General features: G+C 41.0%; 1 protein-coding gene across 2 annotated transcripts; it reads left to right on the plus strand.

Moving 5' to 3' along the window:
- The first annotated feature begins 11,370 nt into the window (after nt 1-11,370).
- Nucleotides 11,371-48,846, plus strand: SLAMF1 (signaling lymphocytic activation molecule family member 1). 2 transcript variants are annotated; one of them, XM_010360735.2, is made up of 8 exons: nt 11,371-11,812; nt 21,053-21,391; nt 23,347-23,631; nt 32,689-32,778; nt 33,289-33,371; nt 37,378-37,451; nt 44,329-44,421; nt 46,154-46,187. In XM_010360735.2, the coding sequence occupies exons 1-8, from the start codon at nt 11,737-11,739 to the stop codon at nt 46,185-46,187; spliced, it is 1,074 nt and encodes a 357-aa protein (XP_010359037.1). In that variant the 5' UTR covers nt 11,371-11,736. The 2 variants fall into 2 exon arrangements, with proteins under 2 accessions (XP_010359037.1, XP_010359038.1); XM_010360736.2 differs by lacking the exon at nt 33,289-33,371 and having other exon boundaries at nt 46,154-48,846.
- Nucleotides 48,847-72,089: the final 23,243 nt, after the last annotated feature.

Consider the following 72,089-nt stretch of genomic DNA (forward strand, 5'->3'; position numbering starts at 1 on the left):
CAGAGCTGGGCAATAGTGGGGCCAAAAATCTAAGATCCCAAATAGAGAGCCATGAGACTGTCAAACAGTGGAAGTAAAGTAGGAGGTGGGACTTGACTGTGTAAGCAGGGCTCAGACACAGGACCAAGTTGAGGATTAGCTGAAACAGGGCTGCAGTGGAAGCAGTTTTCCATAAGACACACCCACCAGTGTAACATGTCAGTTTACCACTGCTATGGCAACACTCAGAAATTACTGCCCCTTTCCATGGCCATGACCTGACAACCAGGAAGTTACCACCCTTTTCCTAAAAATTTCTGTATAAATTGTCACTTAATTTGCATATAATTAAAAGTGGGTATAAATGTGAGTGCAAAACTGCCTCTGATCTGCTACTTTGGGCACACAGCCTATTGGGATAGCCTTGCTCTGTGAGTCATTGTTTAACACCACCAGCTCACCCTTGAATTCTTCCTTGGGCAAAGCCAAGAGCCCTCCTGGGCTAAGCCCTAATTTTGGATCTCATCCGTCTTACGTCAAAAATATCAGGGCCTGTGGAGCCTCAGTGTATAACTCAGGATAAGAAGAGCAGAATCATGCTTATGGAAGGACTCTGATGAGTCTGTTTGTTGACCTAGGCCAGTGGCAAGAAATCTCCTGGGAGCAAGACAACTCAAAGGGCAGAAAGGAGTGGGGAGAAAGAGAAAGCCCCAGGTGAAGGCTGGAGCAGTTTCTAAGAAGACGGGAAAGACTAAGGGAAGTCAAGAGTCAAAAATCCTTAATGATAAGTAGATTAGCATATGGGGCAAGAGCTTAGAAAAAATGTCATAAAAGGAGGGCATAGGACCACCGCTATTCTCTTTCCCTGATCTCTCCTTATCTGGCCTTCTTGCCCCTAGATATGAAGGGCTCCGATAATGGCTTTGCTCAATAGCATGTATCCTGGGTCAGTGTGGTAAGAGGCAGTAGAGATTATATCCAAGTGCTGTGTCTGCTATTTATTTACTGCATGACCTCAAGCAAGTTATTTAACTCTCTAAGCTTCAGTTTCCTCATCTGTGAATCACCTGTGGGTAATAGTAAGGTTAAACCTGGTGCTGAGCTCATGGAAAAGTTCAGCTGCACTGCTGTAGAATTCTCATCTTCTTGTAGTCCCATGACATACCACACCTCTGTGAGCAAGCCAAATTAAGGACCCAGGTTCTTAAAATAGATTCTTGTATTTTAAAGAGTTCAGTAAACAATATAGGAAGCAACAGTAATTGCTTGTCTTTCTCCCAGCCCTCTATTCCAGGGAAGGGTTTTCTGGTGGAGTGGGAGTCTCCTCCAGGAGAAATAGTAGATGTTCTAAGCTGCAGGGAAATGTCTCCACAGAAACTTTCGCTGGAGGTTCTGGCTGGAAGAAAATCCAAGAAGGACAGCTGGGTCTCAGAATGCCATCTGAGCATGCAGGACAATATCCCAGCCAGTTGGGGCCCAAGACAAGACCAGAGTTCATTTTAATAGTGTTTATCCAGGTTCTGTCATCAGAACTGGGCACCATGAGCCATCCTTCTTAAAGACAAATACAACAGAAAAAGAGGCTGCCTCTTAACTGACATATTCACCCCTTGGAAAATGTCTTAAGATAAAACATACTCCTTGTTGTTTTAACTCTATTATCTTGCTCAACAAAGCAAAATTTAGAAACAATAAAACTAAAGAAGGAAGTATGTATCTCTGAGTATGATCTTTAGTTCTTTTACTCCACAGAATGCTTTTTAAAATTTGACATTTTAAACAATCTCTTGATCTTCATTTGTTCTTTTTTCAAGGAGAGATATGAACACAATGTTCTTTAAGAAATTGTTCTTCATTAAACTAGGCAACAACATGTGAGTCATTGTAACGTATTATGTTAAATTTGAAAAAATACAAAACTAGGTGCAACCCAGTGACTGTTGTTACAAATGTGCTTCTGGAATGAGTAGCCCACTGAGGCAAGAAAAAACTTCACTTAAGCCGCTGCTTAGTAAAAGGCACGTGGTGTCTATCCCAGGCACCAGCATCTTGACTGTAATTATTATTTGAGATTAGCCTAATTATCAGATGTTTACTTACGATGATAACCAGAGGCATTTTTTTACTTGAAATTTTATAATAAAGCAAAAAGATAAATTGAAGTGACCAAGCCCACCATACAGAATGAGACCCTCAGAGGTGTTGTATACAATGAAAATAAACACTAACCGCATTTACTGTACTGTGTGATTTTGGTATTGTCTTCCAATCCCTCCACACGTGGATTCTGTGAAACTGCATCAGGTGTGGCCAAGGGTTCAGTTCACATTTTCATTCTGTTTCACATTTTCTGTTCTGATTCATGGTTTACATATACAACTCTTCCTGTTCTCTATTATACACTGATATTTTCTTTATGAAATGTGATAGTCTATGCTGAGAAATTTCAATTCTTTTACAACAGGGCTTTAAAACACTTATTATATAAAGTCCATCTCTCTGTCTTCAATTGCTAAAAGGTCTTAATAGTCTATAGTGTGCTTTTGTCCCTAATTTATGTTGCCAAGTTATCATTGCCTCCAATAGAGATGCCCAGGAATGACATTCATTTGTAGGGTGCCTGAAACATTCTGCTCCATGTCTCTGAGGAGTGTCCTTGATCTTGACCACACAGCAGAACTTCCTGTGCATCCCCAGCTGCAGCTTTATGGGGTTCGCCATTTAATTAATCATGACCACCTGCAGGAAACAATAAAAAGTGGTAGACACCAATGCAAAACGACTTTCACATGTCAGGTGCTGCAGTGAACATCTTACTTGTATTTATGCCATTTACTTATCCCAACAATCCTATGAGATTGTTCATCGTCTTAACTCTGTTACTGATGAGGAAAGCGTGGCTTAGAGAGATTAAGTAACTTGTCTAAGGTGGGATGATTTATAAATAACAGAATGGGGACATGGGCCCAGAACTATCTGACCATGTAGCCAGAGTTCTGAACCAGTCTGCTGCCTTATAAAGAAAGGTTTGGAAAATTGCAAACTTGAAAGCAATTGTGATGGTTAAAAAATGTTGGCAGATTTTCCTTTCTTTCTTTTTTGTTTTCTTTTTTTTTTTTTTTACAGGGTCTCACTATGTCACCCAGGCTGGAGTGCGTGGCACAAACATAGCTCACTGTAATCTTGAACTTCTGGGCTCAAGCAATCCTCCTATCTCAGCCTCCTAAGTAGCTGGGACTACAGGCATGCGCCACCATGCTTGGCTAATTAAAAAAAATTTTTTTTTTTTTTTTTTTTTTGTAGAGCTGGGGTCTCATTAGGTTGCCCAGGCTGATCTTAAACTCTTGGCCTCAAATAATCCTCCTGCCTTGGCCTCCCAAAGTGTTAGGATTACAGGCGGAAGCCACTATACCTGGATCGCATTTTATTTTCTTTCTTTTGTAGACATTTTCTTCAGTGCTATATTACTTTTGTGATTTTTAAAAGAAGAGATGAATATTAGCTAGGGTTCTCCAGAGAAGCAGAATCAACAGGATACGTATACATAAAAAGATTTATTATGAGGAATTGGATCATGTGATTATGGAGACTGAGAAGTTTCATGGCCTGCTGTCTGCAAGGTGGAGATCCAGGAAAGCCAGTGGTGTAATTCCAGTTCGAGTTTGAAGGCCTGAGAACCAGGGGAGCTGACAGCGTAAATCCCAGCACAAGGGCTCACTAGGCAGGCGGGAAGCAAAAGGGACAAATTCTTCCTTCTGCCTTTTTGATCTAGTCAGGCCCTCAATGAATTGGATGGAGGGCAATCTGCTTTCCTGAGACACGATTCAAATGCTGATCTCATCCAGAACACCCTCACAGACACATTCAGAAATAATGTTTAATCTGGCCACTTCATAATGCCATCTAGTTGACACATAAAATTAACCACTGGAGGATGGAACCCCAATGTTAAAAAAAGACCACAATTCTTAAATATTTTTCTCTTAACTAGCAGTGTTATCTGATAAAGTCATTAAGTGGTTGACAATTAGATTTGTTATTCTTGGTAAGTATGAATATATTACTAAAGGATGTTTAGAGTCACTATATTTTAAACCAATGGAATGGTTTTCTCATAGTCAGTGCTGGGGCGGGCAGGTAGATGGGGAAGAGGTGGGTGGATGGAGAAGAGGCGAGTGGATGGAGAAGCAGGTGGATTGGGATTCCACCACTGGGCTTCATCTGGAGTTACTCTCCACTATTCACCTCTCTCTCCAGTGGTTCCAGTTAGAATTGTTCACTGAAGATTTCTACCCTATAGCTAGCTTTTCCAAGCAGCTCAAGTGTCCTAGCTCTCCCCTCTTTCCTGGACTCACTTCTGGTCAGCCCACCTCATTGGTGTGACAGTGCAGGAATCACTGCTTTGGACTGCATAAATGGCCCATGAGTATCTCAGAGGGTCATTCAATGACTTCATGGAGCACACAGCGCCCATTCCCCAGCTGTCTCTGTTTCTCAGGGAGGTGACTGGTTAGTTAAGGACCAGAACTATTCAGAGACAGAAATGAATTCTGCTTCTGATAGTGGTTACACAGGGTTTCCAGGTACTTTGCAAATTATTGTCGTATCTACCACTCTGTCTAAGAAGGAAGACCAGGGTTATGGGAGGCAGTTTTTGGAGCACAGAAAAGATCTGAGGCTGGTGACTGAATAACCACTGTCACCAGTTCCTGAACCCTATTTCTTCCTAGAAGGAGTAGAGTGGCATGGGCATTTCCCTTTCTTTAACAATGTATGCCAGTAAAAAGCAGGCTAGCAAATTACATGACTGCTACATGAGGTCATTTGAAAGGTAGTAGGAAGCACCCCAGTCCTACCAAGAATGCTTCTAAAAATGCTGTGGAGAGAGTCTGTGAAGCAGTGACTCTTTCTCGGTCACAGTCACCCCTTAAGGGACATGAAGAATTCCAAGTCAGTTCAGCGCAGGCCCCAGGAAGGGAGGGATCCCCACATATTGGGTCTGGGGTCTGGAAGGATGGAGGAGCATCAATGGAAATGACAGCAGTTTGGAGAGGAAGTCCTCAGATGGCAAAGACCCTCAGATGTCTCTCCACTTCCAGACTCCAGTGCCCTGAAGCAAGTCTGAATTTCTCACTGATGTGAGAAACCTGGTGAGGGCCTTGCAGTGGGCAATCCCAGTACCACAGACAGGATACAGGGAAGAAGGCACTGCCAGTGGGATTTTCATCTCTCCTGCCCAGGCCTGGTCACTCAGCTCATCCATCTGGCTAGGGAACTGATGGCAGACACGAACATTCAGCATAAAGGAGTTGAGTAGAGCCTGAGCCTGGATCTGGGCTAGAGCCACTTCAAAGCCCAGTTTTCTCTCCACTCTCCCCTCAACCCTGACAGCCCCAGCGCCACAACAAGGCTATCTGGTTGACTAGTCTGCTCAGCCTCCATATCAGCCATCTGCCCTGTGGGCTTCCTCATCTCACCCAGCAGGGCGGACCCCAGGGTGTTTTTTCCCAGTGCTTTCCCCAGGCCAGTTTTAAACTCTTCAATCAGGTCTACTAGGAGAGGTTTCAGAGTTTGGGGGAATTCTGTATTTTCATTTTCGTTTTGCAGGGTTTTTTTTTTTTTTTTTTTTTCTTATCCAGATAAATATGCTCATCATGAGGTCCATGTGGCCAGGTGATCTGGCCTTAGTGGCCCTTCTCTGTGGGGTCAGTTCATTCCATAGGGGACCTCTGGTCAGAGGCTATGATGATGATGACCATTGGCTGGGAAGCCAAGACACTCAGGAACAGTCCAGCCCAGACACTGTCAGGCAGGTGATATTGGCACCCATAGCCATAGTGTCAGGAGAGAGAGTGGCAAGTCTTAGGGACACATTTAAGAGTATAGGAGGTGTGGCACATATACACCATGGAATACTATGCAGCCATAAAAAAGGATGAGTTTGCGTCCTTTGTAGGGACATGGATGCAGCTGGAAACCATCATTCTTAGCAAACTATCACAAGAACAGAAAACCAAACACCGCATGTTCTCACTCATAGGTGGGAACTGAACAATGAGATCACTTGGACTCGGGAAGGGGAACATCACACACTGGGGCCTATCATGGGGAGGGGGGAGGAGGGAGGGATTGCACTGGGGAGTTATACATGATATAAATGATGAATTGATGGGTGCTGACGAGTTGATGGGTGCAGCACACCAACATGGCATAAGTATACATATGTAACAAACCTGCACGTTATGCACATGTACCCTAGAACTTAAAGTATAATAAACAAACAAACAAACAAACAAACAAAAAAAGAGTATAGGAGGTAGGAGATGTCTTCGATGGATAACCCATTTGAGGTTTTTTGGGGAAGGCTATTTTCCACAGAAAAGTAGTCCTCCTCACTCTCAGGGTGGGGCTCTGCATCGCCAAAGGGAAAGAATGGTGCTGAGCCACAGACATGGGAGGCTAGGACAGGAAACAGTGCTCACCTAGGATTCTCCTATTGCCCACACTGTGGCCTGTGCCAGAAGGAATGTTTCACAGATAATGAGCCATTGGCCTACACGAGCCTGAAGACTGGCTAAGATTCTTGCTCGGTATAATGCAAGTGGTATGGTGAATGGATAGAGCACAGACTCTGGAGTCAGATAATCCAGGGTTTGAATCCAACTCTTGCTTTTTTTTTTTTTTTCTTTGGCTCTGAGCCATTGAGCAAGTTATTTAATAGCAGCACTATACTTCAATTTGTAAAATGAGGATAATTATTCCTGCTTCTTACTGCTACCAAGATTAATGAAATAACACATGTGGAAACCCCAGGCATCCAGGGAGTTCAATTAGCAAGCTTTCCTTCCTCCTTATCCTCTTGAGTATTCATGGTGATAAATACTCACCAGGAAAAAGGAAAGAGCTCTGATCAGTGTCAGGATTCCCAAGTTTGGTCCAGATTCTGCCTTACAAATGCCACTAGCTCCTTAGTAGGGCTGTTAGGAGGATCAAATAAGGCCGTGAATGCGAAGGCTTTTGAAAACGACTTTGTAACTACAAGGCACTATCATCTGTGTATCTTCTGTTGGTCTATTGATATCTGCTCTTAATAGCTGAAGGAAGCAGCTCAGTATACTAGATGTACTAACTGCAAATCTCTGGTCAGTCACATTGTCCCTCAGATCCTGTATTAGTTTCCTGTGACTGCTGTAACAAATTATCACAAACCTGATGACTTAAAACAACAGAAATTCATTCTCCTACCATTCTGTAGGCCCAAGGTCTAAAGATAACATATTGGCAGGGCATGGCTCCTTCTGAAAGCTCCAGGGGAGAATCTTTCTGTGCCTCTTCCAGCGTCTGGTTGTCTCTGGTGTTCCTTGGATTGTGGCTGCATAGCTCTAGTCTCTGTTCTGTCTTTTCACATGGCCATCTTCTTTGTGTCTCTGTGTGTCCTTTTTCTATTTCTTATAAAGAGGCACTACTCTCATTGGATTTGGGGATCACTCTAATTCACCCAACATAATCTCATCTCAATTCTTTCCTTAATTACATCTGAAAGATCCTTATTCCAAATAAGGCCACATTCAGACGTTCCAGGTGAAGAAGAATTTGGGGGCAGGGAGGACTCTATAGAATCCACTCTAGAATCTCAGAACCTTCATCTAAACCATTTCTGACCCTCATTCAATGTATGTTTTTATTGAGTTCTAGATTGCACCAAACAGGAAAACTCTTCAGACAGTGCTTAGCATTAGCTCAGTTTTCTGTGCAGAGGGGATCCCGGAGGTCAGAGTGGAGATGCCTCATGGTGAGGCTGGAGTAGGGCTAATTCTGGAAATGAGAGGAAGGGCAAAGTAAACAAGAGAATAAGTGTCTGTCTTTGAGAGAGAATGGTTTGAAATGAATAGACAGCATGCATTCCAGGAGCCGTGCAGCTCGAGGAGAGAACACCAGTCTTGAAATCAGACCTGGATTATTGGTTTCCCATTTTTACAGGATCCTAGTATTCTCACATCATTTAGTTATTTCAACTGATATTTTATGAATATGTAGACAGTATGCCATTCACTATTTGGATTCTCAGTTATTGTAACAGTGGTGTGTTGGTAAATGGTTAACCATAATGAAAAATAATGTATGCATATATGTAAATGAGTTTGTTATAAATTTTGCTTATATGAAGAATGTGTAACATGCAATTTATAAAATACAATTTATTGTATTTTAGCAAAATGTACAATCCCCTTTATTGTAAATTCCATATAGCCACTGATTTCACAGGCTGCTTGCTTTCATATTGGCTTAATTCATATCCACAGCCGAACTGTGGTTACAATTGACAAAGGAATGTAGTTCCAAGATGAATGTTGGTTAATGTCTTTTTTGAAGTTAAAGAAATGTGAAACAACAAAAATATATGTTGGAACATCACTTGCTCATCAGTGACACTAGTGACTTTTTGCTGAATCAGATGATAGTTTTTGAATACTGGAAAAATGTTTCCTCAATTTTTTATGCTAATCCCAATGTAAGAGCCACAGTCATAGCACACATTTAAGTGTACTCTGCATCATTATGTTTTCTCTATTACTTTCTTACATTTAGACAATCAACAAAACAATAAAGTTCTGATTCATATTGCTTGCTGATTTCCGTGGCATAAACTCTCATCATGGCCAGTTTCAAGTTCCCGACATAATGCCATTGAATGCAGAGTGGGGAAGACAGGTCCAGAAGCACCAATGATCCAGTATTTAATTTCCACTCTAGACACATAAGAGATGTCAATTACCTCAAGAACGTAGATATCAGTAATGTCATAACATAATTAAGAAACAATGAGCTTTGAGATTTTATTCCCTCTGTTTAGTATAATTTATTTAGTTGCAAAGTTTCTTTTAAAGTCAGGGTTTTGCTCTGTTGCACAGGCTGGAGTGCAGTGGCTATTCACAGGTGTATTAGTCCATTCTCACACTGCTCTAAAGATACTACCCAAGACTGTGTAATTTATAAAGGAAAAAGGTTTAATTGACTCACAGTTCCACATGGCTAAGGAGGTCCCAGGAAACTTACAATCATGGCAGAAGGCAAAGGAGAAGCAAGGACCTTCTTCACATCACAGTAGGAGACAGAAGTGCAGCCAAGAGCAGAAAATATTGCCTTCTAAAACCATCCGATCTTGTGAGAACCCACTCACTGTCTTAAGACCAGCATGGAGAGGAAACTGCCCCCATGATCCAAAACCTCCCACCTTGTCCCTTTCTCAACACTTGGGGATTATGGGGATTACAATTTGAAATAAGATTTGGGTGGGGATACAGCGGCAAACCACGCCAACAGGCATGATCATGATAGTCCATTCTCACACTGCTATAAAGATGCTACAGCCTCAAACTCTTGGACTCAAGGGATCCTCATGCTTCAGTCTCCCAACTAGCTGGGACTACAGGCATGTACCACCACGCCCAGCTTAACTGTAAGTTTATATAATTTAATTTAATTTTATATGTTTAATAATGGCCATGTTCATCAAGCACCTCACAAGCTTTCTGAAAATCTATTTTTATTTTTATTTTAAAAATATTTTTGTAGACATGAGGTCTCACTATGTTGCTCAGACTGTTTTCAAACTCTTGGCCTCAAAGGTTCTCCCACCTAGGCCTCCACAAGTGGTGGGGTTACAGGCGTGCCACTGTGCCCATCCAGATTCCTGAAAATTTAACAGTTCTATTAATTGTTGAACATGCTGGTTCAAGCACACACCACTGGGAATAGTTGTGAGGAGGACAGTTGAGTGCTGGGGGAAGGAAGGAAGAAAACAGTGAGGATAAAGAACAAGTTCACATATCCCACCAACTTTTATTACCTGATCCCCATGGGGAGGCCCATCAGAGAGTGCCTATGACCTGTTACAATGAACTCTAAAAACACTTCCCTACTCTTTCAAGTCTCCCTGTGAGCATTGGTTACACTTCCAGTATCCCATTCTTATAGTTTAACTCATGAAAGAGGGCGGGATCTTCCTTCTGCCAATACTAGTTCCTTCTCCTCAATGAAAAGTTAGACACAAACTCTAAAATAAAGGCAACTCCCAGAATACAACACAGCCCCAGTTAAATTAAAAAGGCTTTTATCCAAAAGACAGGCAATAACAAATGCTGACAAGGATATGGAGACAAGGGAACCCTTGTACACTGTTGGTGGGACTATAAGTTAGTACAACCACTGCGGAGAATGGCTTGAAGTTTCCTCAAAAAACTAAAAATAGAGCTACCATATGATCCACAATCTCACTGCTCGGTGTACACCTAAAAGAAAATAAATCAGTATATTGAAGAGATATCTGTATTCTCATGTTTATTACAGCACTATTCACAATAGCCAAGGTTGGAAACAACCTAAGTGTCTATCACAGATGAGTGAATAAAGAAAATGTGGTACATACACACAATGGAGTACTATTCAGCTAAAAAAGAATTAGATCCTGTCATTTGCAACGACGTGGATGGAACTGAAGATCATTATGTTAAGTGAAATAAGGCAGGCACAGACAGACAAACTTCACACGTTCTCACTTGCTTGTGGGAGATAAAAATTAAAACAATTGAACTTGTGGACATAGAGAGTAGAAGGATGGTTACCAGAGGCTGAAGAGTAGTAGGGGTTGGTGAAGAAGCGGGGATGGTTAATGGGTACAAAAAAATAGAAAGAATGAATAAGAACTAGTATTTGATAACACGACAGTGTGACTATAGTCAATAATAATTTAATTGCACATTTAAAAATAACTAAAAGTATAATTGCATTGTTTGTAACACAAAGGATAAATGTTTGAGGTGATGGATACCCCGCTTACCCTATGTGTCTAATAATCACACATTGTAGTAATACCCAATGTGTGATTATTACACATTGCATGCCTCTATCAACATATCTCATATACCCCATACATCTATATATATATACCTACTATGTACACACAGACGTTAAAAATTAGGAAAAAACAAACACAACAATGAGACTGAGCTGGAAGGATGGAGCTCTGGGATAGATTTGTCCTACATCCCTGCCTGGGAGGGAATCCACACACATGCGAGAAGACAAACTAGGAGCATGGGACACTAAATTATACCACATTGCACTCACTGGGGTCACAGGGTTTCTTCCAAGTGACCCGCACTTGCCCATCCCATCTCTCTGTGACAGTGGCACCTGCACCAGACTACATGTTGAGGTGTTATCTGAAATTACGAAATAAAACAGAAGTAAGAGTTCTGTGAGCTCATCAAAATGCAGTCATCTAAGTTCAGCTGTGAACTGCCAAATCTGAGGAGTGATCTGACAAACCATCTTTTCTTTGCAATCCAAGAAGACTTACCGGAGAGAACTGCTCAGATAATCTGCAACATCCGGTTCCTGGGGACAGCTAAGGAAAGAAGCAGGGGTGCATGTTTCTGCCCAAAGCTGGGGTTTGGCCGAGGTGACTACACACCCCCTTTCCTGACTCCCATAGGCTAAGTGCCTGACTTCTTGAGAAGCCTGCTTCTTGAGAACAAAAAAGTGATTGAAAGCCTCATGGGAGATGAGCAATCCTCAAGACACAAGCAGAAAAAGTCCCGGTGATACAGGAAGCGGGTTCAGGAACCTGCTGGTTCCTGATACATAAATTAGACAGCAGAGGCAGCACTGCATGACACGAAGCTCGCTCCTGCCTAGCATCTGTGAGCAGCTGCCAGGCTCTGACCAGGACCCTTTCCTTCTCCTCACTGGCTGATGGATCCCAAGGGGCTCCTCGCCTTGACCTTCGTGCTATTTCTCTCCCTGGCTTTTGGGGCAAGCTACGGAACAGGTGAGTGTTCATCTGCCTGATGGTTTGAGTCCCACGTTAGCTGCCTGGAATCAGCATATCTTTGTGGATGGAGAGAAGGTGCAGGGCTGGGGATTGTGTTTGGTCACTCTTCCTTAGGGACTGGCTGTCAGTTTCAACTGCCTCTTTCAAAGAGGAAGGAACATTATGAGTTCCTGGGCCCTTGGGTTTCCAAGACTCAACCCCACCAACCCCAGTTTCCAAGGAAATGAGGAGCTCTAAGCCAAAGGCTCCAGTCACTTTTCTGACCAGTCTTAGGGTGACGGGCTCTGGTAGAAGTCCTGGTTGAGTGGTTGGTTTTACATGGGCATTCTTCTGACAAAGATCCAGCCTAGAGAGACTGAGCTGGATGGAGTGAGCTCTGGGAGATGATTTGCCCTACATCCCTGCCCTAGGAGGGAATCTGTGCCCATGCAGGCTGACAAACCAGGAGCATGGGTCAACAGAAAGCATTGGCTAGAGTGGGAAGAGAGAGTAGAAGTGAAAACTCCAGGCTTTTGGCTAATAACCAGCAGTGACCACAGTGCAGTCATACTGGTGTGTATTTTCTTGGAAGAGAAGGTCCAAGAAAGCAAGAGGGAAGAAGTTGGGATTTCTGGAGCCTAGGGCTGGTTACAGTATGCGGGAAATGCAAATTGGGGACCCTCAGAGAGTAGCTCCAGCAGGAAGGCCAGACAAGGGCTACCTTTGGATCTGGACTCTGTTCCTGTCTTTCTGGATATCTTCTTCCCAAGGCAGGCTCTTGCTTTCTGTTTAGAAGTATCAGGGCTATGAGAAAAGGTATTTGAGAAAGAAAAAGCCAAGCAAGAAGTGGACTTTGGACTGCCTGTGTGAGTGGGGTGAGAATCTCTTTCTGCTTATTTGTTTAGACTGTGGGAGGTAGCCTGGAGTAGAAGAGGTGGCATTACGGACAGTGGGGGAAATCCTGAGGCCCAGGGTGTTTTAAGCTTGGGGTTTTCAAGACCGCAAATCCAATATGGACTTTTCCAGGAAAAGCACCGAGATATACCAGGGATGTGGGGGTACTGCACAATGGATGTGTCTTTTACCAGACAGTCAGATGAACAGGGCTTGCTCAGCCACTTTCTTTTGGAATCTGCAGACCCATGGGTCATACTTCCCAAGGTCTAGGAGAGACAGAACTGAGCTCAGGGCTCAGAAAACCAAACTGAACCACTTTAAGTGGTCACAGGGAAAGCCAAGCTTCCCTTGTTGCAACCAATTTGTGACTGCACCATTTTTGGAGCACTTCTTGGTGACTATAAGGAGTGATGGTGCTGAACTGTGAGCTGGACTTTTCCATCTCTGTGCTTGCTAGCCTCTTGGCCAGCCTGGCCCATAGCATCTTAGGCACTGCTGACCAATAGCTGGTCCTATTGAGGCTTTGGAAGTCACCGGTCAGGGAGAAGCAGCCCAGCCTCACAAGGCAAGTCTATCCAATCGGAGGCTGCTCACTTCATTGCATGTTTTCTTCTTTGAATCTTCACAAAAGTTTTTCAGTGATTTTATTTTTAAATACACACCCTTTTGTGAAGCCCCAATAAAACCCAGGCAGAAATGCTTTGCAAATGGGGCAGGTTAGTCATGACAGATTTGCCCAAACAAGAAGCTTGATACTTTTAAAACTGGCACCCACTCCCATTCTTGTTTCTACTCAACTCAACTTCTAATTCCCAGTCAGAATTGTAAAAATCAAAAAGTCCACATGTCCCTTCCCCAAGTAAAGTGAATTTTTCATTTCCCCCAATGAGATTTGTTTTAATAGACTTTATTTTTTAGAGCAGTTTTAGGTTCACAGCAAAGTTGGGCAGAAAGAACAGAGATTTCCCATATACCCTCTGCCCCATACATGCATAGCCTCCCCTGTTATCAATATCCCCCACCAGGGTGGTACATTTGTTATAATTGATGACCTTACCTCAGTGAGTTTTTTTATTCCTCCATGCAGCTCCTCCGCACCCCCTTCACACACTTTGGGGGAAGGTGAGGGACAAGTGCGTGGGTTCTAGACTTGGCCTAACCTTGTATGTTCAGTGGCCCATTCTATCCCAAGATGTCAATCTAGGCACTTCTATTTCTCAAAAATGTTAATACTGTGATGCGATGTGATGCTGTCACTTTCATTGTCTCCCTCACTGGACTGGAAATCAGAGTATCAGGGCTAATTGTTTTTATCCATAGATTGACTTTGAATGATCCCATTCAGCAGCTATTAAGGACAAATTATGTGGCAGCCACATCATTTGTCAAGGGTGCAAGGGTGCAAGGTGTGGGGAAAACAAAATGAACAACAGCCACTGCACAGCACCTGACACTGTTTCTGTACTGAAAGCCTGTACACAAATGTTTGTTGAGTGAATAATATTAGCATATACTGCATACTTGCTTTATACCAGGCACTGTTCTAAATGCTTTATGTGTGTCAGTCATTTCATTTTCACACCAACCCTATAAGATATGTATGTATTATTGGTACCATTAAAACTTTATAAATGAGGAAAGGGGCACAGAGTAGTTTAGCAATTTCTCTGTGCTCACATAGCCATCTGACTCCAGAGGCCTCAATGAGTGAAACTGGACAAGCCCATGTTTGGGAAGCAGGGTGGGGAGAATGCCACAATTTGTATCCAGATCCCATGGTAAAAATTAGAATGTGCTATCTATAATTGAAAAATACGAGTGGAATTGAATTGAAATAAATTGAAGTATAGAAATGTTCAAAAGGTGAGAGACTGATAAAAATCATAGAAGAATGTAGAGGGCATATAAGAAGTATTTGACCTGTAATTTGGAAAATGAAAACGTTTTTCATCATGCAAACATTCATTTAATTTTTTTTGTTAACTAGTTTGTTTATTGATTATCACATCTGTAAAACATGTCATGTCTATGAAACTTCAACAGTACACAAGAGTATTTAGTGAAGACTAATCTGCCTTCCATACCTCATGCTGGAGGCAACCACTGTGACCAGTTTCTTGTGTGTCTTTCCAAATGTATAGGTCTTCGTGTTTGATAGATCAGTAGGGTGATTATAGTTAACAATAATCTATTGTACATATCAAAATAGCTGGAAGAGAATAATTCAAATGTTCTTAGCATAAAGGAAAGAGAAATACTCTAGGTGATACATATCCCAATTACCCCGATTTGATCTTTACATAACATGGGAATGTATCAGATAGCACATGTACCCTGAAAATATGTACCTCTATTATGTATCAATTTTTTAAGAGAAGAAATCAAAGACTTAAGGATAAAGAGGGCGGGAATAAAACTTTTCTGGACTTTTCAGTGTCCTGGTGAAGAACACTAGCTTCCTGACACTTTTTTCATACCATGAGAATTAAATCTGTAGTCATTTGTATAGGTAATTGCTCTGATCCAAATGAATAATAAAACTTTTCCCGAGAGGACCAAATGGTTACAGCCTGAACAACGTCCCTAGGTAGAGCGCCCAAGGTGCCATGAAGCCTGGAGTCGCTATCTTCCTAAGCAGGCTAGCATAAGCTTGCGCCTTCATTTTGCAACATGCAAGAAGGAATGAGCCCCAGAACTTGGAGACAAGTCCCAGGACTTGCCATAAAAGCCAAGACATGTAAGGGACTATCTGGCTCCTGGAGAGATTTATTTACCTATCAAAGTGTTGGAATAAGGAGCAGACCTTTAAGAAGGGCAGGGGGGATAGCTGCCTCCTTCCCCTTTTATAGGTAGGGAAAATAATTTGTCCTTGTTTCTTACCTATGGAGTGTCTGGTTACTCACATAAAACTCTTATCACATCATCCTAGGGGGAAGCGGGGGCCAAAGCATTTACTATTTACTGTGAGTCATTTAATAAGAAATTTGAATCTAATCCAGAATATCTCATGTGCACATTTGGGATAAAGTTAATAAAAATGAATATTAAAAACTTAGCTCCAAATAAATAGGTCTGATGGGTTTGATTTTTATGGAACTTGAGAAGGAGTATTCCAGAAGGAGGCACAAATGCAGAGGTAAAGGGTTTCAAGTGTTCAGGGGAAATGGCAAGTTGTCTGTTGTACCTGAAATCTAGGGTTTATATTTAAGACACTTCCATGTCCTCAGCTGGCAAGTGGGGAAAAGGGTCCCCACCACTTTCCTCCATAACATACCTCTTAGGGATGTTATAAAGGCAAATCAGAGTACATTACAATTTTGGTGGGAGGAGGACTTGGACTCTGTGTTGTCATTTGCTCATTCGTTCATTCATCCATTTTTTTTATTAATTCACTTGGGCAACAAGGATTTACTGAGCTCCTACTATGTCCCAGGTGGGTGTTAGGGATACTGCAGTGAATAAAACAGACGCGGTCCGTACTCTTGGAAGCTTATAAGAGTAAGGGATTACAGGCATTGAACCAGAGTTGAACACATGATGAATGATATGAAGGAGTGCATTCATCGTCCATTGGAAGCCTGTGGCTGGACAACCCAACCTAAGTCAGGAGTCAGGAAAGTCTTCCCTATGAAAGAGATGTCAAAATGGAGACCAGAAAGATGGAAGTTGTTAGCTAGGCAAATAAAGAGTGGTTCTAGGCTCTAAGGCTAGGGAAGGTACATGCTAATAGTATAAGATAGAATGACCCAGAAGTGCCAAAGAATAAAAATAGGACTTTGACTGATGGGGATACAGTTTAAAAAGCAAACACAGACAAGTTGTCTTTTTTTCTGAGCCTAAATTTACCAAAACAACTGTGGAGTCCGTAAGTTCTGTTCCTTCTGTTCCTGAAAGAATGCTGTAGCAAGGTGCTAAAAGCACATATGAAAGTATCAGGGCTAGGCAAAAAAAATATGATACAATAAAACAAAAAGGGTTATCATTAGGTAGAAGCTCATGTTGTGAGAGGGTTGGCTAAATCATACTATTAATAATTTTTGACCAAACTCCTTAGGCCCGTGTGAATCACTCATTTTTCGAAGTAGAATTGCCCGCGAAGGAAAGTGAGTTGGTGTTAACAGCTACAAATGTTTCCTCCCAGACTCTTTTAGCAAACAAGGGCTGGCTGAATCACAGACACACTGGAAAACACTCATCAGGCAGCAGGATGTTTCAGGAGCAGGGATGCCACTTGAGGGGTTTTATGAACCACTTTAAAGCCCCCACTTATTTTTCCACCTTATGCTTAGGTGAGGGTGATCTCAAGTACCCCCTCCAGACCCCGACACACACACACTCAGGTGTTGCGTCATCATTCTTTATGTGGGTTGTGGGGTATAAGGGTCTCTTCCTGATGAAGTTTTGGTTCCACTCCTCATGACTGAGTGTGCATAAGCCACTCAGTCTCTCTCATCTACCCCTTCCCCTTTCCTCTTCCTCTTTCTCCTTCTATTTTCTTTCTTTGATTTTTTTCTTTGATTTCTTTTATTTTTTTGGTTATTCAATACCTCTCTTATATCCCTCTTTCTCCTCCCCCAACCAACTCCAAGTTCTGAAAGCAATCATGGTGCAAAGAGTGTGCAGGGTTAGGGGGGAAGGGGTGCATGGGAGCCATTTTGGGGAGTGGTGGCGATGGGTTATGGTCTGAAAATGGAATTTTTAATTTTTTTCTCCCCTATCAAAGTTGGTCTTTAAAAATCAACACTATGCTAGCAATTCTTAATCTTGTTTTGAATCTCAGATCCCTTTAAGAGATGGCATTTATGGATGAGCTCCCAGAAAAATATACATATGCGCATCTACACTTTTTATACAGAAGTTTGGAACTTCATTCTTGCACATATGGCTCTAAATTTTTCCCCATTTCTTTATACTTAGAAGTTTAGGTTCAGGACTCAAGTTACTCTCTTAAGTACTGTGCCTACAATTCAGGTATGCGGCCACCAAAGGGGTCACATTATCTAGACAGTCAGGCATCCACAAGTGTGGTTGGAAGAAAATCCAACATGCTTCCCAGTTTATTGATGTAAAAACAACCACAACCACAATAACTATAATGTTCCTCATGTCATCAAGCAGCAGGGGAGAGCACTCTGTTTTAAGCTTAATATATTAGCAATATTTTAAAAAACAAGTGCCTAATTGCCTTTCTCACTTTTCCTCAACAATTATGAATTTCAGTCACTCTAATCCAGCTTTTAGCCCAGAGAGACTACTTTTTCTTCTTCTCCAGTCACTGAATCTCCAGTCTACTGTTAGCTGAGCCCTTTACTGAACGACATTGGGATTTCAGGGTATTTTGGTAACAAGAATATTTGGGCCAGTGTGTCCAATTTTCCAATATCTCATCTTAGCCACAAGTCAGTTGTGAAAGAGTCTCGTCTAGGTAGCTGCATTACTTAAGCTGATGGTTCTATTTTACTCTCTGACTTTCTTATCAGCTAGAACAATCTATGCTCTCTTTGAGTCATGGACTCCTTCTTTTATGTACACTAGCTTATGGTTAAGTTCAGATATATATATATCTGAACTTATAAACTTATATGTATCTGAACCTAAATAAGAGGCTTTGGTCAGGTAATACGGTTTTCAGCATTCATAAATTGAACAGATATTTATTAAATGCCTCCTATGTGCTAAGCACAGAGTACCTGTTTTTAGGTCCTGGGGTCAAAATAGTGAACAAAATGAAGTTCTTCCTCTTGAGGCTTTTGCATTCTAGTGGGAGAGACAAAAATAAAACAAACAAAAAAAAATACAGTATAATATAAGGCAGTGATAAGTGCAGAAAGAAACGGAAAGCTATTTTAGATATATGGTCAGAGGAGGCCTCTCGGAGGAGAAACTGTTTGGAGCAGATACCTAAAATAAAGTAAAATAATGAGCTATCCAGGTATGGAAGGGAAGAAATTCTCCAGCGAGAGGAACAGCAAAAGCAAAAGTTCTGAGACAGGAATGTTCTTGGTGGGTTTAAGAAACAGCCAGGAGCCAGTGTGACCGTAGCACAGTGAGCAAAGAGGAGGGCAGGAAATGGAGTTGGAACAGTGCCAGGGACTGGGTATGCAGGGCCTTTGAAGCCATATCAATAGTGGACTATGGTTTTATTCTATCAGTGCTAGAAAGCCATAGAAATTTAAAAGCAGGAGAGAGACAAAATAGGACATGGTTTTTAAAGATTACTCTATCAGGGAGATCAGCTGGAAGAAGATGGCAGTACCAGGCCTGGGATGATGGTGGTGGAAATGCAGGAGGTGCGAAGGGTTCAGATACCAGACATATTTTGAAGTCAGAGCCAGGAGGATTTGCTGTTAAATTGAGTGTGGAGTATGGCTGGGCACAGTGGCTCATGCCTGTAATCTTAGCACTTTGGGAGACGGAGGCGGGCAGATCACTTGAGGTCAGGAGTTCGAAATCAGCCTGGCCAACATGGTGAAACCCTATCTCTACTAAAAATACAAAAAATTAGCCGGGCGGTGGCAGGCGCCTGTAATCCCAGATACGCAGGAGGCTGAGGCAGGAGACTTGCTTGAGCCTGGGAGGCAGAGGTTGCAGTGAGCCAAGATTGCAACATTGTACTCCAGCCTGGGCGACAGAGCAAGACTCGGACTCAAAGAAAAAAAAATTGAGTTTGGAGTATGCAAGAACGAAAGGAGTCAAGGATGGTTCCAATGTTTTGGCCTGAGAAATTGGCTGAATTATAATGTTTGCAGAAGGTGTTTTGGAACCAAGAGTTTGTTTGCTAAGTTTGAAATGCCCTTTAGACCTCCAAGTCCTATCTTGTGTAGGCAGTTGGGAGTGCAGTGAAGGGTTTGGTTGGGAGATATAACTCTGTAGCATCCCAGAAATATGTCAGACTGTGCAATTGGATGAGAAATTGGATTGGTGTGGATAAGAATGAGAACTCTGAGAACTGGGATGCTCCGGTATTTAGAGGTCCAGAAGAACAGAAGGTTCCTGCCAAGAAGACTGAGCAGAGGCAGCTTATAGGATAGGTGAAAAATCGGAAGAGTATGGTGTTCCCTGAGCCAAATGATGACAGTGTTTCAAGGAGGGATGGATGAACTATGTCAAGTACCCCCGAGAAAGAAAGTAAGATAAGAACCTTTGACTTGGCTTAGTGGAGTAGACGGTGACCTTGACAAAGGTGGTTCCAGTGAGCAGTAGGAAAGAACACCTGTTTATAGTGGGTCCAAGGAAAAATGGGTCTGGAAATGGGAAAATAAACTATAAACACACATTAAAGCACTTTACTGAAAAGGAAAACAGAGAAATGGAGAGGTAGCTGGGGATGGACCTGGGATCAGGGGAGATATGTTTAATATAAAGGAAACTACAAGTTTATATGTTGTGTATTGATGGAAATAACCTAGTAAAAAAAACCTGATAATGTGAGGGATGGAGGCAATTGCCGAAACAAAGCCTTGAAGTAGGTGAGTGCTCCATGGAGGAAGAGGCTCCACTTGCGTGGGAATGTAGACCATCCATCCAAGTAGGTAAGTTGAGTTAGTGGTGGTAATAAATGGAAGTTCTCTTTTCATTTCTTCATTTTATTTTTCAGTGAAACAAAAAGCAAAGTCGTCACATGAGAGAGGAGGGGGAAAGGCAGGTTGTGGGTTTGAGGAGAGAGGAGGTGTGAAATAATCAGCAGTAGGATCCCTTATAGTGGTTTGAAAGGCTCTTTTTTTTTTTTTTTTTTTTAAATCTTGTTGGCTCAGCTTTTTTGAAAAAGAAAAATACAGTAATAACTCACTGTCGACATTATTAACTATCTCAGGGTGCTTTAGAGAGAGAGGATTCCACAGTTTGAACACTGGGATTACCCCTTCTTGACTCCACATTCCTCAGATTTTTCTGTTTTCCTCATGATCTGAAATGGTTCCTGGGCTCATGAGCTCAGATCCACTTTCATTTGCTCTCTGTCCTTCATCCTGTATATTCAATGCTGGAATAAAACCCTGGTAGAGGAATTAACAGAACTGAATTCTAGTCCTGACTCTTACTGACTAGTCAGGGAAGTCATTTAACTTCTCTGTGCTTTTTGGATGCCTGAACCTTAAATCTGAGTTGATAAAGACCCAGTGCTCTAGTTACTCTATACAACTCTATCCCAGGTAATTTTAAGAAGTCTACTGACAGTTTTGAAATATTGAGAATATAGTGGGGATCCTCATGGCAGTCCTCATAGACCATGAAGGACTTGGCAGCCCCAGGGATAGCCCAAGAGGAAGGGGGAGAGCCTCCAGTCTGTCCTTCCTGTTCTGCTGACACTATGTTATCTAAAGGCCTTAATAATAAGGGACTCTCTTCTCCTCCCTCCCACAGGTGGGCGCATGATGAACTGCCCAAAGATTCTTGGGCAGTTGGGAAGCAAAGTGCTGCTGCCCCTGACACATGAAAGGATAAATAAGAGCATGAACAAAAGCATCCACATTGTCGTCACAATGGCAAAATCACTGGAGAACAGTGTCGAGAACAAAATAGTGTCTCTTGATCCATCTGAAGCAGGCCCTCCACGTTACCTAGGAGATCGCTACAAGTTTTATCTGGAGAATCTCACCCTGGGGATCTGGGAAAGCAGGAAGGAGGATGAGGGATGGTACCTTATGACCCTGGAGAAAAATGTTTCAGTTCAGCGCTTTTGCTTGCAGTTGAGGCTTTATGGTAATAATGGCGGCTTCCCCAGTCCACACTAAAGGGCCAAGGTGCTCCTTTGACCAAGAATTCAGGTCTCTCTTAAAAGCAAAGGTGTTCAGAATTGGAAGTAACTATAATGATCTTCTAGTTCGGGGGTATTTAAACCTGCTGCATGGAAGACATTTTAAAGGTTGAAATTGTTTTTTTTTTTTTTTTCCAAATTGCACATTGATGATAGCTGATTAAGCATTAGTTACTCTTACTCCCATTTCCCAAAGGAAAGGGGCCCAGCTACCTGTGGGCTGGAGGGCCTATAGCCCCAAGTCATATTTTATTTGAAAACAGAATTTTTTTCTGATTAAAAGAAATTGGATACCACAGATCAAACCCAGTCTCTCATACATGAGGACAGTGAAATCTAATCAGAAGCGATTAGCCCATTTACACACATTTGTGTAGGTGTTTCACTGCCCTGGGGGTTCTGGATAAAGAAGGCTAAAATTCAGCCCACATACCACTTGTTAAGCCCTGCATTCTGGCACCAGATCACACCTACCTGGTGGAAGAAGTGCCTTTTGTCATTTAAACAAAGGCTTTGGTTATAAAGTCTCTTAGTTGCTGTACTTAAACTAGGAACCAGGTCCACCTGAATCCAAGGCCAGTGCTTTTTTGAGCCTCTTTAACTACCAGTCCCTCTTGAGTGCACCCCAGGATTGCATCTCTTAGGCCCAGAGGCTCATCTGAATTCCCAGGGATCCTGATAGCCACGTGAGGCTTTCCTGCTTCTTCAAAATGACTTCCTTATCTCTGGGGATGGGACAGGAATTCCCAGCTAACCAACATTTCTTTGAAATTCTCAAATTTCTAGAGGGAAGGCAGCAATACTTTCACCAATCCTCCCTCGCCCCAGCATTCCCTTTCCTTCAAACAGTGCCTGTGGAATTCCCATGGCCCTCCCCCAGGTACCTGAGAGTCACTTCCAGCAGTGACTCCAGGGCGAGACTGCCATGAGCATGGAGGCTGCACAGGATGCATTTTCCAAAACGGTGTGGATTCCAGACATTCCATCCTTTGGTTCCTATGTTACCTGTTTTTGTCACATTTTGTGATCAAATTCTTACTTTGGAAAATGTGGTCTCTGCAACCATGGCATTGTTCTCAAGCCAAAGGAAGAGTTTGGGTGTTGAAGTCAGATAGACCTAGGTTCAGATCTTAACTTGGCCACTTAGAAGCTGTGAGATGTAAGACATTCCACCTCCCTGGGACTTGGCTTTCTCATCTATAAAATGGGAATAATTACAACTAGAGTTATAATTGTTGAGAAGACTAAAAAAGATCATGAATGTGAAAACCAGCACTGTGCTTGTCCTATAATAGTTGTTAAATAAGCAAGAGTTTACCTTTTATCTGGCCTATTTCATGGCCTTAGAGTGGGATAGATTGATGAGGCCTATGGTTATACTTGAGGACCTATCCCTATCTCAGACACACAAAAGCACTTACTACACACCCACCCACTCACTCACCCATGCGCGTGTGTGCGAGCACACACACACACACCCCCTCCCACACACATCAGTATAGATGAAATCCCACCACTAAAAAGTCATTCTTTTAGGTCTAGGAAGTAACAACGTAAGCCAACTAAAAACCATGGTGGATTAGTTGACAGCAAACTCCACTGATAGGAGACAGGAGAATAGCAACCTAGGTCAAGAACAGCAGGAAGGGCGAGTGAAGCCCTAACAATATTGGTAGAAGGGGCCTAAAAAGCAGATTCTTATTTTATCCCAAGGTGGTCTTGGAAAGGATATAGTGGTGCATGATGGACAGTGTGAAGCAGTAGATTCCCCACTAGAAATAAATCACACTGATGGGGAGGGAAAATGCTATTAGGCTGTACTTTGTTCTAACAAAAAGGTCAAGTGAGAATTCCCAGGGGTTCATTTCAGTGATGGCTCCCTTCTTCCCACTCCTGACAGAGCAGGTCTCCACTCCAGAAATTAAAGTGTTAAACAAGACCCAGGAGAACGGGACCTGCACCTTGATACTGGGCTGCACAGCGGAGAAGGGGGACCATGTGGCTTACAGCTGGAGTGAAAAGGCAGGCACCCACCCACTGCACCCAGCCAACAGCTCCCACCTCCTGTCCCTCACCCTCGGCCCCCAGCATGCTGACAATATCTATATCTGCACTGTGAGCAATGCCATCAGCAACAATTCCCAGACCTTCAGCCCGTGGCCCAGATGCAGGACAGACCACTCAGGTGAGTACACTGGTGGCAGCCTATGTGCCACCTTAATGAGCATGGGCTCAGTCTTCACCTGACCCAATTGCTCCCCAGTCATGGCATTCACCTTAGTAATAATACTTTACATTTTCTTTATAGTTTGCAAAAGTTTACCATGTGCATTTAGTGAGCTCACTCTCATATTGACTAGGGTGGCATTATTAAGCTCATTTCGCAGTTGATGAAACCAACAGGAGGTGATAGAGCCAGACCCAGCGCCTAAGTCTCCAAGGCGTTGCCTTCTCTGCCTCTTGCCTTGGCTCCAACCTGCAAGGTTGGCTGGGTGAGGGAGTGCAGGTGGGCGGGCCTGGCTCCCAAGTCTATGCTCCACTAATGCTGGGGCAGTTCTTCACCATCAATCAGTATTTATTGATCACCTACCTGGTTAGAAATTGTGAATAAATATGATATGTGATCTCTCCTCTCTAACAATTCATTGTAAAGATAAGATGTAGAACATGTGCTTAATAATGAAACACAGGATATAGTGAAGGGCCTCGTTTTATGGAATGGACTGTGAATCCCATAGCAGGATCAGGAGAGTCAGAAAGAGAGACTAAGACCTGGACTGTGAAGTTTGAAGAATAATGATAAGTTGCATAGCGCTTCATCATTAGCAAAACACTTTCAACTGTATAATCTCTTTTGATCCTCACAATAACCTTGCCAGATAGGTGTTATTCTACTTTCATTTTACAGATAAGGAAAGTGACATTCATAGCATTTAAGTACCCTCTTCAAGTTTCTTTGGCTTGTAAATGTGCAGTTAACCCCTAAACCTACATCTTCTGACTGTTCTTCCTCTAGAAAGAAAAGCATCATTATTCTGTCAGCAAAAGGAAGACAGAACTTATTAAGTAAGCCCATTTAACCACTTGGATACAGAACAGAACACAGGCCCTTTTTACTAACAGATCTTGTGTCCCTGCCTCAGGCAGGTTCAGGGCCTGTAGGACCAGGGTGCTTGCTCTGCAAGGCATTTCTTAAACCCCGACATTCTCCGCTCTGCATCCACTGAGGGGTACATAGGAATCGTTCCAATGGGTCTTCTGTCTACAGTAGCCATGGCGTCCATGTGGAGGGCTTTCCCAGGTGGTCGTGGTCGAGGGACAGGGGAATTCAGCCAAGTAATGTCCTTCCACATAGCACTGCCTGTCACAGAGACTCCCCCGGAGTATTCCCAGATGGACTGCTGGGAAAATCCCACCTGGCCTCCAGTGTGCCCCTGGGAGTTCTTGAATGAGTCTAACCCCCTGCATGTTTCCTCCCCAGACATTTCATAGCCAGAGTCCCCCGTCTGCTCACTTACTGGCTATGTCTGGCTGCTTGCCCACCTTGCATACAAACCATATTCAGAGGCTACCCCCCAGTTCAGAGCGCTCAGCCCACCCACAGTCATTTAGAAGGTGCTGGCAGGACAAGCAAGCAGTGCAGCATAGTGGGTAACTTACAGAATGTGGTCCTGGAAGTCCTAGAGCCAATGTTGCCCTTTCTACTTACAAGATCAAGTCCCTCTACCCTTCTGAGATTTAGATTCTTCATCTCTAAATAGCAACAACTGGTGGGTCATTGTGGTTTACTATGTGCCAGTTATGTGGCATTTCAGTTAATCCTCACAGCAACAATATAATATAGATAGTATTAGTATCCCCACTTCACAGATGAGGAAACAAAGCTACAACATGGTTAAGCAAGGTCACACACAGAGCAAGTGATGGAGCTAGACTTCCTGATTCTGGAAGCCTCATAGGCATTAGTGAAAGAGATAATGCACTTAAAATGCCTTATAAACCATAATGAAATGTAATTTTTATTTTAAAAACTACATAAATATAAAGTATTTTTAAATGTTAAATGAAGAAGCAGTAACCCTTACCTCAGCACAGCCATCTCTGGGTATAGCTGCCCTATTAGAGTACAAAGACAGGGCACTGAGTATTTTACCCTGGCCTATCCCAAAAAAGGGGCAGAACTTTCTTCATGCTCCTCAATGTAGCTTAAAAAGAATTTAATTAGTGCATACCAAAGTGTTGGTGGACCATAAAGCTTACACTAAGGGAACTCAGCTCAGGACTGTTCTAAGAAAACATGTGAAGATGGACTTACCCATCTAAGCCACTCTGAGGACCAAGAATGCACCAGCAGGAACCAGATTTACTGAGTAGGAAGCAGGTTCTTGTCAGGAGTGGAGGGACAGGAAGCAGTAGAAACCTGGCACCATAGGAAGGGCCCTGTCAGGATCTTGGCTCGGTTTGTAAGAGAACTATCTAGCCGTTTCCCTCTCTTGGGTCTCTGTTTCATCCTCAGTAAAATGAAAAGGGCGAACAAGTGAAGTCCCTCCCAGAGTCAACAGTCCTTGATTCACTGTGTGTGTGTCAATAAGAACTGCAAATAGAGGCTTGCCACTGTGTATGAGTTTGCTAAGGCTGCTGTAACAAAGGACCACACACTGAGTGGCTTAAACAATCAAAATGTGTTGGCTCTCAGTTCTGGAGATAGAAGTCTAAAGTCAAGGTGTCAGCAGGATTGTTTTTCTCTGAGGGCTGTGAGAGAAAGAGCTCTCCCAGGCCCCTCTCCTTGGCTTGTAAATGACTGTCTTCCCTTATCTCTTCATATCATCTTCCCTCTATGTGTATTTCTGTGTCCAAATTTTCTCTTCTTATAAGGACACCAGTCATATTGGATTAGGGCCCACCTATCTCAGTTTGCTAGGGCTGCCATAATAAAGTACAACAGATTGGGTGGTTTAAATAACAGAAATTTATTTTTCTCCCAGTTCTGGAGGCTGGAAGTTTGAGGTCAAGGTGTTGGCAGGTTTGGGGTCCTCTGAGGCCTCTCTTCTAAGCTTGCGTATGGCTACCTTCTCACTGTGTCCTCACCTGGTCTTTCCTTTGTGTGCTCACACCCCGGTCTCTCTCTCTTTTTCCTGGTGTCTCTTTGTGTGTCCAGATTTCCTCTTCTTATGAGGACATCGGTCAAGTTAGATTAGGGACCACCCTAATGACCTCATTTTAACTTAATAACCTTTAAAGACCCTGCCTCTGAGGTCTTTGGGGTTAGAGCTTCAACATAGAAATTTGGGAGAGGGGAGACGCAATTCAGCCCATAACATCACCCTAATGACCTCAGTTCTACTCAATTAACTCTGTGAAAACCCTATGTCCAAATAAGGCCGTAGTTTAAGGAAATCAACATATGAATTTGGGGAAACACAATTCAACATGTAATACAAGTAGAGATGCCTCCTCTCCGCCCTGCCAGCCTGCAGGGATAGGTGACCAGACCTTCCCTGCCTCAGAACCAGATCACACAGCTGGTTTGTGGCCTGCCCTTCGCAGTATACCAGGTTGCCTAAATACTGAAAACACAATTTTATTAGTACGTTGATTTGTGTTTGCAAATGAATAATGGATACTACCAATTCTTAAAACACTGCACTTAGTTTGACAAAACATTTACTGAGGCTCTACTATATTCCAGCATTGTGCTAGGGGCCGAGTACACAAAGATAAAAAAGACATGATCCTTTCCTTAAGGCAGAAGACAGCTGTATAAGTAAACGATGATCCTAGATTAGACAGTGTGACCTATGTAAAATGGAAATATATGCAAGGCAACAAAGAGGAGGGAATTATTAACACTGTCTCAGGGGATTAGAGAGAGCATCCCAGAGGATGTGACATAAACTAGGTTTTAAAAATAAGTAGAAATTACCAAAGCTGATGAAAGACATTCCAGGCAGAGGCAGGAGCAGATACAGCTGGGTCTTGATCTGTATTATCTCGTAGGTGATAGGAACTAATAAAGAGTTTTAGATAGAGGAGTGACACCATCAGTCTTGCTTTTCAAAGAGAAACTCCAGTAGTATTGAGAACAGAAGGGGGCAAGGAAGAAGGGTAAGAAAGAGAAACTAGTTCCTGGGGGCCATTATTGCAGTCATCCATCAAAATGATGAGACCCGAGCCAAAGCAGCAACTGTCAGTTAACAAAGACTTTTTTCCTAGGGCATACAAAGGGAAACCCCAGTCTTGGGATGAAAGGGTGAGGTCTGAGGGTTTATTAGAGGTTGCTTCACCATCTGTCATCAGGACAGTGATATTAAGACATTTTTCATTTTCATTAATGAAAATCTCGCAGCGGTTAATGATGTGATGAGATGGAATGCAATGTGATGTGAGCACTGTCTCTTGACAGGACTCACTTAAGTGAAACCATGCAAAAAGTTGTATGTTCCATGAAATCTTTTTCTTTAAGTGACATTTGTTCAGGTCATGCATTCATCCTTATTCCAATTGCCATTCCAGTGTTTTAATGTCTGTCATGATGAAGCGTCTTTATTGCAAAGTCCAAATCCTAGGGTGCTATGAAGTACTCTGGCTAGGTCATGTGAAGCCAGTGGATGTGGGTCAGCTCTGGACAGTGTGTGACTTGCTGCCATCCTCAATGACTGTATTCTGAAATAGATACGGCTGTGCTAGAATGAAGGAATCTAAAAAGGAATGCCCCTGGAAGCTCATCTTGAAGAGAGGATCTTTTTCAGTAGATCAGCAAAACGCTGGCTCAGCACGTCTGAGTTAGCTCGGTGAAAGAAAAGGCTGACGCCTGCCAGTGAGCTCGGGAGGCTTCCCCTTTCTAGCAAGGTCATTTCTTCAAATAGGGAGTTCCCATTGTTTCCGAGTCACTTAGATGTTCCAAGCACAAAGACAGGTTTCTCTCTAGGGTCTTCCCAATTTAGCGAGCGTAGCAACAATGGTGGAAAGAAAAAACCGGGAAACTTCACACAGCCCAGAGCCTGGTAATGGGGCCACACCCGCTACAAGGGAAGCTGAGACACATAGCTCCTAGCTGAGCAGCTACACGCCCAGAAAAGACTCATATTACCACGAAAGCATGAGCGAAATCGCACTGGAGCTAGTAGCCTCTGCAATACTGGTTATGAGGGATTTTTCTGGAAGCTGTGAACTCTGTAAAATGTTCACTTGATGGCCCCAGAACTTAAATTAGTATATGGTTCACGAGCGTCCTTCCCCACCCCCAGTTCTGAATGGAAACTGCCACGAACAAAAATTTATCTCTTGAAGATGGCAGCCTTTGCTTACAGAACCACATGAAAGGCAGGAAGGAGATCCGGCATGCTCCCACCGTTAGGCTAACATCGCAGTATCTCTTGGGTGAACTACATTTGTTTCTCAGATTCTTTTTAGTTTTCTTCTTCATCTTTCCTAAAAAAAAAAAAAAAAAAAAAAAAAAAAAAAAAAAATAAGATTTGGGGACTTGAGAAGAGAGAGAGAGAGACGCTTTTGTGTTTCTGTGACAACAGACTTAGAGACAAGAAAAAAAAAGCCCTCTGGCTTTTTCCTTGGAGGTGTGACTGTCTGCCAAGTTATCAGGTTTAAACCACAGCCAATAGATGGGGAGGGCCCAGGGTGGAGACTCGAGCAAAGTACTCTTCCCAAATGGCATGTGAGTTCTTGACCAGCCTGCTCAGTTGCCTCTAAGAGCCTCGGGAGTAGGGGGAGTTCCAAACCTCTGGTTCAGAAATGTTCAGGTAGCATTTCTTTGTGAATGAAGGAGACAGGAGCTTGTGGACCCCAGGACAACTTTGATTTCTCAGCATCACCATCCATAGAGGCCTCACTACATGACTGATCAAAGAGAAGAAGAACTGGAGCTTCTGCCACAGGAAATGGTGGTTTGAAAATGGGAGCACAGGTGAAGCGCCGATGGCACAGACACACACTTGCCTCCTGGCTCCATCTTGTCACTGTAAAGTATAAGCCAAGTGGGTCACTGCTCCTTCCCTTTGATTCCTGCCTTGGGCCATTCAGCAGGTGACCCTGCATTCCTTCTGGTAATTTTTAAACAGAAAGGCACATTACAATATTTTTCCAGATCCATTTTTGTGGACTCTAATTTAATTTAACTTAGTTCATCGAGTGCATACTGAGTTCCTTCTTGCCCTATATTGTTTCGGGTGGAATGGAGGATACAAATAAAGAATAAGGTACAGGACCTACTTTCATGGAATTTGCAATCAAAGTGGGACTTCTACATCTTACTAGGTAGAAAAATAGAATATTCAAAGAAACACATTATAATCAAGGAACTGCTACTAGAATTCCTCTTCGAAAAGGAATCATATTTGTTTAGGATAGTACCTTAATAAATGGTAGAAGGCAGGTGGAGAGCCCCGAGGAATCTGGGTGTGGGTTGGATGGTTCTGTACAAGAATGGAGGAAGATGATGCTTGTGCAGAAATGGGAAGAGAAAGAGAGGGTCTGAGCCTGCTGGGTGGTGAAAGCTGCCTGGTTCACAATGGAATTTGCTTCCTGGGAGCCTTCAATCTTCAGTAGAGAACTTAAGCCCACAAAATTACTGGTGTAGGTTTTCTTAAAAACGTTTTTTGGTTTGTTTGTGGAAACTGATCATATTAGTCTGTTCTCATCCTGCCAATAAAGACATACCTGAGACTGGAGGATTTATAAATGAAAGAGGTTTAATTGGCTCACAGTTCCACATGGCTGGGGAGTCCTCACAATCATAGTTGAAGGCGAATGAGGAGCAAAATCACATCTTACATGGCAGCAGGCACGATAACTTGTGCAGGGGAGCTCCATTTATAAAACCATCAGATCGTGTGAGACTTATTCACTACCGTGAGAACAACACAGGAGAACCACCCCATGATTCAATTATCTCCACCTGGCCCCATCCTTGACACATGGGGATTATTACAATTCAAGGTGAGATTTGGGTGGGGGCATGGCCAAACCATATCACTGATGAAGGGACTAAACTTTGTACCCAAGGAAGCACAGAGTAGAGCAAGCAGAGTTATATGAGCAAAGACTTAGAGAACCACAAGGAAATTACTTCCAGAAATTACAGAAATCACGTGCAGCTTGACCTGAACAAACTGTAATAGTAGCACTTTTTTCATTTTTATCCAAATTCCTAAGAGCATGGAGTCTCTGACATTTGATTTCCATGTAAATATAATCAGAAAATAGCAACAAATGGATGAGCATCAAGTGTAAAAATACTTGGGCCTACTATACAGATAGGGAAACTAAGTCATAAGTAAAGAACAGATGGGACTGAAGCATCTCTGGACACCAGTGAAGAGACTCCTTTGGACTTGAGATCAAACTCATTTTCTTGTCTTTCCAATCAGTCAACAAGAATTTACCAAGACTCTATTATGTACTGAGTACTAAGAGAGCTGTTAAAGTAGTGTAAGAGATGTTCTCTGGCCTCCTAGAACCTAGCAACTATTTGGAGAATTGAGGCTAGCAGAAGTAATTGACACTTACTGACCACATGATGGATTCCAGACATTGCTCTGGGCACTTTCCATACATTACTGTATTGGTTTCTCAGAACAACACTGTGAACTTACTGTTATGCTCATTTTACAGATGAGGAAGTTGAAGCCACAGAGGGTATGAGTAGCTTATCTGTAGTCACAGAGCTATCAAGTGGTAGACCCACAGTATGAACCTATCTATCTGGCTCCAAATAACATCACTGAAAATGGTCTCCATGGTAAAGATGATGTTGCCAAAACTCAGGTTCTAGGATACATGACATAAACCACTGGTGCTGCAGGAGTCCAAGGGAGAGGGAGGAACAAGAGCTGGGATGGTCAGGAAAGGTGACAGAAAGAAAGGAAGATTGGCCTGGGCATCAAGGCTGGGCAGGCATGGTGGACAGCTTAGGGTGCAGCAGGAAGGAGAGTATGGGGTGTAGCCTGGGGCCACCATGAATCAGTTCCATAGGCTGATGAAACACAAAGTTCAGGCTATTGGCCACCATGATTCTGTTCCTTTGGAACCCAACGATTTTTCTTTCAATTTCTGCCCCACAAATTCATCACAGGTTCAACAACAAGCAGGCTTATTCCACAATCATCCTCATAAGTTTCCCTTACACATTGATGTTAGCATCTGGTGTTACTCTATTTAGAACCTTAGTGCGAATATTCTACTTAGAACTCTAGTGCTTCAGCTTGGTCCCCACTGTTTCATTACCCTGGTGTAACTTTTCCCAAGTCCGTAAGTCTCTCTGACTCTCCAAGAATTCTGTCTTTAGTATTCAGCCACATTTCTACTCCTAAATCAAGCTCTAGTTCTTGAGGTTCTCCAGGCTGTTTTCCTTCTCCATAAAATGGGAGTAATGAGTGTACCTACCTTGTAAGATTATTGTGAGGATTAAATATGTCAGTACACGTGATGCACTAAAAATATGTGGCCCGTTGCAAATGTTCAATAATTGTTCATTATTATCTTATTGGCCTACATGTCTTGTTTACTGGGGGCAATAGTTCTCATTCACTGTTTTTCAAAGTGTTGCTCCTAGTTCAAAAGAATTTGATAAAGTGGGTAAAAGAGAGAAAGCAATACAAGTTTTCTTTCTGATTTTGAGCCTTGATGATTAGTTCTCAGGCTAATTTTAAACATGAAGATGATTTAGAGGAAAGACTAAATACTTTCCATTCAGTTCAGGTCTGCTGGGTTTAACACAGTTATTTTCATGAAAGGACAGCAATAGCACTATTATGTTTATTTTTAAAATAGATAAGTAAATCTTTCTTCCTCCCAGTGTCTCATGAGAATAGTGTGAATTCACAGGGACGGCACATGGAACCATTATGTTCTCTTTACCCAAAATGGATACAGGACACATTAGCAATCTTAAGATGGAGAAACTGGGCAGAGAGATTGACTTAGGAGAGATGAAGATAATTTAATTTTAGATATGTGGTAGTTGAGTTAAATATAAAGCATTTGGATAGAAAAATCTTTATGAAATTAAGAATGTGAAACTATAGTGAAAGAAATTAGAATAAGAAAACAGATACAAAAATTTTCCAGTGGTCTAAAGCTGATCTCTAAAACCATGAAAACAAACATCTCCCTTGGGAGAGAATGCAGAAATAGAACATGAGGCTCCATTATCCCACTTTCATGTAGGATGTTTTTAAGCTCAGAATACTTTTGAGATTGCTCTTTGACTTCTTTTTTTGTTTTCCAGAAACAAAGCCATGGGCAATGTATGCTGGGCTGTTAGGGGGTGCCATCATGATTCTCATCATGGTGGTAATACTACAGTTGAGAAAAAGAGGTAGGTGTCTGGCAATAAAGAGATTCTTATCACACTCTCTGTGGTAAGCAGGGGACCTCTCCCCACAGTCTGGGACTTACTCTTACCACTTTGGTTTTCTGCATGGGGCCACCTTTGCAAAAATAGTAGATAAACATATCCTGGGACCTTGCTTATTTCAGTCTAATTCAACATGTCTTGATCCCCTCTACTAGGCTATGGAGAGAAATAGAAGAGCCACAGGTTTCTAATGTGAGAGACATTATTTATATAATTTCAGTTTAGTGTGACTAGCACTGCTGTCAAGGTAAATGCAGAATGCTGAAGAAATGTGCAAGAGGTTTAAGAGTATTCACTGGGAACAGAATTCAGAAAATTCTTGGATCTCATCCAAAAAGTCACCAAAGTTAGAATGAAACCAATAAGGCACAATTATTCCCCTGCAGTTTAAGTGCCTAGAGGTACCATCCCCTGTCCTCTCTTCCAAATGTCCCTGTGATTCAATATCTCAGGGCATTGTGCTCCCCTCAGCCACCTTGACTACTACCAACCAATACTGGAGTCAAAATGTCCTGACCCAAGACCAGGACAGATGCCCTGGCTGCCTTCCAATGGTAAAATAGAACTTGGTCCTTAGAACACTGAGCCGATGACTGATTTCATTCTCAAGTAGATCAATGTCATCTACATGCAACCTTAGAAAAGCCCTTACCTCAGCACTCTGATGTTGGTTTTGCTTATATAAAAAATCTAGATCATAGCACAGCGACCTACTTGTGTCTCATTTCCTCCATCTAAGAGTTAGCCAGGCAGGAGGGATGCGTGATTCAGATAGAAATTAGGTTGACAGCCTATCGGGTTGGGGGTAGGGCAATTACATTTAGCTTGTACTATAAGAAAATAGTGAGATTTCTGGATGTTCAGGATGAGAAAACTGAACTGAACTTATCCACATTACCTACCTAGCAAAATTGCTGGGATCCTACGCCATACTCTTTCCTCAACTACACTTCGCTTATCACATGGTTATGCTCTAAGGGAATAGTTCTCCCCATCCCACAATTCCCCACTACCTTCCCCAACACACATACCCATCCTCACCTCATCTCCATTCACCATTTGTCCCTTGTAAGTTAGCAACACACAAAACTCTGCCTCCAACTTGTGGTAAAATTTATATTTAGTTGCTGTACCTTTCACAAAACCTTGCTAAAGAAATTCTATTGGCAGCTTCTAATGATATAATCGTCAGAATGCAGCCTGATGCTGAAGGCTTTTCAATGGACTCTTTGGCAATTTCATGTCCAGGAGAATACATTGATTAAGAATGTGGGTATAGGCATTAGATAAACTTACATTCAGATGTAGATTTTGCTACTGACAAGCTGTGTGATCAAATGACTTAACTTCTCATCTGCAAAATGGGGGTAATATTAAGTACTTCATGGTATTGTGGTGAAGATTGGTATCAATACACGGAAAACACTGAACACAGTGGTTCCCATTGATGGGTGATAGATAGATAGATGATAGATAGATAGATAGATAGATAGATAGATAGATAGATAGATAGATAGATAGACAGACAAATCTCTTAGAGTAGATGAGTTAAAATGGCAATGTTTAAGTGCTACGGCCAGGAGAGGCTGCACTGGAAGCATCTGGAAACAATACCTAGAACAGATTTAAAATATTTTAAATCATGGTAACATAAGACTTTATGCTTCAGGTAAGAGCTGAAAAGGATATTAGACACTCTACACCCTCATTTTATAGTTATGGTAAGAGAAAAGACCCACTGAGATGACATGATTTGTCCAACACCACGCAACTTATGATGCCTACAATGTAGATGTCCTAATTTTAAGGCCAAGACTTTTTCATTAGAGCCTAAGACCTTGGTGACTTGTAGTTGAGTTGAGCTTACTCCTAAAAATCTATTCTTGCACTGGGAAAAATAACCTGAGACTAAATTATCTTGGTCCAATGATCCTTTTAAGCAGCAACAATCAACCTCACCTCTTCCTTCTATCTGACCATTTAGGACTGTCCTCCCAGTTCTACATTTGAGTCTGAGCTGACCTGCAGGACTGAAATTCTTTGAGGACTGTAGTCTGTTCTCTACTCTATTTGTAGCCACTACAGCACATAGGAGAGTCCTGGGCAGGCATGTCTTACTTTGCAAACACTTGAAAGGACTAATTTGCACCTCCTCTGCTACCTCCAACTGCTTCTTGAGTCCTCCCCTCCATTTTACACACACACACACACACACACACACACACACACACACACTCTCTCCTCAGTTAGAATCAACTCTGACCAAAAAGTGAAGTTGAAACCACTAGGCACACCGTACTCATACCCATGCAAAAAAATCCCATGTTGACTTTCCTTGAATTCCTGGAACTTCATCAGTGGCTGCCCCACATTTCCTCCCCAAGACTCACACCCTCACGCAGCACATTCCACCGTGCTCACCACATACACACTGGGCCTTTCCCTTCCAAAGAAAAATGTGGTCTCCTAAAAACGCTATTTCCTCAAAGACGTGCCCTCTTTTTTTTTTTTTTTTTTTTTTTTTTTTTTTGAGACAGATTCTTGCTCTGTCACTCAGGCTGGAGTGCAATGGCATGATCTCGGCTCACTGCAGCCTCCGTCTCCTGGGCTCAAGCAGTTCTTCTGTGTCAGCCTCCTGAGTAGCTGGAATTATAGGTGCGTGCCACACGCCTGGCTAATTTTTGTATTTTTAGTAGAGACAGGGTTTCCCCATGTTGGCCAGGCTGGTCTTGAACTCCTGACCTCGTGATCTGCCCCCCTCAGCCTCCCATAGTGCTGGGATTACAGGCATGAGCCACTGTGCCTAGCCCAGTTTTTTAAGAGAATAAATTAACTGGTGTTAAAATAAGTCTATCCTAAAGGCTGTGATTTCCTCTGGGTCTAGCCTCCATTGCTTCTGCCTGGACTTTGCCCATAATAAACCTCCATGCTTCAGTTTGCCACTTTCTCATCATCCTTACTGCTGCATGATGTATATAAAGGATACTGTGCAACTTTAGAAAGAATGAGATAGGTCTACTGTGCCAGCATGAAAAGTGTCAAGACATTTTTGTTTGTTTGTTTTTTGTTTTTGTTTTTTGAGACAGAGTCTCACTATTGCCCAGGCTGGAGTGCAGTGGCGCAATCTCGGCTCACTGCAAGCTCCACCTCCCGGGCTCATGCCATTCTCCTGCTTCAGCCTCCCGAGTAACTGGGACTACAGGCACCTGCCACCACACCCGGCTAATTTTTTATATTTTTAGTAGAGACGGGGTTTCACCATGTTAGCCAGGATGGTCTAATCTCCTGACCTCGTGATCTGCCCACCTCGGCCTCCCAAAATGCTGGGATTACAGGAGTGAGCCACCTTGCCCGGCCTAGCGTCAAGACATTTTAAGTGCAAAGATCAAGTTACAGAGAAGTGTGTGCAGAATGACACCATTTGTGTGAAAAAAAAAAAAAAAAAAAAAGCCTATATAAGTATAGCAAATATCTAGAACTGCATTGTCTAATATGGTAGTCACTCACCACATGTGGCTTTTTAAATTTAAATTAATTTGAATTAAATAAAATTTAAAATTCAGTGGCATTAGTCACAGTTCAGGTGCTCCATAGCCCCATGTCTGTAACATGTATTAGACATTGCAGATATGGAATATTTGCATCATCTCAGAAAGTTCTGTGCACAGAGCTGATCTACAAGGATATACATCAAATGTTTAAAAATGGTTTCTTCTCTTTTTTCCCCACTTCTTTTCACAAGTATTGAAAAATATGGTTTCTTTTGGGAATGAAATTGGGTTGGTTAATGGGGGAAGGGGATTTATACTTTTTATATATTTCTTCACAATTTTTATTTTATGATGAGAATAAATTACTCCTATAATTTTAAAAGAAAGCTTTTTAAAATTGGCTAACAATTAAAATGTTCTGCAACTTATTAATTTCCGGAGACCCTAGGCCCTGAGCAAAATTTCCAGAGGCTGGGCAACAGAATGACATTGTTGCTTTATTTTCTAAATAGTCCCAGTTGGAACATCCCTCTTACATGTCCCCCCACCCTTACCTCCCACACATCAATTCCCCCAGAAATAGGGAGGTGAGAAAGCTGCGAGTGAAGCAACATACTACCAGCTGGAAAATACAAAACAGGTATAAACAACTAGCCCTGCCCTCAAAGAACTTAGAATCCTATTAGGAGACCAGATATGCACATTGAACAACGGAGATTAAAGTAATTGAATGGGACACCAATGAGAAAAACACCTAATGCATATTGGGCATTTGTTATGCATCAGGCAATGTTCTAAACACTTTACAAGTGGTATCTCATTTAATTATCACAACAGCCCCGCGAGGCAGGTATTTCAAATCCCATTTCACAGATAGGCCGAGAGTGATCAAGTAACTAACCTAAGACAATATGACAAATGTGCAGGCAGGTTGGGACTCAGGGCTTTGTTTCTATTGTACCCTTGGGGAAAGTGGGTATGCAAAGGACAGTAAAGACCAGACAGGTCTGAGTAAGGAGCTCCTGCTGGGGACCAGAGGGAGATAACCATTATGGTTTCTTTTCACCAGGTAAAACGGACCATTACCAGACAACAATGGAAAAAAAAAGCCTTACGATCTATGCCCAAGTCCAGAAACCAGGTGTAAGTTCTATATTTTGTTTGAGATGAACCTGTCATGTTTCCTACAGGATTCCTGGCCAGTCTACCTTGCCTGTTGGACATTCACAGTTTTCCATCCAGAGCAGAGGAAAGTAGGGAACAGGAGTCAAGAACAAGAGTTCTCCTAAAGGTCACTAATAATGGGTAATACTGGATAATTTTCTGGTCATGTTTCTTCATAGCAAAAAAATGAAGAAACTGGAAATAAATACTGTATGTATGCATCTTTCCAGGTCTGGCATTCTGGGAGCCTAGTGCTCCATGTTACTCAATTATTTCCTTTTTTAGAGAAAACAGTGCAGGCTTGAGGAGAGAGGAGAAGGTTTGGAAAAGCTATTGTGTGACATGTTGTACTGATCCAAGTTTAGGCATTTACAAAGTGCAAAAGTGACAAGGAAGGTAGGATCTTCAAAATTCTAGCTAGAGTGTGGTTAAAGAGATGAAAGATGATATATAGACTGGAGATAGAAGAAAGCATTGTTGATAGAGTGATCATCGGACTAAGAAGTGAAGGATGGAAAAACTGGATACATGGTGAAGTTAAGAAGCAGATATGCTAGAAGGAAGGGATAGAGACACTAAAAGCATCATGGTTAGATGTAGAGACACTGTTGTTTTTCAACGTGAAGGCAATTCTTGGTATTGTATAGGCCAGAATCTGGCCATTTGGGGTGTAGGAAGAGGCAAATTCTTGAGTAAAGGTTGTGAAGGTAAAGACGGTTTTGATTAATACCTTAGAAAATTGCCTCAAAAGATAGCAAAGGCACTTCTGAGAACCAGGAGATGGACTCTTGGACAAAGTTCTTATTTCTACTGTCCCCTAGTGGCATGGAGGGTTTATTACACAACCCAGCTCCATCCTTTCCTCAACTAAACTCAATTTACGTAGATGAGAATCCCAAGAGTAACCCTTTCCCCCTATGCTGTCATCTGCATATTTAGGTAACCAGGTTCATCTTTACCATAGTGTCTTCCCTCACTACTCTATCCTATGCTGCTAGCATCCCTCTTTTTTACTGTTAAGCATGACATATGGTAGTCACTAGCCACATGTAGCTTTCTAAATTTAAATTAATTTGAATTAAATAAAATTTAAAATTCAGTGACATTCATCAGTTCAGGACTGTCCTCCAGTTCTACATTTGAGTCTGAGCTGACCTGCAAGACTGAAAGTCTTTGAGGACTGGAGTCTGTTCTCTCCTCTATTTGTAGCCACTATAGCACCTAGAAGAGTGCTGGGCAGGCATGTCTTACTTTGCAAACACTCGAGGGGACTAACTTGCACCTCCTCTGCTACCTCCAACTGCTTCTAATCACACTTTGAGTCCTCTCCTCCATTTTACACACACACACACACACACTCACGCATACGCACTCCTCAGTCAGGATCAACTCTGACCAAAAAAGTACACAACACATTAATGTCAGCCCACCGAATTACCCTTAAGTGCATATCTCGATATTTGATAAAGCAAGTCTTCCTCATTTGTTTTTCTGCAAAAGTTTTTGGCTATTCTTGTTCTTTTGTACTTTCATATGTATTTTAGAATCAACTTATTAAGTACCATAAAAAGAAAAAGTGTATTAGAATGGTATTGAGTCTACAGATCTATATGAGGAGAAATTACATTTTTCAGTATTGTCTGTTTTTTGTTTTGTTTTGTTTGTTTTACAGATTGCTTTATCGGCCAGGCTGGAGTGCGGTGGTGTGATTTGGACTCACTGCAACCTCTGCCTCCTGTGTTCAAGCGATTCTCCTGCCTCAGCCTCCTGAGCAGCTGAGATTACAGGCACCTGCCATCACACCCGGCTCATTTTTATATCTTTAGTAGAGATGGGGTTTCCCCATGTTGGCCAGGCTGGTCTCAAACTCCTGACCTCAAGTGATCCGCCCACCTCAGCCTCCCAAAGTGCTGGGATTACCGATGTGAGCCACTGTGCCTGGCCTCAGTATTGAGTCTTCTAATACCATAAAACTGCCACTCAGATCAAAGACTAGAACATTGCCCATACTTCCTGAAGGCCTCCTGTGCCACTTCCCAATCATTACTTCCTCTCTCCTCCCCAAAGATAACCACTATCCTGACTTCTAGAAATATAGTTTAGCTTTTTCCTTTTTTATCTTCGACCTTTACAAAAATTGAATTCTTTATTCTTTTTTCTCTCATGTCTGATTTATTTTGCTCAATATTATCTTTATGACATTCACACATGTCTTTGAATTTAGATATAATGCATGCTTTTTCATTGCTTCATAGAATATAAATGTATGAGTATACTAGAGTTTATTTATCCAGTTGACTGTTGATGGACATGTGGGTTATTTCCAGGTTGAGGCTATTATGAAAGTTGCAGGTGTGAACATTCATATGCAAGCCGTTAAGTGGATATGTGCAAATATTTTTGTTGAATACATACCTAGATATACCTAGAAGTCGAATTACGGAATCATAGAGTATGCATATCTCCAAATTGACTAGATAAGGCCGAGCTATTTTTCAAAGTGGGTGTATCCATTTACTTTTCTATCAGCTACATATGAGAGTCTTGATTGCTATGCTTTATTTATTTATTTATTTATTTATTTATTTATTTATTTATTTATTTTTGAATCAGAGTTTCACTCTGTTGCCTAGGCTGGAGTGCAGTGGCATGATCTTGGCTCACTGCAACCTCTGCCTCCTGGGTTCAAGCCATTCTCCTGTCTCAGCCCCCCAGGTTGCTGGGATTACAGGTGCGTGCCACCACACCCTGCTCATTTTTGTATTTTTAGTAGAGACACAGTTTCACCATGTTGGCCAGGGTGGTCTGGAACTTCTGATCTCAGGTGATCTGACCGCCTCGGCATCCCAAAGTGCTGGGATTACAGGCATGAGCCACTGCTCCCGGCCTCAATTGCTCTGCATTCTAATGAAAACTTGGTATTAACAGTCTAATTTTAGTCCTATTGTTGGATGTGTCTTATTATGCTTTTATTCCACATCTCTCTAATTATTAAGGAAGTTGAGCAACTTTTCATATGTTTATTGGCCATATTAAACTTTTTTCTTAAAGTGCATATTTAATCTCTTGCCCATTTTCCTTTGAAGTTTAGTCTTTCTTCTATGGACTAGCATATGCTTTTCATATATTTTGGATATGCGCCCTTTCGCAGATATGTCAGCAAATACCTTCACCTATCTGTGGCTTGCCTTTGAAATTTCTCAGAGATAACTGTTGACAAAGAGGTCTTAATTTTGTTGCAGACCAAGTTAGTCTAGTCCTTTTCAAGCATTACTGGATTTTATTTGCTAATATTTTGTGGAGTTTTGTTTTCCACTTATGTTTCTGAGTGAGATTGGCCTGTAATTCTCTTGTGTAATGCCTTTTTTTTACGAAGGCACTGCAGTGGCTGGTATATAGCATTCTTGTGAATATATCTAACTGGGATACATGTTGAGGTAGAAATATTTCAAATATCCTTTAAAAGTAAGTAACAGAGTTCTTCCTGGGCTCTTCTTTAATCACAAGCCTCAGATTGATCCCAAAATGACAAAGAGCTACTCTACCTAATACCCACATCATGGTAAAGTCGGTCACTCTCCTGTTAAAAATTCAGACTTTGAGAACTGGAAGGGACCTGGGGAGTCATGCCTAATGAGTGGGGTTTTGATATAAAGATTTGTGCTAATTCACATAATGAGTTGGAGTATGTGTTAGTTTCCTAGGGCTGCCGTAACAAATTACTAGAAACTTTTGGTGGCTTAAAACAGCAGAAATTTATTCTCTAACAGTTCTGGAGATCAGAAGTCCAAAATAAGGAGCCACATCCTCAGGGTCATACTCCCTCTGGAGGCTTTAGGAGAAAATCCTCTTTGCCTTTTCCAGCATCTGGTGGCTTCAGGCTATCTGTGGCATTTGGTGGCTTATAGTTGTTTATCTGCAATTTTTGCCTTCATCTTCACAAGACCTCCCTCTCTGTGTCTTCTTTTTTTCCATCGCTTGTAAGGACACTCATCGTCAGACTTAGGATCTATTCTAATCCAGGATGACCTCATTTTGAAATCCTTATCTCGACATCTGTGAAGACCTTTATTCAAATAAAATCACATTTTGAGATTCTGGGTGGACATACCTTTTGGGGCCACAGTTCAACCCACTACAGGGTGCATTTCCTTTCTATCATTCTCTGGGATTTTGGGGGTAGAGTTGGTCTTATTTCTCTCCTTAAATATTTGATAGAAATTGCTAGTAAAGCTATCTGAGACTGGGGTTTCTTTGGTGAAAATTTTTTTAAGTTATATTTTTATTATTCAATTTTCTCCTCTACATATTAGTGAATAAGTTTTTTCTGTCTTTTTAGTGGCTACCCTAGAAATTGTAAAATATGTCTTTGACTTACCAAAGTCTAATGGTTACTTCTCTCCTGCATAATACGTTAAGTCCACAATAATTTCACCTCTTGATTTATGTGGCTGTTTTGTCATTATTTGAATTTCATATATATTTTAAACACACAAGACATAATTATTATTGTTTTATATACAAAATATATAATTAGACTTACCCACATTCTCACAATTTTCTTTGTTCATATTTGCAATGTCTTTATTATATTATAAAGACTGTAATAATGTAGACAATTATTTAAAAACTAACAATGCCTTTAGTCTTTTTGGAATGGTTATAAAATAATCTTATAAAGAATATAATAACACGAAAATCGCTTAACAAATGTTTACTGTGTGCTAGGAACTCTTCCAGGACTTATCAGAGCTACTATCTTGCAGAATTAATTCCAGGGGCCACCATTCACAAAAGTTATGTGAAAATAATGCCCCTGGAGTTGCTTATAAATGATGTTCCCTAAAGATGTACAAATCAGTGATCCTAACAGAAGATGACAAGATACAAAAATATGCTAACTTATTATAATTATGTTTAAAATAATCCCCTATGCCTAGATAAAGATCCTGAAGCCAACATTTAAGCACACACATAGTCTTAATAGGACTATGGGTGATTTCTTTTATATATTTTTCTCCTTTCTAAAACTTCTGAATTAATGTTAAAAATGTAAGTTTATTTTCCTTCTTCCTTCTGCCTCTAAGTCAGGTCATGCTAAAGTTCTCCCAAACAGGAAGACCAGCAGAGGTTGCATGTGTTGATAAAGGTCTCTTAATAAACTGTTTTCATAACCTCTTAATCTATCTCATTACTGCAAGAAATTCTTTCTTAAACTCAAAAGTTCTTCAAAATGTATTTAAGAATTATATGGGATCTTGAAAGTCATCTATTTGAACCACCCAATCACTCCTTGAATTATCTGCTACAACATTACTTCCAAAGTGTTGCCTAGCTCCTTTTTACTGAAATATAGTTTGTGAACAAGCAGCATTTGCATCACCTGGGACTTCATTAGAAATGCAGAATCAGGCCCTGCCCCAGATCTTCTGAAATAGAATCAACCCTTTAACAAGATCCCCAAGTAATTCATATGCATAATAAAAGTCAGCAGCACTGGTTTAGACCATGCCCAAGCACTTAAAACTATAGGAGTTCATTGCCTGTCAAGGCAATTTATCCCTCATTTGAGCATCTTTTACTATCAGAAAGATCTTCATTATATTGAACCAAAGTATTTCCCCCAAATCCTAATCTTTGTTTAAACCTGAAACACTTTACAGGCAAATCAAATTCCTTTTCTATATGGCAATTCATCAAATATATGAAGAGAAAAATTATGTCCCATCCCTTTTTCCTCCAATAAACTTTCCTAATTCTTTAACCCTTCCATCACATAACAAAATTCCAAGCTTTCTCGCATCAAAACACATGTGGTGTGGCTTCAAGTCTGGCTCTATACCCAGGGAGAGTGTACAGCAGCATTATCCCATAGCCAGTGTCCCCGAGAAGTGTTGAATTAATGACTTCCCTGTTATAAGTGATGGCATCCGCATCTTACAAGGATGTGGTCTCAATTTACTTTGAGGTCTTTGTCCAGGTTTTGTGGATTTTAATTTGTTCAAGGTAACATCAACAAATATCAACTGAAGGGTTTATTTTTATGTGTCCAACACTGTTCTGTGGGGAATACAAAACTATATAGCTTACTTCTCAAGGAATGTGTAGACTGGAGAAACAACACATAAATATATCAGAATGTTTTAAATATAGCATAGAGTGCCATAATGTATAAATTAGACTTTAAATACCTGACGAATTTAGGTAAGGGATAGGTCATTATAAGTTGAGGTGACCGAAGAAGAATAGTGATAGGACATGTACCTTAAGTTAAAAGAGCTTAAGGCAGGGTTCTCCTGGCTTTGACACTTCTTGCATGTACACATTAGGAAAACATTTGATTTTTCTGAGCTGTAGCTTCGTCCTCGGTGAAGTGTGAGTAATAGTATTTAACACATAGAGTGGTTGTGAGGCAAATGAGAAGACATATGTGAGGAGGAGAAAGAGTAGAAATGGCAGTGTGGGATGCAAGAACTCCGCATGTAGCCGGTGATGAGTGAGATGGACTAAATGCTGTTGCTATTCTGTCCCCTCCAGCTGCCCCTGTAAGAGCCACACCAATTTCAGTTTCTTTTGAGGAAGACATTTAAAACATCTGGGAAGCATTAACAATGGATGAGGCTGCCTTGGGAGGTTGTGCACTCCAAGACGCCACTTGGGGAGTCCAAGCAAAGCCTGGCGAATTGAGTTCCAGAGAATTTGAGAGAGAATTCCCACCTGAGAAGGAGATTGAACCAAATGACTCAAAGGAACGTTCTGCCTCAAGGCTTCTTGAGTCTGTGCTTCTCCATCAGAGAGATGGGTGAGAACTAGCTCTCGCTGTTCAGCTAATCTGCTTTCTTTGCTTCTCTTGTAGCCTCTTCAGAAGAAACTTGACCCCTTCCCAGCTCAGGACCCTTGCACCACCATATATGTTGCTGCCACAGAGCCTGTCCCAGAGTCTGTCCAGGTGAGACATCTCTCTGCCTACTCTCTGTAGAGGGGGAATATATGGAGGAGGGGAAAAGGAGGAAGGTTTTGTTTTGTTTTGTTTTTTTAAGATGGGAGGAGGGAGAGGATCAGGAAAAAGTAGCTATTGGGCAATAGGCTTAATACCTGGGTGACAAAATAATGTGTACAACAAATCCCCACGACACAAGTTTACCTATGTAACAAACCTGCACATGTACGCCTGAACTTAAAAGTAAAAAAAAAAAATTTAAAAACTAAAAAAATAAAAACAAATTAAATGAAACACATTGATGAATCCTGGACCGGGGAAGGTAGGCCACAGCATGCAGGCAAGAAAGAGTCTCTGTGGCCTTGGTTTTCCATTTCCATGAAACCCCCAACACCTGTTCACATGGGGCCACTGCTTACTCCCTGCTGGCCAGTGTTTCTCTGAGAGTTGCCAGTGTTTCTCTGAGAGTTGTCCAAGGACCACATCAGAATCAGCTGGCATACTTGTTAAAAATAAAGATTCCTAGGGCCTTCCATCCAGGATTCTGTTAAATGAAAATATCTATGGAGAGTAGCCAGGGACCTACATATTAAAAAACCCACACCCCAGCTAATTCTGATACACACTCAAGTTTAGGAACAGCAGCTGGAGTCCAGGAGTTCTCAACTCCAGCTGCAAAGCAGAATCACCAGGGAAGCGCTGTAAAAATGCTCATGCCTAGACTCTGTCCAGCCCCATTTAATCAGAATATTTAGGGGTGGAGCTCTGCATAGGTGTTAAACCTAGAAGAGAATATGAGGTGCAGCTCAAAATAAGACTTGCCTGTTCTACCCTATCGCAAGATCAGCAGGGACTAAGTTTACTTGTGACAGGAATCTTTCCTTTGCTGAATGAACAGAAATAAATTCTGGGCTGAAAGCTTTGGTCCACTTGGGCTGTTTCAGAAGAGAGCCCAGGATTATAGAGGCACAAAGGTCACACGAATGCCTGCATCCACCTTATTTTTCAAAGCTTCTACCACCCACACACCCACCCAGAAATGCCTGGGTAGGTGCCCTATTTCAAGATGAAATCCATCTTCAACTTGAGATCCATTCTCAGTACACTGTCATATCTAAGAGGGAAGTAAAAGTATAAACCCTGACTTCAAAAGCTTCAAAAAATATATAGATTTTTAATGAAATTTACTTAAGGACAATAACAATATGCTATAGTTAACACTTTATGGAAAAACCCCTTAAATTCCCATTCTCTTTTATTTGTTTCTTTGACATGAGAGATCTTTGCACATAACCCTCTTTTCCCCTTCCTCTCTCCTACCGATACCACTTTTCTCTTCTCCCTTTGAGTCCCGCTAGACTTTTTAAAAACTCAATAATTTACAACTCTCTTGGCTTCCCCAGACTGTGATCCATGCCTAACAGCAAAACAAATGGTTTGCCTTACAAGGGGATGGAAGGGGAGAGGGCAAAGGGGAAGACAGGGCATTGAGTGCTGGTCCTCAGATCATGCTCCCCATTATGGCATGCTTATGCTCGAAAGGGAGCTGTGGCCCTTGTTGCAGGTGGAGAAGCAGTGTGAGTACCCAAGTGCTGCCCCAACAAGGCCCTGTCTGTGACAGACCCTGCACAAGCCATGATCTCTAAGACCCTTTCCTTTTCCTCAGCAGCGCTGTTTTCATTTGCATCCTCTGAAGTAAGTATCCAGTCCCTCCACTCACAGACTTCTGCTTTGTCCCCAGGAAACAAATTCCATCACAGTCTATGCTAGTGTGACACTTCCAGAGAGCTGATACCAAAGACCCAACAAAGGGACTTTCTGAAGGAAAATGGAAAAAACAAAGTGAACACTGAACTTGGCCCCAGGCCCCAGGTTTCCTCTGACAGACACGCTACACATCTGTACCCTTCTCGGATCAACTCCTTGGTGATGTTTCTTCCACATACATCTGTGAAATGAACAAGGAAGTGAGGCTTCCCAAGAATTTAGCTTGCTCTGCCGTGGCTGCAGGCGCAGGACAGAGCGTTACTTGATAACAGCGTTCCATCTTTGTGTTGTGGCAGATGAAATGGATAGTAATGTGAGTTCAGACTGGGCATCTTGCTCTTGGCTGGAACTGGATAATAAAAACCAAAGACTGAAAGCCAGGACATCTGAGTACCTATCTCACACAGTGGACCACCAGTCACAAAGTCTGGAAATGTTTACATTTTGGCCATCTTTACTTTGTTCTGGGAGCTGATCATGATAACCTGCAGACCTGATCAAGCCTCTGTGCCTCAGTTTCTCTCTCAGGATAAAGATTGAATAGAGGCTGAAGGGTGAATTTCTTATTATACATAAAACACTCTGATATTATTGTATAAAAGAAGCTAAGAATACCATTATTTTATTTGCAAAACCCAGAAGCTAAACAGTCAATAAACAGAAAGAACGATTTTGAGATCTCTGAGTTTTGAACAGTGGACTGGAAACCATGTAAGAGTCTTAAAAGTACACTTCTGTGCAAATGGCATTCAGTTTTAAAGAAAAAAGTAGCAAATGTTTAATGGTGCTGTTACAAAAGAGCTTGGAATACTAAGAGGAACTTGTCCCATGGTGATTTTTTCACTTCTCAAAATGATGTTTAAATCCCAGTTCTCTGTTGATTCCCTTGAACAAACCTGGAACCTCAGCTAAGACTCTCTGTGACCAGATTCTGAACGTATTTTATATCCAGGGCTTCAAGGGGGTATTGCAGGTCAAGGTCTTTCCTAGGCACTTTCTACTCCCTGCATACCTCTCCTCACACTAAATTTATCTTCTAGTAGAAAATTAAGTTATTTTGGTCTAACGGCTTCAAATCATTGAATGCTCAATAATTTATTTTGCAAGCTGCAGGCAGAAAGAGCCTTTTTTTGGTAAAGTCCTATGTTTTTTCCTATTCTTTGCTTTCAGACACGCTGTCTTCAATTTAAGCCCTTCTTGTTCTTATTGGTTCTTATATAAACCTGGCAAGTACTGTAAGAAACAGCTACTATCATACAATTGCATAATAAGGGGCACCAACTTCCCAGCTCAAAACTCAGGTCCTTATTGCCGTGTATCTTACCTCCTTTGTGTGGTCAATTCACATTGTAAGCCTGTTGCTTAGTGCATCTCGTTTCTTGGTACCAGCTTCTTTAATAGGGTTCTTGGCTGCAATCAACAGAAGCTGGCTTTGGCTTTTTAATGTAGAAAAGGAACCTATTGAAAAGATACTGATTGGTTCCAATAACTGCTAGAAGGTTCTGCAAAACCATGCTTTGAAAGTGAGCAGGAAAAGAGGAGACTAGGCTTTGGGGGCACAGCCAAAATTACAAAACTAGCCCAGGGATGACCATCCTGTTCATGCACAGCCACTGTCCCCAGCACTAGGCACAGACTCTACCACTGCCTCACTGTCTCTGCTGGACTTGGAAACTTGAAATTACTGTTACTGCTGCACTGTCTGCCATGAAAATGAATTCTCCAGGATCCCTTCTTCATCCTTTCATCTCTAGCTTATAATTCAAAGTCTGGAATTGAGTGGTCAATCTTAGGTCACATGTCCATGTCCTATTTCCGAGGGAGGCTGGTAATTGAATATCTGGCATTTTCCACTTTCACTTCTTATGAATTAAGGAATTCTACAAATAATAGAAGTGGGATTCAGGTGGTTGGCAGACAAAAATGCCTCACAATTATCCACTATGCCACCCTTGTATAACCTTACCCTCATTCACTGTCTACTCTCAAAACTGTGGAGCTACTAAGGAAGATTTGTAAACCCTGGGCTTATGAGCACCCGTTCCTTTACTACAACTCAGATTGTCCTAGAAGCTCAGTTCCCAGCACTTGGGTTTTTCCAGTAGCTGAATTCTACCTGATGGAAGGACAGAAACAAAGGGTGAAGAAGAGGCTTTCACTTCTAAGTATCCTGAACCCCTGGGCTCAAGACCTCACTGGGGAGGGAGTCTTTTGGGCTACCCACCAAACATCACTGGCATTATGCCTCTCACCCTAGACCATGTTTACAAGTGGGAAAACAACCCCTTCTGGTGATACATTCACCACTCTCTAGTTTCCCCCAAATGGGAAACTATGGGGAGTGGGAGCTTGCGTTTTCCTCAGGCTTAAAACAATAAGTTTCCCCCGTGTTTCCCCTCTAATGTTGTTTTCTTTTGACCAAGCATGTCTGAATTCTAGAGAAGTCAGGAGGAACACACCCGTTCTCAGTTTGAAGGGACTGATGTTCTGAAGTACAACTGGGCATAGTCCCAAGCTCTTCCGGACACTTCCTCCATTCACACAGTGGAGATGTGATTGTTACAGGGGGTGGTGTGTGCTGGCTGAGAAGCCACTGTGAATTGATTCTTCTTCCAAAGTTTATGTTTCTACTTTTCGGAAATGAATAAATTACAACCAGTCCATCAAGGAAATTGCACTTTTGTCTTGTGTTTCCTAAAGGATTTATAACACAGTAGCATGGCATGATGTATTTCCTGGCTTTATGTCTCCATGCCATAGTTATGAAATGCTGAAGGAGGCAGATTTGATCAGATAGGATGTGAGGTTGTCCCTTTCCTGGAGGTGGACAAGGTTTAGCTTGGCATCCCTTTCACTAAAGGTCAGGAAACACCCTCCACATGGAGAACTGTGTTGAAAGGATTGTTTAATTTTTGTCACTGCCAGAGTAATTCCCTTCCCTGAACTCCACCAAATTCCCCTTGTGGACAAAATCTAGAGCAAGGTTTCTCAACTGCCACACTAATGACATTTGGGGCTGGATAATTTTTTTGTCATGGGGCTGTCCTGTGCACTGTAGGGTGTTTAACAGCATCCTTGGCCTCTGCCTACTGGGTTTATAGCACATGCCCTGTCCTTGGTTGTGACAATCAAGTGTCTCCAAACACTACCAAATGTCCCCTGCTTGGCAAAATCTCCCCAAGTTGAGAACCACTGATCTAGAGATATGCTGGCCCCCTGGTGAGCTTTGAGAAAACTAAATACACTTCTATATACCAAGAAGTAGTCTGTCAAAGGTGGCCACCTCGTCACTTAAGCATGGCCCAAACCTGCCAATAACAACCAAAGCTACCTAAATATTAGAATTACCTGAGTAACTTTTAAAAAATAGTGATGACCAAATCTAACCTGAAACCAAAATGAGATCTGAGTTGAGGTCTATAGAACTACCACCTTAGAGATTATACCACAGAAAGGATTTTGTGATGAGTTTCACATACCAGCCACAAGAGGGTGATATAACAACACAATCTACCCAACCTTAGCATCCCCATCACTTCCTTGTATCTAAAGGATGTGGACTTAGTCATAGACTGGCTGAAACTGCGGCTGGTTTCTCAGTTCTTACAGGCTGAAAGGAGATAAGGAGGCCAAGGTGGATTGATGACAGGCTCTAAAAAGTTAACTGTACTAAGTTTATTTCACAGAAGACTTCTAGTTCTACTCAATGCTTCACTCATTCACAAAGTTATTAAGTTCCTACTAAGTGTTTGAGCTTGTCATCCAGCAGGAGATATAGAGAACACAGGCAACTGAAATATTATGACAGACAGATCACTATGTGATCTATTGAGACCCATTGGAATATGAAAGAAGATGCTATTAATAATTACCCTGGGGCAGGAGATGGCAGCTAGGAGGCAGGACTAACTTGCAACTCTCACTCAGACGAACATGTGTGAAGACTCACATCATGAACTTTTGCTTCAAGAGCCATTGCAGGAATATAGCAGGAAAACTGAAAGAATTCACAGACCCTTTGAAAGAAGTGGCTTGCCACCGCGAACTCAGTGAAATAGCTGAAAAACTGTGAGTGCCTAAAGTGTGAGAGGGGGAAAGTCCACCTCTGAACACACATCTTCACTAGGGAAACCTGAAAATCCAAATAACAGGAAAAGGATTTAACTTTACCTAGAGCTGAAATGAATTTAGAGAACCAAGCAAAATATAATAGTAGAAGAAGCAGTGGGAAGAGCCCTGCAGGCACTCCTGGTCCCCTGGGAAGTCCAGGGAAGTCATTTCTAACTGTATCTCACAGGGTTCCTTGGGGACGGCTGCCAGTGGAATTGGGGAAGGGCCACAGGGAGAAGGAAACTTCTAGCTGAACTTCGTAATAACTTTGACTGAGTATGAATTGTCCTGGCAGGATCTGTGGAGATGAACAGAAAGTGCAGATATGAGCACAGAAGCCACAGTACGCAGGGAGGGGTGAGGCCTGAAAACCCTGCCTGCCTTCTCAGCAGAGAGGATAGTATCCCAGGGCAACATCCCAGCCCTGCTTACTAGAGGCCTGGATATAAATTTGACTCTGTTGGTTATTGGAGGAGCATGGCGGGAGTGAGACTGGCCTTGCTGGCTCTGTGGGAATGGGGTGAGGCCTATCACCACTGGCTTTCCCCCACTTCCTTGGCTACCTGTACAAAGCAGCAGAGGCAGCCATAATCCCCCAGGGAACATAACTCCATTGGCCTGAGAACCACACCCTCATACTCCACAGTTGCCACAGTAAGCCCTGCCCAAGGATAGTCTGAGCTCAAACATGCCCAACTCTGCCCCTACCTGATGGTCTTTCTCTGCCCGCCCTGGTAGCTGAAGACAAAAGACATAATCTTGTGGGAGTCCTGTGGCCCTGCCCATCACCTGAGAAAACCAAATACTTATCCAGGTGACCTTAGAGCAAGTTTGTATTCTCCCTATACTGCTGCAGCTGATGCTCTCTTGAAATTGCCACCTTCTGACTGGAGGACAATCAAGTCAAGCCATTACAGCAACTCATAACAAAGCAGCCCTGCTCCAAGGAAGGAGAAAACAACAGCTAATTCCACTACTTGTAACATCCTGGCTAACCAGAGGTCCTGAGTCCGTCCACATGACAACTTCACTGTGAGCATAACCAGCATTTGAGAAAACCCACGCACTAAACAAAACTACAACCAAAAACTCTCACAAAATCTGCTTCACTCCCCTGCTACCGCCACTGGAGTAGGTGCTGGTATTCATGGTTGAGAGACCTGAAAATAGATCACAACACAGGACTTTTTGCAGACACTCCCCAGTACCAGCCTGGAGCCTGGTAGGTCCACTAGGTGGCTAGACCCAGAAGAGCAATAACAATCACTGCAGTTCAGCTCTCAGGAAGCCCTATCTCTAGGGGAAAGGGGAGAGCACCACATCAAAGGATCACTCTGTTGGACAAAAGAATCTGAACAGCAGCCCTTGAGTCCCAGACCTTTCCTCTGACATAACTGACCCAAATGAGAAAGAACCAGAAAAACAATTCTGGCAATATAATAAAACAGAGTTCTATAACACCACCAAAAGATTATACTAGTTCACCAGTAATAGATCCAAACCAAGAAGAAATCTCTGAATTGCCAGAAAAAGAATTCAGAGGTTGATTATTAAGCTACTCAAGTAGGCACCAGAGAGAGGTGAAAACCAACTTAAAGAAATTTTAAAAATAACACAAGATATGGACAAAAATACTTCAGAGAAATAGATATTATAAATAAAAAACAATAAGAACTTCTGGAAATAAAAGACATGCTTAGAGAAATGCAAAATATACTGAAAAGGTTTAGCAATAGAATTGAACAAGTAGAAGAAAGAACCTCAGAGCTCAAAGACAATGCTATTGAATTAACTCAATCCAACACAGACAAAGAAAAAAAAATTTTTTAATGCACAAAGCCTCCAACCAATTTGGGATTATGTTAAATGACCCAACATTAGAATAATTTGTGTTCCTGAGGAAGAAGAGAAATCTAAATTTTGGAAAACTAATTTGAGGAAATAATTGAGGAAAACTTCCCTGGCTTTGCTAGAGATCTAGACATCCAAATACAAGAAACTCAAAGAACACCCAGGTAATTCATTGCAAAAAGATAATTACCTAAACACACAGTCATCAGGTTATCTAAAGTCAAGATGAAGGAATGAATCTTAAGAGCTGTGAAGCAAAAGCATCAGCTAACCTATAAAGGAAAACCCATAAGATTAACAGCAGATTCCTCAGCAGAAACCCTACAAGTTAGAGGCGATTGGAGTCCTATCTTTCATCTCCTTAAATGAAGTAATTATCCTTACTTTAGCCTCCTTAAAAGAATAATTATCAGCCAAGAATTTTGTAACCAGAAAAACTAAGCTTCATATACAAAGGGAAGATAAAGTCTTTTTCAGGCAAGCAAATGCTGAATTTATCACTACCAAGAGAATTTGCCACTACAAAGTCAGCACTACAAGAAATGCTAAACGGAGTTCTAAATCTTGAAGCAAAACCTCAAAATACACCATAATAGAACCTTCTTAAAACATAAATCTCACAGGACCTATGAAATAATACCACAATGAAAAACAAACAAACAAACAAGATATTCAGGCAACAACTAGCACAACGAATACAATAGTACATCATATCTCAAAACTAACAGTAAATGTAAATGGTCTAAATGCTCCACTTTCAAGATCCAGAATATCAGAATTAATAAGAATTCACCAGCCAAGTATCTGCTGTCTCCGAGAGACTTGCCTAACACATAAGGACTAACATAAACTTAAGGTAAAGGGGTGGAAAAATATATTGCATGTAAATGGACATGAAATTGAGTGGGAGTAACTATTCTTACATCAGACAAAACAGACTTTAAAGCAAGAATAGTTTTAAAAGACAAAGAAGGACATTACATAACAATAATAGGACTAGTCCAGCAGGAAAATATTACAATCCTAAATATATATGCACCTAACACTGGAGTTCCCAAATTTATAAAACAATCACTACTAGATGTAAGAAATGAGACAGACAGGCAGTGGTGGTTCCAAGATGGCCGAATAGTAACAGGTCCAGGCTACAGTTCCCAGCATGAGTGACACAGAAGATGAGTGATTTCTGCATTTCCAATTGGGGTACCGGGTTCATCTCACTGGGGCATGTCGGACAGTGGGTGCAGCCCACTGAGCGAGAGCCAAAGCAGAGTGAGGCATTGCATCACCCAGGAAGCACAAGGGGTAAGGGAATTCCCTTTCCTAGCCAAGGGAAACCATGACACACAGCACCTGGAAAATCTTGTCATTCCCACCCTAACACTGTGCTTTTCCAAGGGTCTTAGCAAATGGCACACCAGGATATTATATCCCATGACAGGCTCAGAGGGTGCCAGGCCCACGGAGCCTCACTCATTGCTAGCACAGCAGTCTGAGATCTAACTGCAAGGCGGCAGTGAGGCTGGGGGAGGGGTGCCCGCCATTGCTGAGGCTTGAGTAGGTAAACAAAGCGGCCAGGAAGCTCAAACTGGGTGCAGCCCACCACAGCTCAAGGAGGCCTGCCTGCCTCTGTAGACTCCACCTCTGGGGACAGGGCATAGCCAAACAAAAGGCAGCAGAAACCTCTGCAGATTTAAATGTCCCTGTCTGACAGCTTTGAAGGGAGTAGTGGTTCTCCCAGCATGGAGGTTGAGATCTGAGAACAGACAGACTGCCTCCTCAAGTGGGTCCCAGAGCCCTGAGTAGCCTAACTGGGAGGCAGCCCCCAGTAGGGGCAGACGGACAACTCACACAGCTGGGTACACCTCTGAGACGAAGCTTCCAGAGGAACGATTAGGCAGCAACATTTGCTGTTCAGTAATATCCACTTTTCTGCAGCCTCTACTGCTGATACCCAGGCAAACAGGGTCTGGAGTGGACCTCGAAAAAACTCCAACAGACCTGCAACTGAGGGTCCTGACTGTTAGAAGGAAAACTAACAAGCAGAAAGGACATCCACACCAAAACCCCATCTGTACGTCACCATCATCAAAGACCAATGGTAGATAAAACCAAAAAGATGAGGAAAAAACAGAGCAGAAAAGCTGAAAATTCTAAAAATAAGAGCATCTCTCCCCCTCCAAAGTAATGCAGCTCCTCACCAGCAATGGAACAAAGCTGGACAGAGAATGACTTTGACGAGTTGAGAGAAGAAGGCTTCAGATGATCAAACTTCTCCGAGCTAAAGGAGGAAGTTCCAACCCACTGCAAAGAAGCTAAAAACCTTGAGAAAAGATTAGATGAATGGCTAACTAGAATAACCAATGTAGAGAAGTCCTTAAATGACCTGATAGAGCTGAAAACCATGGCACGAGAACTACGTGACAACTGCACAAGCTTCAGTAACTGATTAGATCAACTGGAAGAAAGGGTATCAGTGATTGAAGATCAAATGAATGAAATGAAGTGAGAAGAGAAGTTTAGAGAAAAAAGAATAAAAAGAAATGAACAAAGCCTCCAAGAAGTATGGAACTATATGGAAAGACCAAATCTACATCTGATTGGTGTACCTGAAAGTGATGGGGAGAATGGAACCAAGTTGGAAAACACTCTGCAGGATATCATCCAGGATAACTTTCCCAACCTAGCAAAGCAGGCCACCCTTCAAATTCAGGAAATACAGAGAATGCCACAGAGATACTCCTCAAGAAGAGCAACTCCAAGACACATAATGGTCAGATTCACCAAAGTTGAAATGAAGGAAAAAATGTTATGGGCAGCCAGAGGGAAAGGTCAGGTTACTCACAAAGGGAAGCCCATCAGACTAACAGTAGATCTCTTGGCAGAAACTCTACAAGCCAGAAGAGAGTAGGGGCCAGTATTCAAAATTCTTAAAGAATTTTCAACCCAGAATTTCATATCCAGCCAAAATAAGTTTCCTAAGTGAAGGAGAAATAAAATCCTTTACAGACAAATGCTGAGAGATTTTGTCACCACCAGGCCTTCCCTACAAGAGCTCCTGAAGGAAGCACTAAACTTGGAAAGGAACAACCGGTACCAGCCACTGCAAAAACATGACAAAATGTAAAGACCATCGATGCTAGGAAGAAACTGCATCAACTAATGAGCAAAATAACCAGCTAACATCATAATGACAGGATCAAATTCACACATAACAATATTAACCTTAAATGTAAATGGGCTAAATGCTCCAATTAAAAGACACAGACTCACAAATTGGATAAAGAGTCAAGACCCATCAATGTGCTGCATTCAGAAGACCCATCTCATGTACAGAGACACACACAGTATCAAAATAAAGGGATGGAGAAAGATCTACCAGGCAAATGAAAATTTAAAAAAAGGCAGGGGTTGCAATCCTAGTCTCTGATAAAACAGACTTTAAACCAACAAAGGTCAAAACAGACAAAGAAGGCCATTACATAATGGTAAAGGGATCAATTCAACAAGAAGAGCTAACTATCCTAAATATATATGCACTCAATACAGGAGTACCCAGATTCATAAAGAAAGTCCTTAGAGATGTACAAACAGACTTAGACTCCCACACAATAATAATGGGAGACTTTAAAACCCCACTGTCAACATTAGACAGATCCACAAGACAGAAAGTTAACAAAGATATACAGGACTTGAACTCAGCTCTGCACTAAGCAGACCTAATAGACATCTACAGAACTCTCCACCCCAAATCAAGAGAATATACATTTTTCTCAGCACCACATCACACTTATTCAAAATTGAGCACATAGTTGGAAGTAAAGCACTCCTCAGCAAATGTAAAAGAACAGAAATTATAACAAACTGTCTCTCAGACCACAGTGCAATCAAGCTAGAACTGAGGATTAAGAAACTCACTCAAAACTGCTCAACTACATAGAAACTGAACAACCTGCTCCTGAATGACTACTGGGTACATAACAAAATGAAGGCAGAAATAAAGATGTTCTTCGAGACCAATGAGAACAAAGATACAACAAACCAGAATCTCTGAGACACATCTAAAGCAGTGTGTAGAGGAAAGTTTGTAGCACTAAATGTCCACAAGAGAAAGCAGGAAAGATCTAAAATCACACCCTAACATCACAGTAAAAGAACTAGAGAAGCAAGAGAAAACACATTCAAAAACTAGAAGAAGGCAAGAAATAACTAAGATCAGAGCAGAAATGAAGGAGAGAGAGACACTCAAAACCCTTCAAAAATCAATGAATCCAGGGGCTGGTTTTTTGAAAAGATAACAAAATTGATAGATCACTAGCAAGACTAATAAAGAAGAAAAGAGAGAAGAATCAAATAGATGCAATAAAAAATGGTAAAGGGGATATAACCACCAACCCCACAGAAATGCAAACTACCATCAGAGAGTACTATAAACACTTCTCTGCAAATAAACTAGAAAACCTAGAAGAAAGGGATAAATTCCCAGACACACACACTCTCCCAAGACTAAACCAGGAAGAAGCTGAATCCCTGAATAGACCAGTAATAGTCTCTGAAATTGAGGCAATAATTAATAGCCTACCAACCAAGAAAAGTCCAGGACCAGATGGATTCACAGCCGAATTCTACCAGAGGTACAAGGAGGAGTTGGTACCATTCCTTCTGAAACTATTCCAATCAATAGAAAAAGAGGGAATCCTCCCTAACTCATTTTATGAGGCCAGCATCATCCGGATACCGAAACCTAGCAGAGACACACACACAAAAAAGAGAATTTTAGACCAATAGCCCTGATGAACATCGATGCAAAAATCCTCAACGAAATACCTGCAAATCGAATCCAGCAGCACATCAAAAACCTTATTCACCATGATCAAGTGGGCTTCATCCCTGGGATGCAAGGCTGGTTCAACATACACAAATCAATAAATGTAATCCAGCATATAAACAGAACCAAAGAAAAAAACCACACGATTATCTCAATGGATGCAGAAAAGGCCATTGATAAAATACAACAGCCCTTCATGCTAAAAACTCTCAATAAATTTGGTATAGATGGAATGTACCTCAAAATAATAAGAGCTATTTATGTCAAACCCACAGGCAATATCATACTGAATGCGCAAAAACTGGAAGCATTCCCTTTGAAAACTGGCACAAGACAGGGATGCACTCTCTCATCACTCCTATTCAACATAGTGTTGGAAGTTCTGGCCAGGGCAATCAGGCAAGAGAAAGAAATAAAGGGTATTCAATTAGGAAAGGAGGAAGTCAAATTGTCCCTCTTTACAGATGACGTGATTATATATTTAGAAAACCCCATTGTCTCAGCCCAAAATCTCCTTAAGCTGTTAAGCAACTTCAGCAAAGTCTCAGGATACAAAATCAATGTGCAAAAATCACAGGCATTCTTATACACCAATAACAGACAAACAGAGAGCCAAATCATGAGTGAATTTCCATTCACAATTGCTTCAAAGAGAATAAAATACCTAGGAATCCAACTTACAAGGGGTGTGAAGGACCTCTTCAAGGAGAACTGCAAACCACTGCTCAACAAAATAAGAGGACACAAACAAATGGAAGAACATTCCATGCTCATGGATAGGAAGAACCAATATCGTGAAAATGGTCATACTGCCCAAGGTAATTTATAGATTCAATACCATCCCCATTAAGCTACAAACGACTTTCTTCGCAAAACTGGAAAAAACTACTTTAAAGTTCATATGGAATCAAAAAAGAACCCGCATTGCCAAGCCAATCCTAAGCCAAAAGATAAAAGCTGGAGGCGTCACGTTATCTGACTTCAAACTATACTACAAGGCTACAGTAACCAAAACAGCATGGTACTGGTACCAAATCAGAGATATAGACCAATGAAACAGAACAGAGCCCTCAGAAATAATACCACACATCTACAGCCATCTGATCTTTGACAAACCTGACAAAAACAAGAAATGAGGAAATGATTCCCTATTCAATAAATGGTGCTGGGAAAGCTGGCTAGCCATATGTAGAAAGCTGAAACTGGATCCCTTCCTTACACCTTACACAAAAAATAATTCAAGATGAATTAGAGACTTAAATGTTAGACCTAAAACCATAAAAACCCTAGAAGAAAACCTAGGCAATACCATTCAGGACATAGGCATGGGCAAAGACTTCATGTCTAAAACACAAAAAGCAAAGGCAACAAAAGCCAAAATTGACAAATGGGATCTAATTAAACTAAAGAGCTTCTGCACAGCAAAAGAAACTACCATCAGAGTGAACAGGCAACCTACCGAATGGGAAAAAATTTTTGCAATCTACTCATCTGACATCCAGAACCAACAAAGAACTCAAACAAATTTACAAATTTACAAGAAAAAAACAAACAACCCCATCAAAAAGTGGGCAAAGGATATGAACAGACACTTCTTAAAAGAAGACATTTATGCAGCCAACAGACACATGAAAAAATACTCATCATCATTTGCCGTCAGAGAAATGCAAATCAAAACCACAATGAGATACCATCTCACACTAGTTAGAATGGTGATCATTAAAAAGTGAGGAAACAACAGGTCCTGGAGAGGATGCGGACAAATAGGAACACTTTTACACTGTTGGTGGGACTATAAACTAGTTCAACCATTGTGGAAGGCGGTGTGGCGATTCCTCAAGGATCTAGAACTAAAAATACCATTTGACCCAGCCATCCCATGACTGGGTATATGCCCAAAGAATTATAAATCTTGCTCCTACAAAGATACATGCACACGTATGTTTATTGCAGCACTATTCACAATAGCAAAGACTTGGAACCAACCCAAATGTCCATCAATGACAGACTGGATTAAGAAAATGTGGCACATATACACCATGGAATACTATGCAGTCACAAAAAAGGATGAGTTCATGTCCTTTGTAGGGACATGGATGCAGCTGGAAACCATCATTCTCAGCAAATTATCGCAAGAACAGAAAACCAAACACCGCATGTTCTCACTCATAGGTGGGAACTGAACAATGAGAACACCTGGATACAGGAAAGGGAACATCACACTCTGGGGCCTTTTGGGGGGTGAGGGATAGCATTAGGAGATATACCTAATGTAAATGATGAGTTAATGGGTGCAGCACACCAACGTGGCACATGTATACATATGTAACAAACCTGCATGTTGTGCACATGTACCCTAGAACTTAAAGTATAATAATAAATAAATAAATAAATAAATAAATAAATAAATAAATAAAAGTGAGATAGACAGAATACAATAATAGTGGGGGGCTTCAATGCTCTACTGACAGAACTAGAAAGTATCAAGACAGAAAATAAACAAAGAAACTATACCCTAGAATAAATGGACTTAACAAATATTTACAGAACTCTCAACAACTGTAAAATATATATTCTACTCATCAGAATGTGGAACATAGGCCGAAAAACAAGTCTCAATAAATTTAAGAAAATCAAAGTTATATCAAGTACTCTGTCAGACCACAGTGGAATAAAATTGGAAATCAACTCCAAAAGGAACCCTCAAAACTATGCAAATACATGGAAATTAATCTGCTCCTGAATGATCTTTGCATCAGCAATGGAATCAAGATAGAAATTTAAAAGTTCTTTGAAATGAACAATAATAGTGACACAACCTATCAAAACTTCTGAGATGCAGCAAAAGCAGTGCAAAGAGAAAAGTTCATAGCATTAAGGCCCTACATCAAAAAATCTGAAAGAGTACAAATAGACAATCTAAGGTCACCTCAAGGAACTAGAGAAACGTGAACAAACCAAACTCAAACCCAGCAAAATAAAACAAACAACCAAGATGACAGCAGAACTAAATGAAATTAAAACAAACAAAAAACAATACCAAAGATAAATGAAACAAAAACCTGGTCTGTTGAAAGAGAAAGAAAAGGGATAGACCATTAGTGAGATTAACGAAGAAAAGAAGACGATCCAAATAAGCTCAGTTAGAAACAACATGGGAGATATTACAACCAATACAACAGAAATACAAAAGACCATTCAAGGTTTTTATGAACACCTTTATGTGCACAAACTAGAAAACTGAGAGGAGATGGATAAATTTCTGAAAGCATACAGACCTCCTAGATTAAACGAGGAAGAAATAGAAATTTTGAACAGACCAATAACAAGCAGCGAGATAAAAATAATGGTAATTTAAAAATTGCCGACAAGACAGTCCAGGACCAGATAGATTCACAGCTGAATTTTATCAGGAATTCAAAGAAGGATTGATACCAATCTTATTGAAACTATTCAAAAAGATAGAGAAAGAGGGAATCCTTCCTAAATCATTCTATGAAGCCAGTATCACCCTAATACCAAAACCAGGAAAGGACATAACAAAAAAAGAAAACTACAGAGACTAATATCCCTGATGAACATAGATGCAAAAATCCTCAACAAAATACTAGCTAACCAAATCCAACAGCATATCAGAAAGATAATCCACCATGATCAAGTGGGTTTCATATCAGGAATGCAGGGATAATTTAATATACACAAGTCAATAAATGTGATACACCACATAAACAGAGTTAAAAACAAAAATCATATGCTCATCTCATTAGACACAGAGAAAGCATTTGACAAAATCCAGCATTCTTTCATGTTTAAAACCCTCAGCAAAATTGGCATAGATGGGACATAACTTAAGGTAATAAAAACCATCTATGACAAACTCACAGCCAACATTATACTGAACAGGGAAAAGTTAAAAGCATTCCCCCCGAGAACTGGAAGAATGCAAGGATGCCCACTTTCACCACTTCCATTCAACATAGTACTGGAAGTCCTAGTCAAAGCAATCAGACAGAAGAAAGAAATCAAGGGCATCAAAACTGGTAAAAAGGAAGTCAAACTGTCGCTGTTCACTGGTGGTATAATTGTAGAAGGTATCAAACCCTACTCATCCAAAAAACCTCCTAGATGTGATAAATGAATTCAGTAAAGTTTCAGGACACAAAATCAATATACACAAACCAATAGCACTGCTATACACCAATGGTGACCAAGCTGAGAATCAAATCAAGAATTCTACCCCTTTTACAACAGCTGCAAAAAAACTAAAATACTCAGAAATATACCTAACCAAGGAGGTGAAAGACCTCTATAAGGAAAACTACAAAACACTGCTGAAAGAAATCATAGATGACACAAACAAATGGAAATATATCCCATGCTCATGGATGGGTAGACTCAATATTGTGAAAATGACTATACTGCCAAAAGCAATCTGCAAGTTCAATGCAATTCCCGTGAAAATACCATCATCATTCTTCATGGAACTAGAGAAAACAATCCTAAAATTAATATGGAACCCAAAAAGAGCCTACATAGCCAAAGCAAGACTAAGCAAAAAGAACAAATCTAGAGGCATCACATTACCTGACTTTAAACTATACTACAAGGCTATCATCATCAAAACATCATGGCACTAGTATAAAAACTGGGCACACAGACCAATGAAGTAGAACAGAGAACCCAGAAATAAAGCCAAATACTTACAACAAACTGATCTTTGACAAAGCAACAAAAACATAAAGTGGGGAAACGACACTCTATTCAACAAATGGTGCTGGGATAATTGGCAAGCCACAGGTAGAATGAAACTGGATCCTCATCTCTCACCTTATACAAAAATCAACTCAAGATGGATCAAAGACTTAAATCTAAGAACTGAAACCATAAAAATTCTAGAAGGTAACGTCACAAAAACCCCTTCTAGACATTGGTTTAAGCAAAGACTTCATGACCATGAACCCAAAAGCAAGTGCAACAAAAAGACATAGAGAGGACTTAATTAAACTAAAAAGCTTCTGCACAACAAAATAAATAATTAGCAGAGTAAACAGGCAATGCACAGAGTGGGAGAAAATCTTCAAAAACTGTGCATCTGACAAATGACTAAAGTCACATCTCAAGGAAATACAAGAAACTCAAACAAATCAGCAAAAAACAAAACAAAACAAAACAGATAACCCCATCCAAAAGTGGACTAAGGATGTGAATAGACAATTCTCAAAAGAAGATATACAAATGGCCAATAAATATGAAAAAAATGCTCAACATCACTAATAATCAGGGAAATGCAGATCAAAATGACCGTGCGATACCAGCTTACACCTTCAAGAATGGCCAAAAATAAAAAATAATAGGTGTTAGTGTGGATGTGGTGAAAAGGGAACAGTTTTACACTGCTTGTGGGAATGTAAACTAATACAACCACTATGTAAAAGAGTATGGATGTTCCTTAAATAACTAAAAGTAGATCTACCATTTGATCTAGCAATCTCACTACAAGGTATCTACTCAGAGGAAAAGAAGTCATTGTATGAAAAAGACACTTGTACATGCATGTTTATAGCAGCACAATTCACAATTGCAAAAATATGGAACCCACCCAAATGCCCATCAATCAATAAGTGGATAAAGAAAATGTGGTATATATATATATACCATGGAATACTACTCAGCCATAAAAAGGAACAAAATAATGGCATTTGCAGTAACCTAGATGGAGTTGAAGACTGTTATTGTAATTGAAGTAACTCAGGAATGAAAAACCAAACATCGTATGTTCTCACTTATAAGTGGGTGCTAAGCTGTGAGGACACAAAGGCATAAGAATGATACAATGGACTTTGAGGACTCAGTGGGAATGGTGGGAGGGGGGTGAGAGATAAAAGACCACACATTGGGTACAGTGTATACTGCTTAGGTGATGAGTGCACCAAAATCTCAGAAGTCACCACTAAAGAACTTATACATGTAACCAAACACCACCTGTACCCCAAAAACTACTGAAATAAAAGAAATTTAAAAATAATTACATTGGGGCAGTGTCTAGGGTGGGTAGTCACCCTAATGACAGAGGAAGTGAGGGGTCTTCAGTAAGCACATGGAAGGTGCACCCAACTCTCTTCTTAAGTAAGAGGGGTAAGTTTATTTTAGGTTAAAAAGTTTGAAGTGACAATGGAAATGAAGTAGGAAATTCTCATGAAGCAGCAAATGATGAGACAGTGTATCTCAGAAAAAAGAAATATAACCAAGATATGAGCGTTACCTCCATTGTAGTCACACTTTGAAGCTGAGACTAGAGAGAGAAAGGGAAAAAAGTAGGCCATTGATAATGTTCTACCCACGTTAAAAGGCAGAAGAATTTAAAACACAGTCAAGGATGGAAATAAGATAACTTGCTGTCACAGATGGTAGGAGAAGAGATTCCAAGGAGGACAAAACAATGACCCACATCAGCTGTCAAAGGAGACAGAGAGCTTAGAAAGGGCCACTGAATTTAATAATGGATTATAAAATGGGAGGATTGCATGAGATGATTTGGAAACCTAAAAAGTAAAATGAAAGAAGCAAAATTAAATAAAGATTTGTATGTCAAATGGAGGGTGGTGCTATTTATTTATTTATTTATTTATTTATTTATTTATTTATTTATTTATTTATTTTGCCACTTCTTGCTCCAAAACATCTTTGAGGTCATAGATCAAACATTCCTACTGACAGGATTGTGAATAGTCAGGGTTGGAAGAGACCTTAAAAGCACTTAATGCTGTCATTTCTTGGCCAAATTCCTGGATCTTCTCTTCCACACCCCTGACACTGTAACCTAGGCTTCACTTCCATTAGTGAGGGGGACAATCACTCTCCCAATAAGGCAGAGTACATTTCTGCTTGTAAGAAAGTCTTTTAAGTGAAGCAAATATCCATCTTCTTATTACGGCCCCCTCCATTCACCCCTCACCTTCACTAGTTCCTCTCTTCTCTTAGGAGCTGAGTAAAATGAAATCTAATCCTTCTTCTCTCTGAAAATCCTTTAAACAGTTAGAGACATTGATTCTTCTCTTAATTCCTACTCCTGACCTTCCTTAATTATCCAACTTTCTCTATAAAAAAACAAATTTATCTCTTGTCTTTACCCTTTTTTTGCCAGATATTTGTGTGTGAATGGCAGTGAAGGGGATTCTGCAGGTGCTTCACAATAAGGACAAGGAAGGGTCTAGTAGAACTTTTAAGGTCTAGTGTTTTCATCAGCGTGCTCCTCCATCTCTCCATAGGTTCTGTTAAAGGCTTGTCTGAGAATTTTGTTTGATGTCCCCTTGAGGGCTCTCTGGAATCCCTAAGATGTGTTAATATGGTAGTATAGCAACACTTTACTGCCAACTTTGGGAGAGAAGGAATCAGGAAGGAAGCATTATTTAGTCTTAAAAAGAGGTACTCTTATCCTGAACAGAATTTCAGTCAACTGGGAAAAAAGAATAATCAAGAAGGTCTGTATCAAGTGGTAAAGGGGAATGGAGAAACAGCAGCAAACTAAGACTGAAAATGTATTTTAAGAAACATAGTCTTATAAACTGGGTGTGGCAGCACATGCCTGTAGACCCAGTGGCTCAGGAGGCTGAGGGGGAAGGATTGTTTGAGCCCAGGAGTTCCAGACTGCAGTGCTGTTGTGCTCTATGATCACATCTGTGAATAGCCATTGCACTTTAGGTTGGGCAACATAGTAAGATACTGAGGAAAGAAGAAAAGAAAGATACTGAGGAAAGTGCCAAGTATGGTCCTGAGTGTGAATCATGCATTAACTTGCCTAAAGCCACATTTGCCAACCAGCTTTATCAACAACAGAGCTGACACTTTTTCTCCATCTGTGTGAATCTTCTGTCTATCTTAAAATTGATTCCAAGTCAGGAGTAGAGGAAGTATAATTTGTTGCTCCCTCCCTCTAACCCCAACACCTCCTCTGGCCAAACATCCTCCATGTCTTCCCTGAACTCTCTCACAACAGTTTCTCATGTTCCATTGTTAGAGAGCTAACAATGGTACATTTCCATTGTTAAAGAGGTTTCTCATGTTTCATTGTTAGAGAGGTTCCATTGCTAGAGAGTCAAGTTGTTGTACATTAAAATACTTCTTCTTGGAACTTGCCTACTTTCTCCCAGTGGTTTTCTCTGAATAACCTAATTCCTCTTCTGCATAATAATTTTTCAAATATCGGAAAATAACTGTCATTTCTATGCAACTTGTTATCACTAAAGGAAACAAAAAAAAATTCATTCCCAAATATACTTTTTGACATATTTCAAGATGGCTGTTCAGATGACCTGAAGATGAGAATAGCCCTGCGAAGCTGCATTTTGTGGAGGAGATTTGCATATGTCTAGAAAGTCTGCATTGGTGAAATAAACAGCCAGGCTTTCTCTGCCCTTTCTAGATCTATCTAGATCTAGGAAGGATAGGTTCCTGGGAGGGAGACTGAAAGTCTGACACCTTAGCGGGGCTGACAGAAACATTCTTTCTGAGAGCTATGTTGTCCAAAAGATGATCAGGATGGCTAAATAGTAGGAAGGAAAGCATTATTAGTGATATTGGTTTGCAAATCCAGAAGAGACAGTCTCCAATATGTGCCTAAGCTGGTGTCTCTTCAAAGAGAAGAAGGACGGTTGGGTATTACGTGACACAGGGTCCATATGGTTTTTTTTTTGTTTGTTTTTGTTTTTGTTTTTCCTATCTCTTATAATATCCGATTCACGTTTTTTTTCCTTTTGTTTTTGTTTTTCTTTTTCTTTTCTTTCTTTCCTTGTTTTTTGACAGGGTTTTACTTTGTTGCCCAGGCTGGAGTGAAGTGGCATGATCATGGCTCACTACAGCCTTGACCTTCCAGGCTCAAGCAATCTTCCCACCTCAGTCTCCCTGGTAGCTGGAACTACAGACACATGTCACCATGCCCAGCTAATTTCTGTATTTTTTTGTAGAGACAGGGTTTTGCCATGTTGCCCAGGCTGGTCTCGAGCTCCTGGGCTGTAGTAATCCACCTGCCTTAGCCTCCCAAAGTGCTGGGATTACAGGAGTGAGCCACTGCATCTGGCCTTATTTTTCAATAAATTCAAAATCTCTGTTGAAATATCTCTATAGAGAATTTTCACCTATTGTGTATGTATTTTCACCTATTATATATATATATCTTTTCCACTATTCTCTTCAAAACATTATTTATAGCTATTTAAACATCTTTGTATCCTAATCTAATATCTATAGGTCTGTTTCTAATGTCTTTTTACCTCTTGATTATCAATCATATTTTTGTCTGCCTCGTATTTTTTAAATTCAATGCTGTGCATTATATATAAAAGAACCAGAAATGCTTAAAGTTATACTTTCTTCCACCAGATAGTATTTTCCCTTCTTTCTCTTAGGCAAATATAAAAGACTGATCACCTCATGGCAGTAAGGGATCCAGGTTCATTGGCCTGGATTTCAATTTACGTAAAGCTTAATCTGCCTCTGCTTCACCCTATTCCTTGAAGGTGGCCTCCTGGGCCTTTGATTAAGATACTGTCAGGCATCCATCTCCTCCAATCTGAAAGACAATAGGAGAGCTAGCCCTTCTTTTCAGAGTTTCTCTGCCCAACTCCTCAGTTACCCATACTATATAGCTTCAAAATTTGGCAAATCAACTAGGGGAGAAAACACCACAGTCAGCCTCTTTCACGGTATGCAGGACTGTGAAAGATTTCACTCTACTTTTAGAAGACATCTGTCTAGATCTAGATCACCAGACTCCCATGTACTCCTAGAACCTAGTAAATGTCCTGTGAGAAAATCAGCCATGTGTTAGGGACCACCTCAGGTTTCTTAGTCCATTTGTGCTGCTATAACAGAAGACCTGAAACTGGGTAATTATAAAGAATAGAAATTCATTTTCTCACAGTTCTGAGCCTGGGAAATTAAAAATCAGGGTACTGGGATCTTTTGAGGGCCTACTTGTTGCATCCTCACATGGCAGAAGACAGAAGGGCCATAAAGTGTTTTCACATGGCAGAAGAGCAGAAGAGAATGAACTTATTCCAACAAGCCCTTTTTATACTGTCAGTTATCCGTTCTTAAACATAGAGCCCTCATGACCTAAACACTTCCCATTAGGCCCCACCTCCCAATACTGTTGCATTGGTGATTACGTTTCCAACATACAAATTTTGGGTGGAGCATTCAGACCATAGCAGCTTCCAAATTTTCCCTCTACACTTACACAGTCAAGAAAATTTTTATTGTTCTTTCCTCCTCAGCCTAGACTAAGTTCAATATTCAGCTCATGTCTAGAATCAGCAAATCTCCCCCCAGCTCTCCCCTCAAGGTAATAAATTGTTGGTGATGTCAGGTACACCTGAGAAAGGTTCTGCCTCTCTGGAATTTTGGGTGATTCTATCCCATCGCTTACACTTTAAAGACTCTCTGATGCCTTTAAAAATAAAGACTTTGTAATTCCTCTGACTTTATTATTATTATTATTATTATTATGCTTTAAGTTCTGGGACATATGTGCAGAACGTGCAGTTTTGTTACATAGGGACACACATGCCATGGTGGTTTGCTGTACCCATCAACCCATCATCTACATTAGGTATTTTTCCTAATGCCATCCCTCCCCTAGCCCCCTACTCACTAACAGGCCCCAGTGTGTGATGTTCCCCTTCCTGTGTCCATGTGTTCTCATTGTTCAACTCCCACTTATCAGTGAGAACATGAGGTGTTTGGTTTTCTGTTCCTGTGTTAGTTTGCTGAAAATGATGGTTTCAGGCTTAATCCAAGTCCCTGCAAAGGACATAAACTCATCCATTTTTATGGCTGCATAGTATTCCATGGTATATATGTGCCACATTTTCTTTATCCAGTCTGTCATTGATGGACATTTGGGTTGGCTCCAAGTCTTTGCTATTGTGAATAGTGCTGCAAAAAACATACATGTGCATGTGTCTTCATAGTAGAATGATTTATAATCCTTTGGGTATGTGCCCAGTAATGGGATTGCTGGGTCAAATGGCATTTCTAGTTCTAGAATCTTGAGGAATTGCCACACCATCTTCCACAATGGTTGAACTAATTTACACACCCACCAACAGTGTAAAAGCGTTCCTATTTCTCCACATCCTCTCCAGCGTCTGTTGTTTCCTAGCTTTTTAATGATCACCATTCTAACTGGTGTGAGATGGTATCTCATTGTGGTTTTGACTTGCATTTCTCTAATGACCAGTGATTATGAGCTGTTTTTCATATGTTTCTTGGCCACATATATATCTTCTTTTGAAGACCTATTAGACATCTACAGAACGCTCCACCCCAAATCAACAAAATATACATTCTTCTGAGCACCGCATTGCACTTATTCTGAAATTGACCACACAATTGGAAGTAAAACACTCCTCAGCAAATGCAAAAGAATGGAAATGTCTCTTCATATTCTTCACCCACTTTTTGATGGGGTTGTTTGTTTTTTTCAATAGATTGGCTATTACCAAAGAGATGAAAGATAAGTGTTGGCAAGGATGTAGAAAAGGGAATACTTATACACTGTTGGTGGCATTGTAATTTCAGCCATTTTAGAAGACAGTATGAAGGTTCCTCAAAAAAACTAAATAGAAAAGTAACACATGATTAAGCAATGTCACTATTGGGCACATACTCAAAGGAACTGAAATCAGTATATCAAAGAGATGTCTGCACTCCCATATCCATTGCAGCATTGATCACAATAGCCAAGATATGGAAACAACTTAGGTGTCCATCAGTGCATGAATAGATTTTTTAAATGTGCTACATATACACAATAGAATACTATTCACCCCCAAAAAACAAACAAAACAAAACAAAAAGAACAGAAAATTCTGTCATGAACCTAGAGGACATTATGTTAAGTGATATAAACCACGTGCAGAGAGACAAATACCATATGATCTCGCTTATATGTGGAATCTAAAAAAGGTGAACTCATAGAAGTAGAGAGTAGAATAGTGGTTATCAGTCTGGGGATTGTGGGGGTTGATGGGGAAAAGGGAGATGTTGGTCAATGGGAACAGAGTTTTAGTTAGCGGTAATAAATTCTGGTGCTCTATTGCACAGCACAGTGACTATAATAATAATATACTGTTCCTGCCTAACACAGTGAAACCCCATCTCTACTAAAAACACAAAAAACTAGCCGGGCATGGTGGCAGGAGTCCCAGCTACTCAGGAGGCTGAAGCAGGAGAATGGAGTGAACCTGGGAGGTGGAGTTTGCAGTGAGTCAAGATCATGTCACTGTACTCCAGTGTGAGTGACATTGCGAGACTCCATCTCAAAAAAATAAATAATGAATAACAAAATAATAATAATATATTGTTTATTTCAAAATAGCTGAAACAGGATTTCAAATGTTCTCACCACAAAGAAATGATCAATATTTGAGGTGATTAGTATGCTAATTAGCCTAAATTCACGACTCCATATTGTATATATGTATTAAAACACCACATTGTACTTTATAAATATATAATTATTATTTGTCAATTTAAAATAAAATGAAACTTTATAAAATAGATAGAAGAGACCCCAGAAAGCTAGCTCATCTCCTCTACCATGAGAGGACACAGAGAGAAGGCGTCTTCTATGAGAAAATAGGCTCATACTAGACACTGAATCTGCCAACCCCTATCTTGGACTTCCCAACCTCTAGAACTGTGAGAAGTAAATGTTTGTTGTTTATAAGCCACTTGGTTTATTGTATTTTGTTATGGCAGCCCAAACAGACTAAAACACAGAACATTTAGCAGAATTTACTCTAAGTTTACCAAGTACGCCAGCCCTTACAGGTAAGTTAGTTTCTCAATTTAAAATATTGAGTCTATAAAGAAGAGCCATTTAAGGCACCAACACATTTGTCCAGCAAAGTTTTCTCTCCCCAATCCCTGGCTATAGGCCGCACCACTGCCTCTGCAACTGTGACCTTGGCTGCAGCCACCATGTTTCCTCACACACCAGGTGCCAGTCACTTAGTCTGCAGGAGGGTGAAGGGCTCTGCAAGGCAAGTGGAAAATCTGCTAGCTCACCACAGAATGGTGGCTGTCATTAAAAAACCACAAAACGCAAATTTGAAGACGTTTACAGGTAATTTTATAAGATAATTAAAGTAATAAGATCAAAGTTAGTTAAAAAGTACATTTTTAGAAAAATAATCCAGTGACCTTGTATAAGAGACAGATACAGCCAAAAAACTGCAGCTCTGTGCCTATGTACCAGGAATAACTATTCTATTTATGTTGTTGTTGATGGTCAGATGACCAATACTATAAATATAGTTTAATATATAAGTAGCAATAAATAAAATTTTGATTTTACCTCAATAAGCATACATATATTTTATTTGTAGAAATTATTTATGAAAATGTTTTAAATAAAACTATGTTAACAGTTTACCAATTTAATAAAAATATATTTTTCAGCCAGGCGCGGTAGCTCACGCCTATAATCCCAGTACTTTGGGAGGCCGAGGCGGGCAGATCACGAGGTCAGGAGATCCAGACGATCCTGGCTAACACAGTGAAACCCTGTCTCTACTAAAAATACAAAAAAAATTAGCCTGGCGTGGTGGCGGGCGCCTGTCGTCCCAGCTACTGGGAGGCTGAGGCAGGAGAATGGCGTGAACCCGGGAGGTGGAGCTTGCAGTGAGCCGAGATTGCGCTACTGCACTCCAGCCTGGGCGACAGAGTGAGACTCCGTCTCAAAATATATATATATATATTTTTTTCACCCAATATATTAATATTTCAAAAAAATCAAATAACATTCATTAGTTTAGTGCTTCTTTATCCCAAACATCTTCCGGTTTGGATAATAAATTATATGTTTACTCTAGGCCAGGCACAGTGGCTCACTCCTGTAATCTCAGCACTTTGAGAGGCCAAGGCAGGTGGATACCTGAGGTCAGGAGTTCGAGACCAGCCTGGCCAACATGGTGAAACCCTGTCTCTACTAAAAACACAAAAATTAGCTAGGTGTGGTGGCACACACCTGTAGTCCCAGCTACTGAGGAGGCTGAGGCAGGAGAATCACATGAACACGGAAGGTGGAGGTTGCAGTGAGCCAAGATTGCACCACTGCACTCCATCCTGTGTGACAGAGCAAGACTCCATCTCAAAAAAAGAAAAAAAATATATACGTTTACTGTAGAAAGAGGAGAATAAAGAACTCACCAATAGAGTTCTATAGAGATCACTGATAAACTTGACAGAAGGAGCCTTAGTGGACTCAGGGGCTGTATCAGAGAAGGCTAAAAATAAAATAAAGAAGTGGAGAGATGACAATACTTTTTTAAAAATATGTTTTGCTTTTAATAAGAGGAAAGAAAATGAGATAGTATACAGTGGAAGAAGCGAGGTCAGGAGGCATTATTTTTGCAACTCGGTTATAAAGTATATATCTATGTGTGTTTGTGTTGCTGCCCAGTAATGAGGCAGAAATTGATGATGCAGGATGGAGGTAAAGGGATAGAGTCCAAATAACCAGAAGATTGACTTTTCATTCAAAGCCACCATAGCATCGTTCTGGTAGACACATTAGTTTTTCTCTTCCTTATTCTGCTTAATTCACATATTATTTGATCTTTATTTGTCTTTTTGTAAGCATAAATAGTAACATAAATAGAATAACAAAAATAGAATAATTCTGGTACATAGTTGTATTAGTTTTTCAGCTATATTTTTCTATACAAGATTACTGGAATTATTAAGAATGTCTTTTTAAACTAAAATGAGTCTTATTAATTCACTTATCTTCTCTTCAAATCAGTTTTGAAAAAATAGGAATGAAAAAGAGGAAGTGAGAGGAGAAAAAAGGAAGGGGAAAAAAAGGTTTTATTTAAAAGCAGAACCTTTCCCTATGCTTTGAAGATGCAGATTAGATGCTAATAATTGTCTCTGAGCAAATAACCTAAGAAATGTGTGGGCACATATGTGTTTGTGTATGTGTGTGTGTGTGTGTGTGTGTGTGTGTGTGTGTGTGTGTAGGGGACTTGCTGTTCTTTTCATTGTTTTTCCTAAGTAGTTGGAGAAAATGCTACTAAGCCTTTGCTGACATTTCATGGTCTTTCTGACCAACAGG

Source organism: Rhinopithecus roxellana, chromosome 8, assembly GCF_007565055.1.
Source record: "Rhinopithecus roxellana isolate Shanxi Qingling chromosome 8, ASM756505v1, whole genome shotgun sequence".
In the NCBI taxonomy this organism is placed as follows: domain Eukaryota; kingdom Metazoa; phylum Chordata; class Mammalia; order Primates; family Cercopithecidae; genus Rhinopithecus; species Rhinopithecus roxellana.

Bases quoted from the DNA above. Each gene is read 5' to 3' on its own strand.
- SLAMF1 (XM_010360735.2), top strand. From the start codon at position 11,737: ATGGATCCCAAGGGGCTCCTCGCCTTGACCTTCGTGCTATTTCTCTCC. The intron at 23,632-32,688 runs GTGAGTACACTG...TTTGTTTTCCAG, and splicing joins ATGCAGGACAGACCACTCAG to AAACAAAGCCATGGGCAATG. The intron at 33,372-37,377 runs GTAAAATAGAAC...TCTTTTCACCAG, and splicing joins GCCCTGGCTGCCTTCCAATG to GTAAAACGGACCATTACCAG.